Source organism: Xenia sp. Carnegie-2017, unplaced genomic scaffold (assembly GCF_021976095.1).
Source record: "Xenia sp. Carnegie-2017 unplaced genomic scaffold, XeniaSp_v1 HiC_scaffold_1, whole genome shotgun sequence".
NCBI lineage: Eukaryota > Metazoa > Cnidaria > Anthozoa > Malacalcyonacea > Xeniidae > Xenia > Xenia sp. Carnegie-2017.
Genome location: NW_025813402.1, coordinates 10004943 through 10056759, shown reverse-complemented (window position 1 = coordinate 10056759; position 51817 = coordinate 10004943). Strand labels below are relative to the sequence as shown.

Here is a 51817-nt window from a genome sequence, read left to right as displayed (position 1 = left end):
TTGTTTCTATGCTGTGGTAATAGTTACATTGCTTATACATAGTTCGACTTACTCACAGACTCACAGTACACAGTTGGTGAAGTCAAACGCTGAAAGCAAATGAATTTATTTTGCTTTCGAATATTGTACAAAATACAAATATTATTGCTATGGATTTACAATTTTACATTTTACATTAAGTGAAATATGATGCGTGTCAAGTCACTGTCAAAGTAAGAACGGAAAGACAAAAGACTTGCGATCATTTGCAATGCGCAACGCAAAGCGTTTACTTTCAAATATAATCTAATACAAGTCATAAACGTGCTGTGTTGATTTATCGTTTATGGGAATGACGTTCTCCTCTGAACGATATTTTAGAAAACGTTGCAAAATTTCTTTGAAACACAATTATAAGCAAAAATGCTGTTCGGCGAAAAAACGTTTAGAAAAAACGCGAGAAATCTAAATGACGTTCCTTTCCCTGATGCGAGGCTTGAGCACAGTCACGTGACATGCAATCTAAGCTAGAGCGTTCGAAAAATGAAGAAAGGGTTAAACAATTAACTGGTCATATAACTAAAGAACATTTTCAAATCTTAAACAAGTTTGGGGTAAACAATATTAAATATATAGTTTATATTTGAATAAGGCTCATATTGTCTACTTCATTTAGTAATAATATACTTGACAGTCTACCCACATGTACGCATTGCGTACCCATTTTGTTTAAGAACGTAACATTGTGTGAAAGATGAGGAAATTTTCCTATAATATCAAACAATTTGTACGTCAAGGTCGGAACGTAAGTTTTTTCTTTGGCATGCTTTGTATTTGGTCTTATCTATTTTCCTTTCAAGGTTTCTAAAAAATTATATTTGATATTTACCTTCTAAAAGCTAAAAGCAGGATTGTGTTGCGATAGGGATAATGTTTTGCTGACTAGCTATGTCTGTGTCCAGTAATTATGCAATAGCCTATTTTGAGGGAATGACAACGCAGGCATTCCATAATGCCATATCTCTTATGATTATTTTTGATACTTTTGTAAGGCAATGTCGATTATGTGCACATTAAATTGATTTATTGTCCAGATTTATTTTCTCTTAATTCTGAGACCAAGACGTTTAAGCAGTAAGTATTTGAACATGTGGTTTTGACCAGCTGAAGTAACTTTTGGAATTATCTGGTGCATTCTAAATGACTTTTGAAAAACCTGTTATTACTTTTCAAAGCATTGTACACAGCAGCATGACCAAGATTTAATCATATTTGTGATGTGCTACAAAATCTTTGCTGGCTTATAGTCATGGAATATGTTGATTCTACAATCACATGTTTAATCTGTACACTGTAATGGGTGTTGTTATTTTTCACTTCAAGCATAGACAGTAATTAATTAAGACTTTACAAAGTATATGATATTTATAGTGTCCTAGGGTGACTACCTAAAAACTTATGATATTACAGTTTTTTCACTATTCTTCTTGATATACAATTGCAAAAGTGCTGCATCCACAAAATTGACCTTTTCTAAGGCCTTTCTGGTCAGTGCAACACTTTGTTAATGCAAGAGGTAGCTAGCCTGCAATTTTTTTATGCAATGTAATTTTTATGTGTTCGCTCACTATCAAACATTAAAATTCTAAAGAAATTAATAATGCTAATCATGAAATATTTACAAAGCTTGAACAAATTTGCAGGCTGACTATGCCACTTCTTGATATGGCAAAGTAATGAAAAGCAAATGAAATACTACATTAAATCATCATGATTCTTAACTATAATAAACATAATATTAAAACAATAAAATATTACAACACGTCATACTAGTAGCTTTAAAATATTTCCATGCAGGCTATATGTTTCAGAACTGCATGATATCATACACGATTATCATGTTTGTTGTTAGCAAAATTTATTACAATACAAATAATCAACACCTATGTATGTCTTTGTGTAGGTGTGCCATTGTCATTTCCACTCTGTTCCATTAAATCCAGAATGGGTGGCCATAGCAACTAAGCAACTCAAAGGAAAAGATCCTGCAGAACTTCTTACATGGAAGACTCCGGAAGTAAGTCATTTCTAACTCACTATCTCTTTATCTTTTGATTTTAAACATAAAATATTAACTACAGTGGCTTTTTTGATGTACAAAAATGAAGGATTGCATGTTGTTATGTTTTTATTGTCAGAGCATGTGCCTATTTAATTCTCGGGGGCAGGGAACTGGGGACTAGGAGGACTTAAGTAGTCCTCCATTCCGGTAGCAGATCTAGGGTGGTAAAAATAAAAGTAATAAGTTAAAAATTTAATGTCTTTTAGAGATGATCATGATGGTAGTATTTTAGCCTAATAAAAGTCTTTTTAATTTCAAATTAGCCTCTATAGTTTATTTTGGTTTACCCTAGAACCACCACTGTCCCCTACCCCACACAAAAATATCGAAAAAAATGAAATGCCATGAGCGCATAAGTTAATGTTATATCATTTTTGCTAGCTACAGCGCAAAATAAAAAAGTCAAATCAAGTGAATGTAAATTGTTTTTGTCAAGTCTTCTTAAATTTATGTTTTTGTTGTGTGTTTTTTTCTCATATGGCAGAAAAATCCAGCATGGTCCATTTTAATTGTATGGAAAATATTTTAAGAATTGTGAAGTAGTCATGGAAATGTCAGATTTTTTGAAGATGTGCCATCTGAAATTTCTTGCGCAAACCTCTCCCTGAACATTTCATTAATTAATTAACTTGGTCTTCATTAATTCATTTCTATGACCTATTAAGTCGTTAGTTTTCAGAGCTGTTGGAGAAATGTTAATTGAGGGGTAGGGGTGTTGCCATTTGTCATTTGTGCTTGATGTGTCAAATTAAGTTCCTTCACAATACATACGTTTTTTTTTTACTTTAACTCCTGTTGACCCTGTACTGTTGACCCTGAAATTCTGTATGTAACAAATACAAATTTTTATTGTTAGGCATGTACGTTTTCACGAAAATATCAACTTGATAATTTTGTAACATAACCTTATTCGATAATACTTATTATGGGAAAAACCTGTAAGTTTAGGGGGGTGTATGTAGATTGATGAATTGGGGAAGAATTATTAATATGTGCATGATACACCGTATTAAGTTCGTTTTAGATTTGTCGAGGGTTAAGCTTTTTGCTTTGTGTCAGAATAATGCTTTAAGCAGATGTCTCCATATACACCATGCTAAATTACATCAGGTACGTAGCCAGAACGATAATTGGGCGGGGGGCATATTCATATATTCATTTTATAATCCTGAAAAAAATGATTTCAAAGGAAACTAATACGGCATGTCATCCATATATGAATGTTGCCCCCAATTATCGTTTTGGCTACGTGCCTGAATTACACTGTCCAATTTTTGTTGAGTAGACAGTTTTTCGTTCCTGTGATTGTTTTGTTTCCTAAGTTGATACTTGACGCGTATTCATGCACTTTTCGTATTAAACCACAAAGTTTGAACATCTGCAGACGTATGTGATGTTGTTACGTAAAAAATTTGATGCCAACCTCAAAATCTTGTTATGATATGAGAATAGTGAAGTTTGCCTTTGACAGGCGCTATGGCTTTCATTTCTTTAGTTTAGAGTTAAGTTGAGGAGTTAAAATGGAAACATCGTTGGTAATCGTAGAAATTGTCGAAATAAAACCCTTGCTATTGTGTCTAATCGACGAAAGTTTTTGTTTGTAGAAAACCATTACGCAAAAAGAAACATTCACATACTTTTAAAGAAAAAATTTGAATGGTCTTTTTCTCCGTATTAGGGGATAAATATCAAACCTTTGTATATGAAAGAAGATTGCGTTGGATACGAAGATGAAATTCCTGGAAAATTTCCATATACGCGAGGCCCATATCCTACGATGTATTCACAACGACCATGGACAATCAGACAGGTAGTCTTGATATATTCGTTGCCGGAAAACTCTAGCCCCTTTCTTCTTTTCTCCATTTCGTTGCAAATTACCTAGCATCTCTGTATAGTATCATTGGGCACATGGTGGAATTTTTACCTTTTCGTCATTGGAGGAGGGGTAGGGGTTTGCTAGCACTAATCGCTAACAATTAACATTGAAGACTATATGAAGAATTGCACACAAGTGACTCCATATCATATAAAATCAAATAACCATACTTTTTGTTTCAACTTAAATTTTAAGTGATTCAGCTGCCCAAGTTGCCTTGCGCTGGCTAAGACCTAACTCACCTATTTTATCCATCCAATAAGATTTTGCAAGCAACTAAGACGTCCTTCACTATGCCAAATTTGTCTTCTATTATTGCATGTTTTTTAGTATTCTGGCTTTAGTACTGTGGAAGAAAGCAACAAATTCTACCGAGACAATTTAAAGGCAGGACAACAGGGTCTGAGTGTCGCCTTTGATCTTCCAACGCATCGAGGGTTTGTTATTTATTTCTTCTACGTGTGGGTATAGTTATCACTGTGTTCATATACCGTTACACACGTTTCGAGGTGTTTGAGAATTTTAATGTTGGTCATTCTCAATAATATTGTTGGATGTAGACTGGAAATTGAGGAACCTCAACTCTATAGTAGATTTGTCTGTAGCCGATGCCATCTTTTTAGGGCTCGAATGATCGGCGAAACTGTGGTGAGTGTAAAGCAAAGCTTTGTAAAACACTCAAAAATTTTGATTTACATTTAATTTTAAAATACAAAAAAGTATCAATCGCAAGACTTTTAATGAAATTTAAGTTATTTACGGTCAAATGTTTGTCAACACTAGGTTGCAGGGGTTTTTGGAGAGTGCGAATTGAAATAACAAATACTACAGTCAAGAAAAATATCTGAAGAACTCATAACAGAGTTCTACATCGTCGTCTACGAGTTTCAATAGTTTTGTTTTGAAAGATACATCAAAAAACATGTCCTTCTTTCACATCGAGCCTTATTATTCCCAACCCCCATAATCTTATTTCTCTGCCGGAATTTACTTTCAGAGTTTTACATGGTCGAAGTGTAAGATGTTATTCTTTATGAGCTCGTTGTTTATTTTTGTCGCGTTTACTTGATCGGTGCTTTCAACTCACACTGGCCAAAACATCAATCGATGAGTTCAGCTTTACAACCTGAATTTGAAAGATTTGAAATCCTGAAAGAGAATTTTAAGCCATTGAAGAAAGTTTTGTAACTGAGAGTTTTTTACGAAATACGTATTCTCTGCATTTTATAAATAATTGCCTTAGTACAGTCATCGTTCTAAAATGGTTCTAACCTACTTTACATACCGTGGCGTTGGCTACACTGGAAGGCAACGTAAAAATTTGAAGATCTGATCCCCGTGCATTGATTTAATATCATAAGGATTGGTGCCGGACAAAAATTGTTTGGTTGATGGAAATGTCATTTTCTTAACTGTGACCAAAGTAAACGGCGAATTGAGAATTTTTATTTATGAAACGTAAATGGAATGACCATGGGAAATACAATATTTAAGTATCGCATTTCATCAAGTTAGCCCCTTGCCTTTTTTAGCTTTCGCTTCCAATAATCCTCCACTGGAAAAGTTGCAAAAAACACATCTCCTCATCTTATATTCATCCCCCTCTCTCTGATGTCGTCTTTCTGCAAAAAATATGCACTTAGTGAATTGTGTATTTTATTGAGTGAATGCAAATTGATATTGAAGTTTGTGATGCATGAATTAGTATGCGCTAGCATTTTGAATAAAAATTTATTCAGCCGCAGCCTCTTGTTAGCCTCCCCTTCAAATATCTCCCATTTGTAAGGTTTCAAATGTAATAAACCCATAGGAGGCTTTAGAGGTACGTAATACGGAGGAAGAAAAACGATACGTGAAAAAAGGCTTAAGAAAGTCAAATTATAGCAGGGAGGGTAGAAGCGAGAGTGAACTGCTGTGAACGACACTACACTGTATTGTTTTTTCTATTGTAATGCGAAATAATTACTGTGGTGCACTCTAGGGGGGGGGTGTGCTCGAGTTTTTCAAAGAAATTTCACAAATAACACCTACATAACAATAATTGTATAATATGTTTAGTTATGATTCGGACAATCCACGTGTTCCTGGTGATGTTGGAATGGCTGGTGTTGCCATTGACTCTGTTGAAGATACCAAGGTATGCTGTGTAGTTTACGTGACTAACAAGGCGTCTTGTTTATAGATATTTTCAAAAGCAAAATACGTCATTCAGTACTAGCATAATTATACCAGCCATGCTTTTCCCTCCATTTGTAATGCAACAGTAATTGCGACAATTATATGACATATTCATTATTTAGATAACTTCACTCGAAAACAGGGGGTAATTTGAGAGTCTTTTTAGAACATCGTGTGTGCTGTTCTTGGTATATGGAAGCTTGTGGTGTATAATATCATATAATGGGAGTTATTAATTTTAACGTTTCCTGAACTTTGCCTTCCAAAAATATACTTACACAGCGATACAGTTTAGTAAGGGTAGCATCAGTGTGGCAATAGATGCCAACTTTTTTTACTACGTCTGTTGAGCTTAGACTCTTCCACCTGCTTTATATAGTTGATAAGTAAAGAACAGGGGGGTGCATAAATGGTCACACTTGGTAGGATGAAGCCCAATGACCTTACGATGTTGCCTTTTGCTAATCATTCCACATGTTTGAACTATTTTCTAGTTTCGTTTTCTTTCAATCATAGGTTCTATTCAATGGCATTCCTCTTGAGAATATATCGGTGTCTATGACAATGAACGGCGCGGTTTTACCCGTTCTAGCTATGTACATTGTTGCTGCTGAAGAACAGGTATTGTATGATGGTGTTTAATTTCTCATTTGTTTGCAGCCGATCTCAAGCTGTAGCTGAGTTATGATACTGGGCTACTGCGAAGTTTTAAAAAAAATGTATTTTCATAACTTCAGTCATGTTTTCGCGTGTGTAAGAATTCCACCTAGTTTCAACATGCGGGAGTATCATTACATGTTTGTAGGTGTAGATCGTCCAGTTTAGTAGAGTCCTGAGAAGGGCGGTCTACATGTAATTGTCTATTACAAAGCTTTATTTCAAAAGAAAATATCAACTGTGAGAAATATTTTGTTTCTCTGGCTTACTTAGACATGTTTTGACTTTGTTTTATCCACGTCGCACCGAAAATCAATTCTCAATTTTTCAGTATTGTAGAAATTAAGTTATGTTAAAAAATACTGCACAATTAAATAAAAAATGCTTTCGGAATATTTTTCGAATCATTATGCAGTGCTTGTGTAAATGTTTGAAAATTTCTGAGACCAAATTTTCTCAAATCTTGGAAACTTTACACTATCTTTAGATCTCCGAGTTTGCTTTATTAATCTTACTGATATGATGAGGCATGGAAAATGGACCTCGTGGCTGAATAAAAAATTCAGTTTCGATGTTTTCTTTTCCTGAAATCTATGTGTGCCAAACTCTACATAAGTTTGTTGATGAATATTTTTACCATCTCCCCGTAATAGGGTGTTAGCCAGGATCGTTTGACGGGAACAATTCAAAATGATATTTTAAAAGAGTTTATGGTCAGGAATACGTACATCTTTCCCCCTGATTCGTCGATGAGAGTGATTGGAGACATCTTTGAGTACACATCCAAGGTATAAGAGGAGCTTTGTGTTTAGACATATTTACAAATGTAGGTAAAACGTGTTTAACGCCAAAGGTATACATATGTCCGATGTCCGTGAAAAATTGTCTTTTAGATGACAGTGAATTGTCGCTAATTTTTTTTTCTACACAACTGCGCAGTCAATTTTAGCTGCTTTAAAGGACCAATAAAACGTAGCTGAAAAGTTCCTACGATCAACCAAAGTTATGAAAATGACTCGACGTGCTCATATCTTATCCTATGTAGGTCTGCTAACGTACTTATTTCACGAAACTGTTTTTGCAGAATATGCCGAAGTTTAACAGTATATCCATTTCCGGTTACCATATGCAGGAAGCCGGGGCTGATGCCATTTTGGAAATGGCCTTCACCATTGCTGATGGTCTGGAATACTGTAGAACAGGTAAATATTCTGTCTGGATTTTATTTCTCCCTGAAACAGTAATGAGACACGATCAGTTTGCCTTATGATTGAACGAGTCAAGTTGGTCGTTGTATGGTTGTGAATAAACATACAATATATGTTATACCGCTTGCAGGTCAGGATGGAAAAATATTTTCCTGAGGCCTAAAAAGAGCCGCAGGCTGAGGAACGATTTTGAGATGGAAGTATTTTTCCATCTTGACCGGCATGAACTGTAAATAGCCTATTTATTTTTTGCTATAGTCTTATTAGTTTGTGCATTCAACAATTGCGTCAAAGTAAATAATCAAAACTTTACTATTCATGTTACTTTGCAAAACTCAAAATTCATTTAAAACAAATTACTACAATCGAAAATTGGCTGTTAATTTCCTTTGTAAAATAAATCATAAACAAAGCAAAACAACCCTTTGCTCAAGTATTCAGCTGGAGGATCCTAACAACGGTAAGATATCGTAGATATTCGCTCTCTGTTGGCGCAAATCAGATTGCTGGAAAGGCTACGATTAGCCTGCTGCTGATAATAAAATAATTTTAAATTCTTTCCTTTTTGGCGAAAATTTTCCTCATGCACGTGTTTCGACCAAAAGGAGTACGCTTTATTTACCCACGTCGTTATTTTAACTTATCCATCATTTGCAATGCAGTCGTGAACTCCCCCGTTTGTTGAATGTCATAGAAATTTTCCTTATTTTATTTTGAACGTTGTGTGGTCGTGTTTGTAAAGGTATCAAAGCTGGTCTTGACATCGATGACTTTGCCCCACGTCTTTCTTTCTTTTGGGGAATTGGTATGAACTTTTATATGGAAATCGCCAAACTAAGAGCGGCCAGGCGACTGTGGGCGAATCTCATTAAGACACATTTTGACGCGAAGAATCCGAAATCGTATTTGTTGCGATGTCATTGTCAAACATCGGGCTGGTCTCTCACCGAACAAGTATGTTGCTTGCCTACTTTGGTTATCTCTCATTGGCCGTGTTTGCCAAAAGTAGTTTAATTTGGTCATTTTGACTTTATATCATCAACAATGCAGGGACTGGACACTAAAAAGAAAGTGATTGATTGACATCGTTTTACCTGAAATTACGTTTTACCTTGTTTTGTACGATGAGCTAAAAAGAGTATGTTTAGTTGTATCAAACACGATGGATATCAGCGACGATAATCATGTAAATAGCATAATCACCTTCACTCGATGTACTGAAGATGGCATAAGCATGCCGAAACATGTTTACGATAAAAAAACTCGTCGTTCATTGAAAATGTCTGTATCAAACTTCCTAAAACTTGGCTATGTCATCACAGGTTCCATACAATAACGTTGTTCGCACTACAGTTGAAGCGATGGCTGCAGTGTTCGGTGGGACCCAGTCGCTTCATACAAACTCGTTTGATGAAGCTCTCGCTCTACCCACTCCGTTTAGTGCCGGGATTGCGCGCAACACTCAGCTCATCTTGCAAGAAGAAACTGGAATACCAAACGTAAGATACTGAAAATTGTTGAGAAAGGTTTATTCTGTAGATCTAAAGTATATGAAATATAAAATTCCGCCCAAACCATAACGGAGAAATGTCTGGACCCTATCGTTTTGTACAAATTCTTCGCCCTACAACCTCAACCTGTAAAAGAAATGTATAAAGACCCAGCACTTGGTCAATAGAGGTTTATTAATTGATTATTATTTGCTCTTTTTTGGTTGTATTTCGTTAATTTTAGGTTATCGATCCATGGGCTGGATCATATCTCATGGAATGTCTGACGAATGATTTGTATGAAGCTGCCGAGAAAGTTGTTGAAGAGGTATGCTATGTTGATGTTTAATGCAAACTTTTAAAGTTCTTGAAAACAGGTCAGTTTTAAACAGGTGAAATTTAAATAGCAGATTAAGCTTTTTTGGACTGCCTCCACTATGTCAGCATTGATATTTGTGATAAAGCTATGTTCGTAGGGGGTTGGGAGCATATTGTTAAGCGAGGAGGGGCTATCGACGGCGAAGCCGCAGAAGTTGGTTGCAGGTAGGACAGCCGGGAACAAATTTGAAAAGTTTAAAATTGAGGCAAAGGTAATGAGGGGCTCTATCCCCTCTCCGGCCATGCCGTCCCTGTTATACACGACAGTCTTGCTTTGCCTGAATCACATGTTTGCGTTAAAATTGCTTGTTTGCCTTTAGTGTCATATTGTGTGCCAAATCTGTATAGGTTGAAGAACTTGGCGGTATGGCGAAGGCAGTTACCGAAGGAATGCCAAAACTAAGGATCGAAGAATGTGCAGCAAGGAGGCAAGCAAGAATTGATTCGAGCACAGGTTGATTGGTGATTTGGATTTTCTCGAGTCTCGCTCATAGTTTTTTATCGACATAACAAACGAGTTTCATGAGAGGGTTTTGCCTAGGTCAGAAAAATTGCGAGTGTTAGAAAAATTTATATTTTACAACGAGAACAGGAACGACTTTCAAATGTTAGGAACAATAACCCAAGCCTAAGATCATGTTGCTTTCAATTTTAGTTTTCTAATATTTACGTTGTACTTTGTGTAGAAACGATCGTTGGCGTAAATAAATACCAGCCTAAAACAGACGACAAGGTTGATGTGCTTGTTATTGATAATACAAAAGTTCGAGAAAGTCAAGTAAGATATGAAGGTGTTGGTTTTTTGCGACATGAAATCGGTAAAGTTTGTGATTGATGTCGACTTTCAACTAGGAATTTCACACTAGATATATGTAGCTATAGCGGTTCAATGTAGTGGCCATTTTTTCTAAATTTCGCAAACATGGCGTAAAATGTTGCATTTAGCTTTTTATAGCAATATGTTATTTTTGATTGGTGAAGCAGCACAAGTCAACGAGGCAGATTTTACTGATTTTCTAGCTATATGCTCGTGCTTCTTTTTCTAAATTACGTCACATTACTATTCACATTGTGTTAAAAATTATTAGAGATGTCGATTTTACGATAATGATTCTTGTAGGACATATGATCATTCCGAGAAATGTGTTTGCTCTTAATTGTCCTGTGGCCGGTTGCACGAAGCTTTATCCATCGCATAGCAATTTTTTAAACTTTATACAACCTTTTAAAAGCAAAAAATATAAGATTCGAACTGAGCAATCACTGAAATGAAACATTGTTTCGAGGATTACGAAATTTCTTGGTCGTAAGAAATATATAAACACCTTTTTTAAAAGTGTGGAAAATTTTTCTATCCAATGAATAACGCTATCCAGGCTTCGTGCAACCGGCCCCTGTACTGTTGTAGTCGGTAGTTTTTTACTTCTAGAATGCAAGTATTTTTTTATTCAATCACTGGAAAAACAATGAATTGACTTGATTTTTAAGGAATGAATAATAATTTTGCTAAAAAAGTTCCACTGTAAAAGCTAATTTTCATGGAGCTGCATTTTACGCATTTAGGAAAATGCTCGGGCGCATGTTGCTCTCAATTGTGAAGGCTTTTCCACGTGGGGGAAATTGCACTGGTGCGCTTTTTCTTGAGAAAAGAAACATGGCTGCTGTCAACAAAAGATAGTTACTTCTCCAATGCTTAAAACACCATAATATCTATCTATTTACTTCGTTGAAGAAGAAGTGATAGGATTCCTATGAAACAGTGATTTTAAATGAGAAAATCATCGCTTTATTGTAATGATCTTGAAGGCTGGAGTTTGAGAGCAAAACAACGCACTGACTTAAAAGTAGAATGTCGCGTTGCTCTAGAGCTTATCAAGAGCACACAAGTGTTACTGACCTTTTGAACTTTACAAGTGGCGCATGCGTCATTCAATAAGATGGTGAGCATTTTGCGCTATAGGGTAAAATGTAGCTGCATGGAAATAAGCCTTAAGAGTAAAAGATCGTGTTGGTTTCGACACTGGTTGTAGTATGCGTGGTAGTATATGTCAAGGAACACACTATACAATTACTCTAGAAGTTGTTTTTTGCGCGCGTTCTGTTGTGATTAAAACATCAAACATTGTTAAGAATAAATCAGTCAAATGTTCACAGTTATTATAGTTGGTGTTGGGATGGTTTAGATTCCTACAATTTTTAGGACTAGGATATGTCAGACTCGTTTGCTAGGCCTTCGAAAGTTGTACATATTTTGTAAAGAAATTTCTTTCTTTGTAGATAGACAAAATTAGGGCTCTTAAGGAAACGCGTGATCAAAAAACGGTAAAGAATAACTTCGTTCTTCATATTGTGAGTCTAACCAAAGTTTTCTTTGTGAGATTTCAATTTGTTTCCAGGTGGAAGACGCAATGTCAGCTATTACAAAGTGCTGTGAGAGCGGAGAAGGAAATTTGTTGGACCTTGCTGTAAAGGTACTTTGTACGGTTGCTTTAAAAGTCTGTAACAAAAAAATTTCGTTCCGCGGCATCTATTCTCTTCATTGGTACCTATTCTCTTCATTGGTACCTATTCTCTTCATTGGTACCTATTCTTTTCATTGGTACCTATTCTTTTCATTGGTACCTATTCTTTTCATTGGTACCTATTCTTTTCATTGGTACATATTCTCTTCATTGGTACCTATTCTCTTCATTGGTACATATTCTCTTCATTGGTACCTATTCTCTTCATTGGTACCTATTCTCTTCATTGGTACCTATTCTTTTCATTGGCACCTCTCTTTCAGTCTTCTTGTCATTTATTCGTATGGTTTTTGATGCTAGCATCATCAAAACTTTACATGATTATTGCAATTTTTCCCATTCTTGAAGGCAGCAAGAGTTCGATGTACGGTTGGAGAAATAACAACGGCAATGGAAAAGGTAACTTTTTTCACTTCATTTCTGTTTTACCCGGCAGGTGTTTGAAAGCAATATAAACATTATACGTTATTAATTACCTGTAAACAATCTACTTCTAAAGGAATGTACAATGCTAATTCTGATATTTTTACTGCACGACCAAACTTGTGGGCTGGCAACTTGAAACTATTTTGATTTTCGTATGATATTTTACGAAGGTATTTGGCCGACACGTCGCCAGTGATCGTATGGTCAGCGGAGCATATAAATCGGAATATGGCGATGCTGATGAAATCACTAAATGTCTGAACGAAGTTGCGGTAGGTTGCTTTGTCATCGAACGGAAGTTATAGAGTTTACAATAAGTCAACATAGAAATCTTTGACAGAAATTTGTCGAGGCCGAAGGCCGTCGACCACGTATACTCGTGGCTAAAATGGGCCAAGATGGACACGATAGAGGAGCGAAAGTCATCGCAACTGGTTTTGCCGACCTTGGATTTGATGTCGACATCGGACCATTATTTCAGGTAGGTGTTGTATGTATGTCGAAATTGTTTTCACGTGGCATGTGTCGCTCTCTTCATTTCGATCGTAATATTTTCAAATTACGTTTACTAAATATGTGTTGTGGTGATAGTCGCTGGGGAATTGTTGACTTTAATTGAAAAATTTCACGTATCGGGCACGAATTTGTGGTGTCTATTGCATAGCCAAATGTATAGTTCACAGGAGTTCGATAGACAGCTGTGTATGTGTCACGATTTTATGTATTATGTAGGTCAATGACTGTAAATATGGTTGTTCCTTGAGAGTTTTGAGTTATTACGGTTAACACTTCAAAATGTCTAAGGGAAGATTTTTTCGGCCTTCCTGTTTGAGCTCTCGTTTACAATTTGTGTCTGAATATTATACAACACAAATACAATTTTTGTCCTAATATAGACACCTGATGAAGTGGCTCAGCAAGCTTACGACGCTGACGTTCATGTGGTGGGAATAAGTACTCAAGCCGCTGGACACAAGACCCTCGTCCCACAACTGATTGATGCCTTAAAGGCGAAGGACAAGAAAAAGTACGTAATATATTTAAAACCTGTTTACATAGAGCATAGAAAATAGGCGCATGGAAACGCTTAAAGTATCACCATAGTTTAAATCAGGGCTCGCGTACCTTCTTGAACTCGTTGAAGAGCAAGTAAATCAGACATTCTTGTGCGCTTAAAAAGCGTTTGAAAAGAAGGAAAATGCCAGAACTCCTCGAAAACTACTTGAATTTAATTGGTCATAGCAATTGTTGAGCGTTTTGTTTGCCTTTATATGGCTCGAAGATTAGTCCATCGCGATTGTAATTTTCGAATTCCTTATGTCGTGCATGCGTCGTTTGAAGATATTTTTCGGGCCGCATATAACGCATGCTTGTACCCCAGAAATACCATCACATAAATTTGAATTTTAGTTCGTGATATTCGACGTTTCGTGGTTGAAAAATATTTGAAAAGTCGTTAAAAATTGGAAAAAGAGCGAATCTTATTTGAATATAACCATAATACGACGTAATGTGTCATTTACACTGCTCAAACTTTTCTTTATAAATGTAAAATAGAATTTATTTGATGTAAATGGTATTTTGATAATTTGATTGACGTATTTTATACTAAGAACAACTCTATAGTTGTAGGGTTTTTACGATAAAATGTGATTCAACCAGTTTCTGAAAAAATACAGCATTATTGATACAGGACAAATTTCGAGATTTGTTTCGCATATATCCCCTACGTAATGGTTGAATTTTGTGTATTCTTACCAAAGCTTTGTACCATTAATTTTTGCACTACATTACAACTATTTTTAGACCGAGAACTGATCTTGCATTATCTCCACCATAGGAGACACGGGGCTATTAAAGCATGAACTTGAAATGGGACATTATATTCCCAGATCAGTTGCATGCATTGCTTCTGTTTTAGTTAATTTTTTTATTGCTATTTTTCAGAAATATTCTTGTGGTTTGCGGCGGAGTGATTCCTCCACAAGATTACGATTTTTTGTTCGAGAAAGGTGTTGGAGCCGTGTTTGGCCCGGGTATGTATACATTTGTAACCTACGAATTTATTACTCGGATAACGAAGGTAAGCCCGAGTTAAAAATTCGGATTTTCCTGTACTGCCGCGGGATTACATAAATCACGCGTGACTGGCATGAATCCTTGAACAAATCAAACTCTTTCTTGGATCGTTTCACGCGCGAGTGTCACTAGTAAAGCACGATTTACTTACATGTAAATAATATAATGCGAATTATTGCCACATGTGAGATTACATTCAGTGAATTTCGTTGTTCCGTTTGACAACTATTATTATACGCAAGTATAACAAAACACTGTTCTCGAGTAGCCTGAGTAAACACCTCATAGACGTTTTTTTACTATCTCACATTTATTATCTTCAGCTTTTTGGCTAAAGATAACTTCGTAAACATTACTTATAAAAAATACGAAATTCAGTGCAACTTCATAATTGTTCTGAAAGTATGGCAAAGCCGTGTGAATCTTATGTTTGAAAATTGTGAATTATTTCATTTTGTACGCAGTTGTATTTGACAAACTTTTCTAAAAAGGGCCAGCACCAATGGAAAATGTTCAAAAATCCACCAAGTTTGGCGATATTTTTTCTGTATTTCATGATGCAAATCAAAAAAATAAATTTACATCATCTTTATCCCTCATAAATTCTTTAAATTTAATTTTCCTTTGTGCAAAAATGCATGCTGTTGCATAAATATTGGCTGATATCTTGTCTAAGGCAATTTTTAGCGCATATTTCAATTGTTTAATGCTTTGACCCAATCTGTTGATTGGGGAATAGAACTAAATTCAGTCAAACTTCTTTTTTCCTATAACCAAAGGGATTTTTCATTTGACCGCTTAATGCAGGATCGACTGGACGCAGTCATTGATGTGCAGTGAATTGGGATTTCTTTTCTAGGTACAAGGATACCGCAGGCAGCCATGGATGTACTGAGAGCTATTTCACCTGATGAACCAGATCGACAAACTGTTTAGATGTAGTTGCTTTTGCACGAGTGTGTGCAACTTGTATTAACTATATGTTTGGTGAATTCGAATGAATTTTGAAAATGTTTTTTTCTATTTATCATTTTTATGTGTTGTCATGTTGATAACTACTACCAAGAACTGAACTGTTCCTCAAAAAGTTTGTGGAAAGAAATTTTTGCCCCTTTAACGTGCCTATGAAACGAAATTTTTTTGCTATCTGAGATATACTTTCATTGATCAAATGTTTTTAGACCAAAAACCTTGTCCAGGCGACAATTTAAAAAATACAGTAAAAAACAAATTCCGAAGAAACAAGACATCGTGAGATTACAAAGTATCAATCAGAACAAGACGAGAAGTGAACTGTGAATTTTCGATTTTATTTCAAAGTCATCCTCAGACAGAATGATATTCAAAACCATGCATAAACATATATCTACAACACATCAATTAAATAACGGGACTTAAGACTAGTAATAACTCTTCTCTTAAATTACAACACACTCATTCCACGAGTCGGGTCTGTGGTTTCAATTTATCGTTTAAAAATATGACCTCTTCTACCTCCGCTTTTGTAAATATCACATCATTTAATTTCTATTGAAAATCGTTTTAAAGATCGCAAATGCCATGGTGAATGGCAAAAGTAATAAGTTAATAGTTCTTAACTATAAACTCGCTCATTCACCATGGTATTGCGATCTTTAAAACGATTTTCGGATTTGTCACTGCTACAAAGTCTCTATTTTATTAATTTCTAATGCTTGACCTCCGTTATCTAATCGATGCGCTGTAAATACATATGTGTATGCATGGTTTTGAATATCATTCTGTCTTGAGGATGACTTGTTCTTCGTTTGATGACTAAGTTTCTTTCGATATGTGAGCATAGTTTTTCGTAAGTTTTTCTTTTTGTTCTTTTCAAAAGCTTTGTTTAGAATAGTCCAATCGAGAGATGATAGAGTAGTCTTTAAATCTTCTGCCATGTTTGTTGATTCATTTGCTAACTTCCGTTGTTCGTTGCTTCGTTTCGTGATTGCACTGCGTAGTAGACGTTTACGTATCGCAAAGCTATCTTGGTTGCTGACATTTGGTAAAGGAAAGCAAAGAAACTTTTGGTAAACTCCATGCGATTTACAACCTTTGAGGAACATCAGATATAGTTCTGCTTTTCGCTTTTTGATTGTGAGCTTTTCAAACTTCCAAACTTCTGATAGGAAAACCTTTCCATCACATTTTTGTGCTAAGTCGTGAATAATATTACCGTAACTGCGTAAAAGCATTATTCATAATGCGCATTTTTATGGGTTCACATGAACGAAACTGGATTACAAACTACAACGACACAAAACCATTTTTCTACCGCAGATACTTTGACGATATTTTTTGTGTTTTTACAAACGAGACTGCTATGAACTTTTTTAGTTACATCAAAAACAACACACGAACATTAAATTTTCTTTCGAAACTGAACAACTGAACAACAAAACCAACTACCTTTTCTAAAGATTTTATTAACAAAATCACATGACACCTATACAACGTTGACGTATTATAAGCCAACCTACACTGGACTATTGACGAACTACTTCAGTCTCATACCACTTTCATGCAAGACTGGATTAATACGAACACGTATAGACAGAGCATGCAAAGCTAACAACACCAACAATGGCTTTCAACAAGACTTAAAGAACATCACATCTATTTTATTACGCAACTCTTTCCCAATACACTTCATCAAGTAAACTGTCAAACGATATCTCAATGAAAAAACTAATGCTAACTGCAAAGCAAACACCAAAACATCCGATGTAACAACCACGACCAATAACAAGAACAGTCTATAAAAACTCTTTACTTTCAACTACTGTACATCGGACATCATTCACGACACACACAACGCAGACTTACAAACATCATCAAACGCTTCTGCACTGACATTAACATCCGACTAAAAACTACTTTTCATTCAAAGATCCTATCTCTGATTCTATTAAATCTATGGTGGTATACCAATTCGATTGTGCGGGATGTAATTTCCGATACATTGGCGAAACTTCCCGTCACTTATCCACCAGAATCAGGGAACACACCACATCTGACAAAATTTCATACATATTTCGACACCTTTTAAAATCACCTTCATGCAAAACTAACTATTCACCCTCTTGCTTTAAAATCATCGACACTGCAGATACTACATTCGCACTCAAAATCAAAGAAGCACTTCACATTAACAAAGGTAACCCCAATCTCAACGTTCAAGTTTTTCGTTTTAACACTATATTCAGCCTGTAAATACTTTCATCATTAATTCTAACCACTATTTCATTGTAATATAATAATCTATTCACAAGTGTATAAATTGTTACATGTTTGTAAATGTAGATCGTCCAGGTTGGTATAGTCCCGAGAAGGACTGTTTTTAACTCTGAAGATGACTACCGCTAAGGTTGTCGAAACGTCAGTCAACAACAACAAAAACAGTCCTTCTCAGGACTATACCAACCTGGACGATCTACATTTACAAACATGTAACGATCTTCCGGGTCACAGAATATATGTGTATTTTGTCCCCGGGTTCAAACCATTTACTGTATAAATTGTATCACTGTATCATATTACTCTTATATATATTCATCACATACATAGTACTCCTTATATTGAAGATGGCATCATGAGATGTTGAAACATGTTTATTTTAAAAAAACGTGTCGTTTTCATTAAATGCGTATTATTAATAGTGCTTTTACGCAGTCACGGTAACCTGAAAAGCATTTGAAATATTGCGGCTCCATTATGCAATATGACGTCCAAGTTAGATCAGTTGTAAATAACAAAAACTTCAATATCTCGAGAATGAGAAGAGATATGCATAAACTGTTTTAGATATTACCATGTCATTTTAACAGTTCTCGTCAATACACACATAATTTAACTAGGAAATCGTCGTTTCATAGGCACTTTAAAGTATATGCAGGGTTGTATAAAAAAGACCTTTTGATTTTGATGATTTCAATGCGTACCACTATGCTTACTATTAAATATCTTTGTTACTTGCACAAAAACTTTTGCTCTTGAGTATTTAACTTAACTTAGAACAAAAAATCCACAGGATTTCCATAGTGATCAGGCACTGAAAATTTACAATAATTAATTATACACTCTGTAGAAATGTATGATGCCTTCAATTCCCTTTCATTTTTTAGCTTTTCAATGTAACTGGAACGGCAATGCAACATGCTTAGTCCATGAAAATTTAAGTACGTTTTCAAACATTTCATTGATAAAAACCTGTAAAATATCTATCGCCTGATGTTGGGATTCAGTTCATTCCACCTCGATTATTTCTCTGTTGATCATTTAGATACATTTCTTTTATACATGGACTAGTTTAATTGAGTCAGTGTATCAGTTCCGCTTTTTGCATAGTTTTCTACATTCAAAATTTATTGTACATGTGCTTTGGGCTCACACCAACATCGTCACAGAACAGCTTATATTTTCTTGGCAACAAGTTCAATTTTGAAACCAACTGTCCTTGGCAACAACGGCTGTGTTTACAATTGTATACGAGTTATTTACGAATATTATACGCCATGCGCTCAAATGGCACACGCACATATCTTTGTGTAAAAGTATTTCATTTGTATACTGACATGTTGTAGATTTGTTAGATTGCGCGAAAGCATTATTTGCCGTATTCAATTCATACATGAAATTGGTTCTACAGATATTTGCATTCAACGCTACATAATGTCCATATCATTTCAAGATGTTGGTGAGGAAAGGTATCAGGCTGACGAGAAAAATGAGTATATCGACCCTGCATTTCTGTTCGACGTTTCGCCAAGCACGAAATTATTGCACCAAGAACAAACGTTGGACAATCTGGAAGATTTTCCACGCATGCACTTGCATTCGTTCGGTAAAAACTCTCGGCCCGCTTCATCGCATTCTGAATACATACAACCATTCTCAGAAAATCGTATGAAATCTAATGTTATCAACGACATGAAGATGTTAAGCGCCAGCCATGGTGAGGTAACAGGTAATTCAAATAATTAAAGAGCTAGTACAGTGTATTTTTAATATTATGGTGCATGTGCAGCTAGTCAGTTCAGGTTGATGAACATGGTGGATGTAATTGCTTGACTTGTCTTTTACCCACCACACTGCATTTCCTTCCTTCCACCCAGTTTACCCATGTGAACACAAGAAATGATATACATCTATTTATAACGTACAAAGGGTGTATAAAAAAAAAGACTTATGGAAATAGACCTACTGTGAAATTTTAATGCTTGATTACCATGCTAATTTCACTAGAGCATTACCTGCCATACATTGCTTTACTTGTGCACTTCATATTTCAACTTTAACGTTTGTTTTACTGAAGAGCACTCAAGACCATATCAGGCAGCCAAAATTTTACTGTTTTAAGTAAATATTTATGGAGAATAATTTTTCTTATAGCACTTTTGTATAGACATTTATAACATAGACTTCAGCTAGAGAGTACTTTTACTGCAACAAACTTTGTGCATCGAAACATAAACATGAAATTTGTCAACACTGATATCTGTGGACATATTCAAACTATACAGACACTGGACTACGTCCCTTGCTTTCCGTCATACGACAACATCGCTACATGCAACTCTTGTACTTTTTTGTTTCAACTAGGCATGAAGAAGGAACATGATTTATTAAACCGACAAAAAGAGGTACGATGATCAATTTACGATAACAGGACAGTTGTTGATAAGCAACACAATTAGCGCGTATGACATGGACTTCGGAGCAAGGGGTCATGCCTGCCTGCCTCTCTCCCTTCTCCCATAAGAAAAAAATCATCACGTAAACTGTGCTTTGTATAAGTGCTTCGTGCAACATCAGTTTGAACACGTACATAAATAATCAAACTCACACTCACCGAGTGCGAAACAGAAATCGTTATCCTCCCATCAATTAATGGCAAAATAATTTTTTCATTGATTGCAAGATCTTTGTTAAAATATTTCATATTCACCAATCAGTGGAGGGATACCTCCATCGAATAGTAATGAGGTGAATTTCTAGCCTCGCTCAGTGAGTGTGAGTAAGAGTGATTGAGCTTTTATCTTTGTATTGGCTCTCGTCTTGCTTTGTTTCTCAAGTCCACCTTGACAATTGGTTCTGAAATTCGACAATTTACCAAAGTTATGAAGTCATGCAATGCATATATATCTCAATTATCAGCCTTACCAGATTACATTTCAATAAGGAAAAATTTTTTAGATGAGAAGGCAGATGTTCAAAGATGATGTTCAGCTCAGGGACTATCTGGCAAAGAAAGCATTTTACACTACATCTACGCAAAGGTTCAGTTTAACTATATATGGACAGAAGGAAATTGCCACGATAAAACTATCCAAAGGCTTCTTCTTCTTGTCTTGCAGGCTGTATGAAGGTGCTGACTGGGATGAAAGAATTACCAGCTCACAACTTGCACCAAAAACTAGTAAGGAAGTTCATGCTGATCCTGTCTCTTTTCGAGTCGAGTCAAAGCTATACGCACCAAACGTCGAAGGATGGCAGGTAAGTTATCATTTATAAACGGATTGTCGGGCGAATTGATTACACGTGAGTTGTGGATGGTCCATATATTGATATGTGGTGAGAGTAAGAATCAACAGAGTAGATTTCAAATACAATTTTAATGGTATAATTTCAAAATTTCCAGCATTGAAAATTTAGAAGTACTGAATGCACCTTTTCCATTGTGACTGAAGTGAAATGCCATGCAAATTGTGGCAGAATATATTAATTATGTCTCATAGGAACTTATGGCAAGTTTAAAGCTACTGCGTGGATCCATTAAGGCCTTAACTCTCCTTGGTATAGTTAGTTCTACATAGGTTTCTTGCACGCGGTTTCTCATTCGTAACACGTACGGTGTATCTAACATTTGATTACTGATAACTTGCATGTATCGCTATGTTTTTTAGCAATTTGGGAGCCGTCCCTTTTCCTGGGATTACGTTCAAACAAGAAATAGACATTGCTTACCTGGGCCAGTTCGTTTGTAAGTGTGATCTTTGTATGATTCTTAATAAATTCATGGATTCTTAATAAATTCATGGATTCTTAATAAATTCATTAATAACTTCTTCACTGTTTCCTAACTAATGAACAAACTTTTTAGAACAGACAGGCAAAATGTGTAGCTAGTGCTTGTAACGTCCAACAAATAAATCATGCATTCATTGATAATGAGGGTGTCGTTGAGGCCCCAAACTCCCTTCCAAAGAGAGGGGGCGATTTGAGAGACTAAACGTAAAGACTAAACGTAAAGCCCTAAGCTTCTTATAAAGTGTTGGGGGTCGGTATAAAAATCAGTTCAGATGAGAACAGTGGAGATGATATTTGAAATCATGACGTCATATTTGCTTGGAAATAAAATTTTGCTTCGCATTCTGCAATTTTTGTCGGCAGCCTTGACTGACTGCGTAAACAGTTGCCATCTCGAACTCTGTCGATGTTATGCTGCTGGCAAAGCGCTTGTTGTTTTGCAGCATTTCAAGTCCCAAAGAACCTATTGATATTTGGTATATTTTACTCGCTTAGGCGGGAAGTAAATTCCCATTTAATTGCATTCTGCCGAGATGGCTCGGCAAACTGGGCCAGGAATTCAAATCGCGCATCGGCGCATGCGTTTATTGCTTAATTTAAATTAAAATAAACGTTAATGCAATATATAACTGTCTGCAATATATAGAAGAAAATTGTCTTCAGAAGTTGAATTGGGTTATCAAATAATAAAAAAATTATCTAAATGCGTTATCAAATCATAAAATGTGTGATTATGGCTCACAAGTATGGAGATTATACATTTGGTCCCGCAAAGTCGACGAAATAGATGGGCGTTTAAATGCATCTGATACAGTTACAATTCAAAAACAAAAAAACTATACCCAATTAATTTATTCCTGCGAAAAATTGCTCTTCCTTGAAGGTCAACACCTTTCACGTTTTTGCAATTTTTAACTCATCTAGGCTAAACGTTTCAACCCGTTTTAGCGAAACAACTTGCTTCATGTAACTGGCCCCTTAGACCTAAACTATATTGAACTATTTGTACTATATGTGCATGAGGTGTACAATAGAATAACTCTACGTTCATGCAGCGAGATAAGTTCATCTGGCGATGCATATTATGATATTTTGGTCGGTTTAGATATTGAACAACTGTAGTTGATGTCAGAGATCTCCTTTTTTGGTGCATTTCCTCACGTGTAGTTTATGCAAGAAACGACTCCATTATACTATCTCCTTTTTTAACTATAGCTGTTCATCCACTAAGAAGACTGCTCATATACCAGGATACACGTACGATTCATTAATGATCACATTCTTTTATATAAAGAACTTATACTATATACTGTTGTTCTTGTGAGAAGTCCTAACTCGGTTGATGTATATGCATGGTATATTTTTTAATCCTTTTGATGGACTTTATGGCCACAGACATGGGAAATGTTAAAATGAAAAACATAAGTTTAGTTGAGTAAAAACGTCATTTCTGCTTTTGTCCATTGGATGACAATATTTTTGTGCAAAACGTTACATGTATTGCAAGATATTTAGTTTTAAATGATGTATTTAACGTAAGCGACAACTTTTTTAAATTTTTTATTTCAAGCATGTTTCGACAAACTTATGCCCAAACATGTTTGCAATAAAAATTTAAAAGGTTGTCGTTTACGTTAAATGCATCGTTTCAATCGTGCTATTTCGAAATTATTGAAGTATTAAGTTTTAACTTTAAAATTTAGCCATAAAGTTCCTTTCCAGTTGCGTTATTTCAAATGCAGTTTAGAATTTGTTTCTTTACTCGGGATACAGAGGACATGTTGGAAGTGGACCAGACGAGATGGACGATAAGAGAATTTTATATCACTCACAAAACAGACAGAGAACAATGCAGCCGAAATACGCAACTGCTGGCAGGTTTGTCACACCTTGTATTTCAATTCCTCAATTTTAAAATGTCTGCAAAGAAAACAATCAGTCTATTGTTATCTCTAAAGGCAAGACGCGTAGAATTCGAGAAGTATTGCAAAATTCTCATTAAATATATTTTCAATATGAACATAGTAGCCCAACATAAGACTTTTAAAAAAGCGATCACAACAATAAAATACGAAAGAAAAATAAAAGGTTTTTTAATAAATACGTTTAAGAGAGGGTTTACGCTTAGATATGAGAAGGCTTTCATCTCAGTTAATCTGAAGATGTCTTAAGTTAAAGACGAAACGTAATTATTAAAAAATCTTCTATCTTTCTTTCGTATTTTATTGTTGTGATGGCTTTTTTAAAAGACTTATGTTGGGCTATTATGTTCATATTTATAATTCGCTTTCCGTTTGGCATATCTCTGCCCACGATTTTAAATATATTTAATATTTTTTTGGAAAATCGCAATGAAATATCATACTTTATTGCTTCAGCATATCTCAACTAAAAGTCTATTGCAGTCTGTTTTTCATTTTTTGTATACGTTTCAATATTTTTTTGAACTGACTTACTATGAGTTCTCGTCTACTTTATATTTAGAAAAGGAAACATTCCCGGATACACAGGCTGTGTTCTCTTCAGCAACTACGATCCCGCTGGTATTAATGATCCCGAACATCAACGAAGCACAACAAGACTTACGTACAGGTGAAATGCATACGATATCCAAATGTTCGATAAATTTATTCATGAGATAATTTTAGCCAGCTATGAACAACTCGCTTGTATAATAAAGCTGTTAAAATTTCATTGATGTTGTTGCACTAAAAGCCAACCTAAAACACCGGTCTCTTTATATCTTACATTGTTCATAATCGAAATTTTTCCATTTGTCAAAAGCGACGCCTGCTTACAATAACTTTGGCTGATGACTTTTTCTTCATGATCCAAATAGAAATTACGTTATCCAAATAGAAATTACAAGATTGAAATTGCATTATTTTTCAACTGCTGGGAATCGAGTGCCATTTAATTGACTTTACAGTAGTTTTACAGTAGTTTTTCCATGCGTTGCATCATACATTAAACAATCATATGATGAATGGGATATGATGAATGAAAAATATAATCCAAATACCAATTAACAATAATGTATACTCTTGTCCTTGATTCTTATTAAAACTTTAGAGTTGCTATATAAAGAATAAGTATAAAGCGTTGTGTCAGTCTTTGGCTTGCTGTCAGGGGGGTCAAGGGGCCATGCCCTCCAGCTGTTGATTTTTTGGGTGCAACCCTTACGAAAATTTTACGTTTGATTTCATATAAGAAATTGGATTCATATATGAAATAGACATTTCATATATGAAGTGTTTCAATTTCACATAAGTTTCACATATCATTTCATATATGAAATCCAATGTGAAATTTTCGTAAGGGAGAAATGACTATGGGGCGTCAAATTTTGATATTTAGGTATGAAAAATGAATTTAAAATGCTACAGTTAATATTATTTCATGCCACCAAAATCCAGGAAAAGGCATTTTAGAGCTTATTAATATAAAAAAAGCATGGCCCCAAAACCCTCCTAGTATGGCTCGCACCTTTGTCCTTTGGCCATAGTTTTTGAAGTGCTACGTTTTGGGGGCGCATGCCAGTTAAACGTGATTGCCCCCCAGAAAAATTGTTCCCAGCTTATCACTGGTCAATAACCAGGCACCATCTTTACATTATGCAAATAATATTTATTAGTATATGGCAATTGTCAAAGTTCACGTTTTATTTGTCGAAAGCATGTCACGTTAGAGTAGAAAAATTGAACAGTTTCTCAGGTCAAGTTTATCACGAATATAGTTTAGCATATAAATAGTTGTCTATGTTCTTTTTATTTAGATCTCACGAAGAGTTTCTAAGCGAAAATAATTCTGCGTTCAAAAAATCTTCACCGATGTCCCGAATGGTTACGCTTACTCATCCCTTCAACCCATTTAATAAAGTTCATTAAATGATTAAATGAAATAAAGATTATAAATATAATTACATTGCGTCAGTGGCAAAAGAATACTATGCTTTTACCCATTAAAATTTTTTCATATCAAAGTGGTTTTTGATAACATCTGTTTTAAGTCTTTGTGTGGAATTATGTCACTTTCGCGCGTGAAACAAAGCAAATTTGTCAATGTGAAATGACACCTATTATTGACATCGGAGCATTTAGGAAGCCTCCCTATTGAGGAGGAAGAAGCAAAGTAAATTTTAAGTAATGATTATTTCAGTTAAAAGAAACATTTCTCTGTAATTGCTTTTCAAACGTTCTCCCGCATCTTAAAATGGCATACTAAATGTGAAAATTGATGGCTTATGAGCGAAAAGTTGCTAAATTTATGAACATCAATTGTCTCGACCGCTTACTACCTAAAGTTCACTGCTGGTAACAAATTACATTGATTTCCTGCAATCTGATTCGCTGCATAAGAGAGCGGCTTTTTACGATATCTTGATCGTGGTCCAGGAGTGAAACTTTTGGCAAAATATTTGTTTACAAAGTGAAATTCAAATTCTTAAAATTAATTTATGAGCCATGTAAGTTGTTCAACCAGAAAGCAAAGTGTATTTCGACGGTAGTTATGATGGAAGTTAACTTCAGTGGAAAACAATTTTAGTCTCAACAAACAACATCAGCCATTTAACAACGCGAATTTCTTCGTTATAAAAATAAAAGAAAAAGAAAAAATGTTAGTGCCGTTCAGGTCGGTCTGTGCTTGAAAAATATTTTTTCAGTACGGACCTCCCAGCAAGTAAATGACATATGTTTACTGTTGAGAGTACGCCTCCAAAGATTCTTCAACACAAAAACTAGTTTTCATTTTATTTTGTTGACATTTTATTTTATTTTATATAGTATTAAAATACGTCCGTAGTCCGTAGTTTAATTTCCTGTAAATGTACTGTTATTATATAAATTTTATTGGAATTTCTGTCGGATGGGGAGGGAGGTGCTCACTTGATTCTCTTTGACACCGTGACACCCAGTGACACTACATAGGGCCAGTTTATATAGAAAGCGAGCTGGCCCCGTTACTTAAACAGCCTGTTAAGCGAGATCTCCCTACGTAATACATATTATAGCAAAAATCTCTTTGCGTTTATATGGCAACACGGGCTGGCCTGCTTAGCGAGATCTCGTCTGTCGAGATGAAATTTTTCTCATGTAAACACTCAACTGCCGAACTAGCCCGCTTGCCGAGCTAAATTTTGAGCATGCGTATGATAACATCTTAAAATGGCAGAATACGTGCACGTGCAAAAGCGAGAAAAATAGACACAAGAATGATGCAAAGAATGAACTTTCGCTGCAATTTTTAAGATGATGGAGTATTTGATTGATAATCTGTCTGATTATAAGTAAAAGAGGCTTTATACAAGACTTTATTTCGACCAGGAGAAACGTCTCGGCAAGCGAGATGAACGTCACACAAACACATCAAAAAATTCATCTCGCTTACCGGGCTATCCCCCTAAGCGGGCCAGCCCATTGAACTAAATAGATAGAAGGCTACCTCAATCGATATTTTGAAGCCAGTAGAGCCCAGTCTTTCTACGCTTTTGTAAACACACGGCCTATAGACCAGGGGTTTTTAACCTGGGGTCCATGAACCCCTAAGGGGTCCATGATGGTGCTTTAAGGGGTCCGCAAATCCAAATAAGAATATCTACAGTAGGCTACGTATTTCTATTGACCGATTAGAACCTAAAAAGCAACATCGTTTAATGATCGTTAGAAATATATGCTCACAAATCTTTGACGGAATAAAACAAGATGTTTTCGCTCGATATGTATATTTAACTGAAGTATGATTGACATGTTTTCTTTCTATTGTGCATTTATAATTAGTAGTCTAATGTTTCTTACACATCGCATTTGTGATAAATAGGTTTGTATCATACACAATGTCTATGACATAGACATTGTATGATTCTATTACGACATAGACTCTATGTCGTAATAGAATAAATAGATTGAACAAAACCGTGCACGTGTATGCTGCATTGAGTATTATAGAAAGCTGTCAATTTGCTTATGTGTTTCTACTACAAAGGTTTATAACCTGGAAGGATAAATAAATTAAAAATTTTACCAATTTAAAAATGTCGAAGAAGAGAAAGTACAGTGAAAATTATGTAGCTTTTGGTTTTACCTTTATTACTGATAGTGATGGCAGCGAAAGGCCGCAATGTTTTCTATGTGGTAAAGTCCTTGCCAATGCAAGTTTGAAGCCAGCGAAACTGAAAGAGCACCTCATCTATTCATCCTAAAACGCACTGGATAGTGTTGATTCTTTTCGTTCTAAGAAGGCTCGATTTGAGAAATCAGGGACTTTGCCGAAGTTCGATTCATCAAGACGCAGAAGCCTTGCCTTGAAGCATCTTATAAGGTCGCTTACCGCATTGCCAAGGCAAAGAAAGCTCACACTATCGGAGAGACATTGATAAAACCTTGTGCTCTGGAAATGACTGAGCTAGTATGGCACAGAACAAAGAAAGAAACTTGAAGCCGTTTCCTTGTCAAACGATACCATCAGCTCCAGAATTATTGACATTTCTAATAATATTCTGAAACAAGTAATGGAGGAACTTAAAGCATCACCATTTCCATTTAGCATGCAACTGGATGAAAGCACAGATGTCTCTCAGTGTGCCCAGCTTCTTGTATATGTTCGTTATATGCACGCTGATGCAATTAAAGAAGAATTCCTATTTTGCGAGGCTCTCTCAGAAACTACAAAGGCTGCAGACGTATTAGAGATGGTGAACAATTTCTTTGCCAAACAAGACTTCAATTGGAAGAGAAATATTGGTAGTTTGTACCGACGGAGCGCCGCAATGCTTGAAAACCTCAGGGTTTGCTTCGTTGGTAAAGAAAGAAGCTCCTCACATCATTGTGACTCATTGCTTTCTACATCGACATGCATTGGCATCAAAAACTCTATCACCAGCTTTAAAAGAAATTTTGTCTGTTTCTGTAAAGATCGTCAACTTTGTCAGAGCTCGAGCTTTAAACAATCGTATATTCAAAAGACTTTGCAAGAAATGGTGCACAACATGAAGTACTTTTGTACCACACTGAAGTTCGCTGGCTTTCGAGAGGTCAAGTTTTGAAGCGTTTGATGGAACTGAGAAAGGAAGTTTCATTCTTCTTACGAGAAAACAAAATCCTCTATCAGTGCAATTTGACAGAAAGGAGTTTCTTTATGGCTTAGCTTATTGGCAGATATTTTCGGTCATTTGAATGAAGTAAATCTGTCATTTCAAGGACCAGATGTAACGATTATGGACGTTACAGAAAGACTGCAGGTTTTCAAGCAAAGCTTCCTTTGTGGAAAGAAGACTTGAGACAGACAACTTTGCCAACTTCCCAATGCTGGAGGAAGTGATCTCTCAAACTCGAATCGATAATACTGAAGCCCTGCTTTCCTCTCTACGTGGAAATATGAAAATTTAGACAGATTGCAGCAATCTTTTGAAAGTTATTGCTCACATGATCCGAATTTTGAATTGTGGATTCGCAACCCATTTTTGCAGATCTAAATTCTATTGGTGATGACGATCTTGCCAAAGATGACCTCATTGAGTTGAGGACAATGCAAATGCTAAGGAGCGAATTCAATTCAAAGAACCTTGCAGAATCTGGTGTTCCTTGGCACAAGCGTATCCTCGCCTGGTGAAGAGAGCCATGGTTGCTCTTATTCCTTTTGCTACTACCTACCTCTGTGAGGCAGGGTTTTCTGCTCTTCTTGCTATCAAAACGAAACAGCGAAATCGGTTGGATGCTATGATAACATGACAATTTCGTGTTCTTGTTGAAGATAAGCAGGAGCAACCTTCGCATTGATTTAAAAAGTTATTTGCGTTCTACTTATTGGTTACTGCACTGTATTTTTTGATTCTTTATGGTTTTGTAATTGTTGTATAACTTAATTGACTCGGTAATTGATTTATTATTCATTATTCGTTGAATTATTAATTTGGTTTGGTCTGCAAATTTCTGGACTATATTACTAAGTTAATTAAAAGCTAATTTTGACAATTGCGATGTGTTTCTTCTAAAGGGGTCCAAAGCTTTCATTAGAATGTTTTGGGGGTCCGTGACCAACAAAAGGTTAAGAACCCCTGCTATAGACAGAAGCGTAAAATAACTAGAACAAACTACGAAGCTTCAAAAACAAAACCCAAATTCTTTCTTGTCTTAATTTGGCAAACAAAACTTTCATAAATGAGACTTAATACCAAGTATACACAATTTTGGCAATTACATTTTTGTAAAGGAGGCTATAGCCGACCATAACTATAAGGCATTTTGCTGTTGTTGTTTGTTTTGGTATGTCTGCGAATGTGCCAAAAACTAAAGCGTTTCTGTTTCAATGTAGCATAGAAATGCACATAAAATTCGAAAAAAATTACCAGTTTTGTAAATGTATTTTTACCCAAAACAATTGTTATCAATGTTTTTCTGTGGACGTACAAAATTACAGATAAACACAATTTTTAGTTCAAATTTACACGAGATTTGGTTTTAAAAGATAAATTAGATACTCGTCACATACTCTCAAACTAAGGGCTTCTGTAAATAGGTGTACGTACAAATATTTCATGGAGAAGCATGTATATTACTGAATACATCCAGTTGAATCTTTTCAAAATAAACAAGTACTTGCTGCAATGTTTCAGATTTGTATAAATTGAACGATCAACGATGTCATTGAAAATTTCACAGTTTCCACACTTTGATATTTTCCATTTCGAAATAGGTATTCAATAGGAAGCATCATAATTGACTGAATGAAGACCAAGCCCCGTCACCTTCAATGCCACAATAATTTTCTACGTTTACTTTTTGAATAACATCAGAAAAAGGCTTCGGTAAAAACATGTTTTTTTTGACAAATCTCGCATAACGTGTAGCTTCGCGCCTGCAATACACGTAAATTGACCTCCAGACACGCGTGTCAGTTCAATGGGCCAGCCCGATTGGCCCGACTTCATATAAACAGCCCCTTAGTCACGCCATCAATGATTAGCTCGACACAGCTAAAGCAAAATAGTTGGCTACTGGGCCAGCTCTCTCACACTCTCCTCTCTCACACTCTCTTTATAAATACTGATTCAATAGAGCAAGCAAAAAATAAATGAAGAACTTGAAAATAGCTGCCGCACTGTTAAAAGTGTGGAACAAGCGCTATATATCTAAGAGTGATAAAGAAAACAATTAGACAACGTCAAGTATTGTGGCCAAGGCTAGCACTGACTAGCAGACTAGCTGTACTGCAGAAGAACGTTTGTCAAGCTCAATCATTTCAAATTCAGAAAGGCAGCACATGCTACCTGTTAGGGATCCTAGTACCCATTGTCGCTGATGATGGACCACGTTCGGCGGAGAAATACTTTAGATTTGAAAGGAGATGAATATGTGAATAAATTTGATAATGATTGTAACAAAGATTTTGGTGACTCGCCAGCCAAATACAAAGGATTAACATTGTGGAATTGTTTGCTTGTTGTAGTGTTTCATTTGGCTGCCGTCGTTTTGGCCATCGTCGCCCATCATTACGTCCCAGAGACCAATATAAACTCAAACAGAGCAGATTTCGCCGAATGGAGAGCTCGTAAACACCTTGAGGAAATCACTTCTTACGGCGTTCGCCCAACCGGTAGCTTTGCCAACGAACACAGAACGGTAGAATATCTTTTGAACACACTGCGGTCCTTTCTAGATTCGAAGCGGGAAGATGTTGTACTGGACATTGATCTGCAGCGACCTTCAGGACATTTTACTATTGACTTCCTTGAAGGTTTTACGAGTTATTATAGAAATGTTTCCAACGTAGTTGCAAGAGTCGGGTCACGAGGAAGTCATCATACAACACATAGCATTTTAATCAATGCACATTTTGACTCAAGTTTTGGTAGTCCAAGTGCAAGTGATGATGCTGTCAGTTGTGCAACTATGCTTGAGGTCATTCGCTGCTTGACAGAGTCAAATGCACATGTTGAGCTTAATCATAGCCTGGTTTTCCTATTTAATGGTGCTGAAGAGAATTTTCTTCAGGCCAGCCACGGTTTCATTACGCAACATCCATGGGCAAAAGACATCAGAGTGTTTGTGAACCTTGAGGCTGCCGGAGCAGGTATAGTGTCATTAATTGACCAAAGTTCTATGCACCTCCATTCATAGAAAATTAAATCATCCCCAACCTTCTTTTCTAAACAGTATTTAACAGGTTCTACTATTAGCAAGTAGTGCTCAACCAAAGGCAAAATAACTGTATATACGTATATTAAAATCGTAAAGTGTATCAATTGATTTCATTGTTTTCACACACAAAATTCAGTGTTTTCTTAACTTGGTTTGATCACAAGAGGTTTGGTGCTTCTGTTGCTGTGGTGCATGGGGGCTCCTTCCCAATATCATATTTAAGAAGTTTTAGATTAGCCAGTGCAAACACAAAAAACATCTATTTCTTTTTTAGAATAACAATGATGTGAAACATATTAATTTAAAACAAAGGCTTTAATTTTCTTCTGACGTGTATTTATGATTGATTTGCAAATTCTCTTTGATTGATTTAAGTCATTGAGCTCTGGTCTGTTTGCAACTTTGCACAGGCTAATGCAAACTCAGCTATGGACCAATCAGTGCTCATGTTTTATTGTTGTTATTTTATAATTAAAGAAATAAAAGATGTTTACTGTGTTTACACAGGTGTATGCAAACGAAGGAGACCTTTAGGAGAACTTCTTGAGAGCATATCAGTACAAGCCTTAGACTAAAGGTGGAGGGTTGCACCTGCTCAAGATATTCACAATTGATACTAATAATTATCAGATTCTTACATATATGAACACTACCTCTCCTCCAATTATTGATCTTCTGTGGTCACTGTTGACTGCTCAAAGAATTTCCTTCTCTTCAAATGTGGTACACTTTTTTATCATGATTGATGAAAGAAATTTATTTCGATAGATTTAGTTGTTGTAATAAAGTAAATGGTTTGAACCCGGGAGTATCGTTACATGTTTGTAAATGTAGATCGTCCAGGTTGGTATAGTCCTGAGAAGGACTGTTTTTGTTGTTGTTGACTGACGTTTCGACAACCTTAGCGGTAGTCATCTTCAGAGTCAAATGAGGAGTAAACCTCAGGTTAGCCGTATTTGTTATCTGGTTTTTATGTCATTGTATTGTGTGTACAGGAAAAGTGTGGGTGTTAATTGTGTATTGTCATTGTGAATTAAGCTAAATCTCTTGCTAAGTAGCTAAATCTCCCTGCTAAAATACACTCAATTCCCTCAAACTAATTTTCAAGGTGGTCGAGAGTTGGTGTTCCAAACGGGGCCAGAACATCCTTGGCTTATCAAGACATATGCAAACTCATCAAACTATCCATTTGCTTCAATTCTGGGTCAAGAAATCTTTCAAACTGGACTGATTCCCGCCGATACTGATTTCAGGATATTTCGCGACTTTGGCAATATCCCAGGTTTGTTTTTACGTTCGAACCAACATTCAATATCACACGTACCTAGCTACTGATCAGAAACAGAAAATATTTCAAATACTCGATAATATTTCGGCATAATTTAATCGTATACGTAGTACGACGAAAGAACAAATTGGGTTAGGTTGCCACGACCCTTCGTGTCAGGTACGTCGGGAAGTGGCATACCGCGGTTTTTTTGAATATACCTTTTTAAAAAAAATTCTACAAATCATTGGTCACTCACATTGACCCACCCCTTTGCTTGCGCCATGGCTGTCAGTTTGAGGAAAATATGTAGTTTAAGTCGGCATTCGAGTTGTTTGATTGACCGAAAATTCTTTTAGTTTGAGATTTTTATTTCGCACCAAAGCTGAGAAAGTATAGGGGAAACGAACGTTGAGTACAGCTTTTTTTTTTAATTTTGTCTCTATTGCGTATTAATGTTAAAACCATCTTGCAACTTATTGAACCGTCCATCCGATTATGAATTCGCTAGTACTTTTTCACTGCTTCTAAAGTTTACGCGTTCAAAGCAATCTGGATTTATGGATTCGTAGCGTTATCCACTCCAAAATCGTTTAACTAAAACTGCAAAATATTTGCGCACATAAACGAAATCACGAGTAAGTAGCCATATTGAACGTTCAAATATTGTAATTATAATTCTCAAAAACAAAACAAATTTGTGTTGTACTGTATATAGTAGCAACAAAATTGAATTGTGATTAGTTGATTTTCGGCGGCAAATTGTTGTGGTGGTGGAGGTAGTATGTAGAGTCTTCTAATTTTTCTTTGATTTACCTTAATTATTGTTCAGCACAATTCTTCTATGTTTTTTTATCCACATCAACTAGCCTGAAAGTAAACTTTCTCCATTAAAATTAGACCCGTGCTGAAATTATTTTGTAAAATTTTTTAAAAACCAAACTACTTTTGCACAAAGCTTTAGCGCTTTTTATAATGTATTCTAGTGACTGTTGTGTCAATTTTCAAAATTTTCATTTCTCGCACTCCAACAGGCATAGATATTGCATATATTTCTAATGGCTACGTTTATCACACGGCCCGAGACCTTCCTCAGTTCATCAATCCAGGCAGCATACAGCGGGCAGGCGAGAATCTTCTGGGGATGTTAGTGCAGCTTACTCAATCTCCTCTGGTGAATGATCCAAGTGATGATCAGCACGGTGCCATGGTGTTTTACGACGTTCTTGGTTTGTATTTGGTTCATTATCCACAAAAAATCGGATGGATATTAAATACTATTGTTGCTGCAATAGCGTTCGTTTGTATTGTCCTCAAATTCTCGAAAAGAACGCGGTTCCAGCAGGCAGGTAATCAAATCATCTCACAACAAATGATAAAACAACGCGACTTATGGCAAGACAAAACAAGTCAACACAGCACATCACAATGCAAGACAACCCAACACATCGAAAACACAACCCAAATATCTGTTCTAATTTAGCATCGATTGTTGACGTAATTAGAGTAACATGGGGCAAAGTGTGACACCTGGGGGTAACCTGGGGTAAATTGAGTCACCTGGGGTAACCTGAGGTAGAGTGAGACATCTTGGGGTGAACTGAGACACTGGGTCTTTTTCATACTTTGTTGAGTATCTAACAATTTTTTTCTATTAACATTTAGTATTATACAGCAAGGCATGTTTGAATATGACGTCATTCATCAAAGCATTGTTTTGCATCATACTTTCTTGGGTACTATCCCTGTTTTTTGTGTTCCTTCTTGCTAAAGTAATCACGGCTTGTGGTCAATCGTTATCGTGGTACTGTAAACCTTTTATACTCATTGGTCTGTATGCTCTGCCTGGAATGCTTGTCATGTGTGCAGTTCATTACTGGCAAGCAACGCAATTTAAGGTACTCTTGAAGAAAATCTCATTTGCTCCGTTTATGCCATAGACGTAATCTCCGATGAAAGTCAAAAATAGGAGATAAATTCTGCGATAAATGCTTTTGTTATATTGGTGCTTTTGTATGTTAAACGTGATAGGTTCATTCGTAGTCACATGATTCAAAATGATTGCAATGTATCCCCACAGGGAAGCAAGTGAAAAATTGTTGCCCGCTAAGGGAACAAGTGGAAATTTTTTCCCGCTCATTTTTATTCCAAGTAAAACAAGTAAAAACAAATTAAAGCAAGTAAAACAGCTATGGAGCCGAAAACTGAAAAAAAATTTCTCGAGCTTAATAAGCGACGAAATTCAACTAGTAATAGAAAAAAAATGATTCAGAAAACACTTAGAAGTGTACCAAATATGCTATGGTTAGCCTTACTCTATTTTGAAACGAAATTTTGCCGGACGAATGCCCTGAAGACGTTAATTTTATAGTGAAGAGCTGTCGAAATCACTGATGCTTTTTTCCATATAACAAAACACTTATTGTACTACGTTCCCTAGTGACATAGTGAGTTTTGTTTTCCTTGAGTCGCATGCAGTGTTGCCCTTGACTTCTCTTGGGAAACCATGAAACTCTCTGAAAACAAAACACAACATTTTCTTTAGGCGCATTCATTGAGTGTATATTGTACAATTAAGATTCTTGCCTTGTTTAGAGTACAAACAGTTGGGAAGCCCGATGGAACCAGGAAGCGCATGTGTTTTATGCGACGTTATTTCTATGGAATACCCTCCTGTCAATTTTCAACTACCATGATTTTGGCTCCGCTTATCTTTTCATGCTCATGGTCGCCTTTCCATTACTCGGGCGCGTGCTTGTTTGGGAGTTGTTTATCAACAGCCAAAACCGCTGGCCAAGTTGTCCCAGCAATCCTGGCAGTTTCGTCCTCATGTATTTGCTATCGACGGCCATACCGCTTGTACTTTGGACCTACATGTTGTGGATTCATTTGGAATTTCTCGTGCCCATCTTTGGGCGAAGTGGTGGTAATGATCCTCCCGATGTGATCACGGCCATTTTTGTTGCTATCTTCGTGCTGGTCACTCTTTCCTATTCGGTGAGTGCATGATTCTACGTAAATCGATTTCATGCTGAGAACAATAGTCTTATTTATTTATTTCACACCTTTTTGGAAAAAAGTTTGTCGGCAATTTTTGAAAAATTACCTTTTCATACAGCAGAACTTTTAAGATGGCAGTGTATTTTTCTAGTACATTTCTTTTCATTTTCAAGGTATTGAGGTTTTTGCAATGTACGATTTGCACAACTTTGACGTTATTTTGTTTGATGGAGTCGCTGCGAAGTTTCAAACATCCTTTAGCTTCCGGGCGAGTTCTGGTTGAAATGATCAAGTGATTTTTTATACCATTATCTCTTCATGAAGGAACTCTCATCGGTTGAAGTAACATGTCAGCAATTACACCTGTTCTTTCAAATTATTGTTATGCAATATGACGTCACAAGTTGTGTAAAGCGTCCATTACATAAACTACCATATCTTGAAAATGAAAAGTGATATGAATAAACTTTCTTAACAGGTACACTGTCATTTTGAAAGTTATGTTTCATGAAAATATTATCTAAATAGCACAATTTTCGAGTCATAGGCCCTTTTAGTTACGTCAAAAAATACAAAAGCAACTGAATGTACGGCGTATGAATTCATAGAAATGATATTGCAGCGTGACAAATTTCATTCGATATGATTCATACTTAAACCTGGCTATCTTTAAGCTATGTAGCTGCTTTCTTTTTATGTGATTGTTGCTGTCACATAGACCTCAGGACAGCACCATCGATCCCAATTTTCAGTGAGTAGATCTTTCATAACATATAATTTATAGAATCTATGGAAAAAAATTTATAGAATTTTGATGAAAATCATAATTCTCGAACATCACAGTGCATGTCTCGACACAACAAAAAAAACACGTCTTGGAAATTTTCTATACTCGGTCTCCCCACCTCCAGAACTGAATTTCCACCACTGCGTTTTGTATCATTAGCTACATTATTTAGCACCGAAGCTCTTGGAAAAATCCACTGGACGAAATTACACTTAACGTGCAGCGATCTTTAAGGGCCTTTTTATATGGAGCCGAGTTACACAGCTAGGCGAGTTACTCGGCTGGCCGGGATAAAACAACACTGTGTTTATATGACACCGAGAAACTCGACTTACAATCCTATTCATTTTTATTACATAAAGTCAGCAAATCGAAGTATACTTTAATCGTGAAGTCTTAAAAACAGCAAAAATAATAAAATGAATCGAGAAAAGTTTCAAAAGGCTTATTTAATTGATGTTTTTTTATGCTTTTGCGTTATCATTGTTTAGTTTACAGGCTAGTTGTAAGATAGACTCAAGCGTGATTGGTACCTATTCTAATTCGTCTAACCGAGTTTCCCGTTCAAACGTATTTACATTGTACAACCGAGTAACTCGCTTTCCGTGATCCCGTCACAGTTTCTCGAGAACTCGGCAAAGCGAGTTACTCAGATGTCTCATGTAAACAGTCGGGCAAGTTTATCATAGTATTTATAGAACAGACGAGAACTCGGTGCTACCGAGTTACTACTTGCCTAGCCGTGTAACTCGGCTCCATATAAAAAGGCCCTCAAACGCAAAGGTTTGAAAGAGAGGATATGTGTCAAGTCACGTCTCATGAGTGTTAACCATGTCATCTTAAACTCAACTATTTCACCATAATTAAGAAAGCTATTACTAGGATTTCTTTCATAACTCATTGCAGATCTTAAACTTGTTATTCTTAACGATAACGTTTTGTAAATTGAGTAAGCTGTTGTTATTATGCGCGTTGTTACCTATCCAGTTACTGTACCTGTTTTTTGCTCTTTGAACATTTCAAAGAATTTGTATTGCATTTGGAATTTGCATTGCCCTTATTTTTAGGGTCAAGCTTAAAAAATGACATTACCATTTTGAAGGCATACACGAGTTCATGTCATCTTCCAAATATCCATTGTATTTTATAGATCAGTCTTGTTCACGTGATCAGCAGTGTGAGGTATCTTGTAGTGCCATTGATTGTAGTGTGGTTGGTAACCACTATTCTTGTGCTAACCGGAACTGTGTTTCCTTATTCAAGAAAGCCATGGTGTCCAAAACGCATCGTGTTTCAGGTGAAGACGCGGCATCATGGCGATCAGTTATGACCGCACTCTCATATAGCATTCTGCTGTCGTGTACATAAACATTTTCACTGTTGTTGGTTGCACATAATTTTTGTACGCATTTCAATTTTCTGTCCATTTCAGCACATATCACGAACTTTCCACGATCGGTATGGTAAGGTCGTTCAAAAAGATGCGGGCTTGTGGGTGGCGCCGTTCGATTATCTTGGTATAAAATACATCGATCATCTGCCCGAATTTAAGGAAGCGAAACGACCTGACATGAATAAGGGAATGTTTGGCGACTTTCCCTATTATGTGCCCGTTGCCTTCATGTTCGAGTGAGTTGAATTTTTTACCAAATGTGGTTACCACATAGTAACGAAAAAACTATCGGGAACTATAATGAATTGTCACGATTAAGCAGAGTACACATAATTATCAACAGAGTTTAGTCATTAAGCTACAAACACTTGGTTATACTTTGATTGCCGTTAAATATTTACTTATGATGGGAAGAATTTAAGTGCATGTGTTAACCACCTGGAAATTCCATCTTGGATTAAGCCTGTCCAATCTCCTGCGATTATATATCGTATTTTCCTTTTGTGATTATTCACATGTAACAAAAATCGAAGTTTCCAATTTCAAATAGGATTTATCGCGCTCAAATAAGATTTGCTGCAGCATATACCCCGTGAAATAAGTATTTTTCGTTTGTTTACCACAAAAGAACAATTTTCATAGATAACTTCAGCCGTATATTTTCCACCTAAAAAAGATGTGTTTCATACATATACACTTGTATCATCCATTCATACACGTGCACCATTCATACAGACATCTGCAACATCCATACATACTTCTGCACCATCCATACATTCACCTGCATCATCCATACATTCACCTGCACCATCCATACATCCATTAAATAGGTTTAAATTACGCGCGAGAAGGCATTTAGCTGCCGCTTCTTTGTGTCACAAATGTCAAAAATACAACTCGACAATAAAGACAAGGAACTCGATTGTTTTGCTAATTCCGGTGTGTTCTGTCAATCAGATACCTAGCAGCTATTCAATTGCTTAGATTTATTTATGCATCAACTTTTCACAAACCGCTGATTTTACGAAAAGAAAGGATAGGAGCCCCACCACATCACCGATATTTCACCCCCTGCACTCATGTTTTGGAACATCGAAGCATGTTGCATTGTATACAATGTATTTTTTGTGCTGCTCGTGAGATATCTGTTCCTTTCGTGCGTGTCATGAGCATCTCTGGGACATTGATTTTAAATTATTTACTGTTTAGCAAAACTTGGTATATCCCAGGACCAGCACCGGTCGTCTCTACTCAGTCGAACCTGAAGTTACTGTCTAAAGAAAAAATCCGAAAAGACGATCTTGTAAAGTTGAAATTTGAAATAAATGGTAATTTGAACTCGTAACAATTACTGGTAGACTCGGCTCTTGTATGTGATTATTCTTAAATCTCCACGTACTTTCGACAATAAATACTTCGGTTTTATGTTGTTTTATATTGTTGCTTTGCAATGAACAAGTTGATGATCTAGGTGCATTTTAGGTCCATCGCATATGTCTTTGTACTTGTCACCTCGACAAAACGTTGAATTTATCGATTCTTCCTTGGGAGCTCTTTATCAAAGATCCACGTTCCAAAAAACGGTTGACAATGAAAGGAGCCAATACTTCGTGTATTATTCACATGGCGTCTACACTGGCCCTTGGTATTTTTGGATAAAACTCAAGGCAAGTGTATTGTGCGCAACTCGTATACAGATATGCAATGACAAACCATCAGTCCATTAGCAAAACAATTAGAAATTTAAGGCATACACTGGATCTCATCAGTGGTGCGCAAACTCTTTGTATTTTAACTCCGGCTAAAACCCTTGGTTGTGGTTGATACTAGCTCTAGCTCCATAGTCAGATTTATACATTGAAGTCCGACAATTGAGCAAGTTATCACTGCTCTAGAAAAAATACATTAAAACCCAGTTTCCGATCGGATGCACTGCACTACATACCATTTTTGTTTTCATTGACTTGGTTCTTTTTCTCATGCTGTCAATAAATATGCATGTTGTTACTGAAAACACAAAATTATTGTTGTAGAAGCGTCTATTCAAAAATGTTAAATACTGTTTAGTCAAGCAAAATTCAAAAGTGTATATTACTACATGTTTGTAGATGTTGACTGACGTTTCGAATTAGTCATTTTCAGAGTCAAAGTCTGAAGTCAAGTCTGAAAATCATTACGGCTAAGCTTGTCGAAACGTCACTCAACATTTACACCAACATTCTTTTTGAGGCTATAATAACGTAGACGATCTATGTCTACAAACATGTGATGATACACTCCCGGGTTCAAACTATTCACTTTATTTTATATTATTAGCCCTACGGTGATGTGGTCGACGTCGTCGACGTCGCAATATCCGGTCATTACAGCCACGGCAAAGACTCAAGGACCCCGTTCCTAACTCATTTCATCGACAGACTACCTAATTGGGTGAATCCTACGCCGTGGGTGAGTACGTATCAAAAATGGACGTTCTGAATACCTAATGTCATCGGATTTCAATCTTTTGTGGCGGATGACAGGTAGAGTTATGACTCAGAATAAGGAATATACAGAAGGACCTCTACATTCTTATTACCGTATGTGATTACCATAATGGCAACCAGTCAATTGCCTTATTCGGTCAATAGGAATGATGAAAGGTCTAACCACAGCTAGTAATCTAATGAAATATAGCTACAGCAGCAAGTTGCACAGCAAACTGCCTTTTTTTGCATTCCTTATTCTATGGTTATAATGAGACTGTAGGGTACGTATATTATTGATATTATATGCTACCAATGAGAACATTTAATTTTAAACCCTTCATCTCCTTGCGAATGATATTGAGTAAAGTAAATTTAAGTAAATACAGTGGAACCCCTTTAATGAAGTGGTCTTGTTGACGGGGTGAAATGACATTTCAAGCGTTATGTAATTAAAGCTTTATCAGAAATATTAAATAATACATGGAATTATTTCGGTAACTTGTGGACATTGAACGTAATTTACCTGTCAGAAATGAAATAAGAAAAAAATATGGAGAAATGGATGAAAAACAAATTATCAAAATTACGCGAAGTTAAAGAAACTTCTATATTACAACAGCAATATAATTAGCAATACCATGATTTCTTCCATTTCTATTGTTTCGATTTAATAAGGAATTTACCTGCATAGAATTCACTTATTCAAATTCAGGTGTGCACTGGTAGTATTCCAAACAATCCCAAATTTTAACTTCAAATAATAAAAATCACCACGAAATATTCGCAAAAACATTGAATTTATTCCATCGTTGACAGTGTGTGAAGCAGCGACTAAAACGTTTTGGCAATCATTGTATTGCAAAGTAAAACCATGCAAGCGAGGCTACTTCGTGATGAAATGTACTCGAACCGAGTGGAGGTGCCTGGTCGCGCCTCGAAACTTTTACTCAACCTTCCTCGGCTTTTGAGTATTTAATCACTAAGTAACCTCACTATGATAATGCAACTAAGATACACATTACTATGTGTCATACCACTTCAATTACCACTTCACAAGGTGGCCGAGGTGACCGTAAAGCGATGCTCCACTGCGCAACCCGGTAGCACCGTTTATGAGCCTGTTATTCGTTTTCTCTTTTCTCCTCCATCTGTCACAAAGCCTGCAAGTTCAAATAATAACATTAATGTTTAAAGAAAATGTACTAGATAGTCATACATGTTATGTTTATATATAGCGCATTCTCTTCGAATTTCAAATTTGAATTTCATATGAACTTGAAGTCTCTGTGGAGGAGAGTGGTTTATGCGTGCTATGCGAAACAAATCTAAAGATCAATCTGTAGTCTTCATACTTGAGTGCAATTGACTTGAATCTATGCTGGGATTGCGTAAATTTGTCCTTCTAAGGCTGATTATTTGAAGATTAGACAGTACTGTACTTATTGTTATGTTGTCACGTATTCATAACTTAATGCATTATAAAAGCATTTTAAAGATAATTATTAGCTTTGCTTTTGGTCTTTTGTCTCTTCACATGTGCATGAGCCGTCCATTTTATATTTTTGATTTTTTGTATTCTGTTGTGTGCAGCAAAATTGTAAATGATTAAACACTATTTGGTGATTGCAATTTCAAGTTTCAATTTTTTATCAACGCCCCTGTTTCACTTGAGATTGTAGATGGATGCTACAGCATTTAAGAAGTAATTCTGAAAAGCCAGTTCTTTGTAATTTCTACTTTCTACAAATAAATTGAGCGACCCTATTTTCCCAAGATATTACAGTTGTGAATAAACAGCTTTTTTGATAAACGAACACGCTGCGACACAAATAAAGCGGGAAACTAGCGCCGTTCATATCACAACCCCAGAACAAAGATTTGTTGTGTTGGAATTTTCTGTTGTTTTGTCACCTACGAAGATGAGATTCACGTTAATACAATAACATATTTGAAGGAATCATTTAAATGTTATTAAGTAAAGCAATTAATTAAAAGTTAATTAAATGTCGCATTAATAAAGTGCTAACGTTGTAAATGACCATTTTATTTTCTACGTTCTTACCTTGTGCCATTTCTTCATATGAATTTGACACTGGTATAGATAAATTCGCGTTTGCTCCCCTCCGTTGGTTGTATTCAAGTCCTGTCTATGGTCATATTATTGGTGTTGCTTGACAACCTTGGCGGTCGTCTTTTTCAGAGTAAAGTGCGCTTTAAATCATTCACTTTGTACTTTCGTCAAATTAGACATTCCTTTAAAAATGGCACTTTTTACTAAAGTGGCTTTGGAGAGAGGCTTCAGAGCAGATCGTAATCATTCAGAAAAATTAAACAGAAAGCAAACAAATCATGTATTTATAATTATTAGTGCATAAGTATTGCATACCATTACTATTATTAAACAAGTTTATGAAATCAATCATAGTTTTTCATACTTCAATGATATAAATACATGTATTCATGTGTGTATGTTAAGAATGAAGTTTGTGCATGTACAAGTATACCATTGGGTAACCTCAATATCTGCAAGAGTTTAATCTTCCAACGATCCACTAACGTTGACTTGATAAACTGCAGCAAAATGATCATACCCAGACTTGATCACAAATCGCAAATGATTAACCCTAGTTGTTGGAATCTGCAATAAAATGGAAAAAATTAGGGTCTCCCAATATATGATACACACAAAGACCCTATGACCACATTTCCTTGTTTGAACGCTGCCCTCAAATGAGTGCCGATCAAATTATTTTCAAATGTGTGATTAATCGAGAAACCATCAAAATTTTCATTAGTTTGTTTTTAAATATTCTTGCTACAATGCACAACTGAAAGATCTTTTAATCCAATCAAGCACTGCCTTCCGAATGAGCACCGACTAAAGTTCAAAAAATTTAATGAACGCCGCAGCGCTCAAACAAGTAAATACATACAGTATGCAGCAAAAGCTACATTCAATCCCAGGCAAACTTGTGCAAATGATGGAGATTCATACAATCACTGTAATTTTGAGGCAGCTGTTGTATGGGCAGGTCCGCAGAAGGGCGTGCACCCCTAACCAGGCTTGGATAATTTAATTGCTAATTGATAATGTTGTTGTATTGCATACGACATTTAAAATGATGCCCACACCCATCCTTGAAAGAAATTGTGGATCTACCTTATGTTATACTTGGACATTCTTACCGGAAAATCATCTATTTGCATCTGACCATCTAAGTTGCTCATTTCTATAAAATATCAGAATTACATCAAACCAAGTTTTTTTGAGATTTGAGTTTAGATATAAAATGGTCCTATTTGAGATTTATTTGCACCTTTCTCTGATAGCCTTTCAAAATGAACGGGGTCCTGTTTCATTGATTTTTCAATGCACATATGCTTGACTACAAAAACAAAGATTGTGTTTCACAAACAATTCAAAGGAATCACTAAAGTTGTTTATAAAATGGAGTAACTTGAGCTTGACAACAACTCCTCGCCACCTGATTTGAACTTAACAAACTTGACATGCCAATAACATGGCGGCAAGCAACAAATCAATTGAATGCATAATTCATCCTTATCTACGATATTTATAAAATGATTACCATTTGAACATGTCATTTTGATGGCATCAATTTCGGCAGTGGAAGGAAGACTAATCACGAACTCTTGAGGAAACATTCCTGTTGTCGACCAGAAGCTATTTCTGTCTCTAAAAATGTGTATAATAATTACTCTCTAAATGGAAATGAAAAATGTCCTGAATTGTTAGTGACAGAATGACAGAGTGTGTCCATGTAACCAAGCTCGTAGTTCCTACCCGTCAATGATATTTTCTGGAGGAAATTTCTCATCATAGGCCGTCGACAAACCTATACAAGCTCCTCGTTTGCTAAGCGCAAGTTCAGTCATTTTCGTGTAACGTGTTGTCATTGACAACTTCTTAAAACATCGAACATGACAACAGCCCAGAAACAACGCTAGTGCAACTTTGCTCACCTTAAATGAAGTTTTTTTGAAGACGAGTAAACCGCTGGCGAAACAAGGTCAGTAAATAAATAGCATGTCCGAATTTCTGTGAATATTTGTTATTACACTGTTGTAAGTCTGTCTTTTTCTATGTAACAATTTTTGTTTATCGAAATAAGGAAATTGAAAAAATTTTTTCGAAGTTTTTCAATATTTTCATTGTTTCGGATGAGAAAATTACTTCTGGTAACAAATCATAGATTTTCCAAGAATAGCATTTATTACAGCTGCGCCTGCGAGTCAGCCATTCAAAGATTCAAAGGATTTCCGCTTTCGTTTCCTTCATGAAATTTCCTATAAGATACATGTAATATAATAGAAGTTACAGTCAATTGTGGAATAGTCGCCAGAAGAAGTCTAAAATTTGGTAAGATGTTAAGATAATGACTGACAGTCTTCTGCGTTGTAGCTTTCTTTTATCGCCCACTTTTGGAATAGAAACGTCAACGTAACTCGTAAGACGTTCCATTTCGACGAACGTCTTTAGAAACAATCCTCAACATGAAATTCGTTATTTCATCACATTCTCATACGTTGTAAAAATTGCTTCATTCAGTAAATTGCAGCCCATTGTGTTGAACATTCAAATTAAACTTTAAACATACAGTCTGGTCGTGATTGTTGACTGGCTGACAGCCTGCCAAGTTACATTTCTACTAAACACAGCATTGTTATCTATGAATATATACGTAATTTCCCTGTTTGTATACGTGGATATCGTGGATATTGCAAGTATTTATAAAAACTACATGCATAATGAAAACAATGTTCTACATCTACCAATGACATGTTGATTTTGCAAAAGCCTTAAAAGGATGAATCTGGAGGGATGTGCAGGAGATGAGTACGCTTTCTAGAGCTTTAATGATATGATAGGTAGCATGTGGGGATTACGAAATTTGTAAATGATGCACCTTTCCCTGAATGAAATCCTTCACTGCCCTTGGGCCCATATAGTTGCAATATGCAGTGAATAGTGATTATTTAAACATCATTGCATTGTGTTGCCATGGATACTTTTGCATGTAAAATACATGTGTATATTTTTTTGCTTCACCATCTATTCTTTTAAATATTATATTTGCCATTCTTGTTATCTTGAATATAATAATGAAACAATTGCTGCACGTTTCCTCTATTCCTCTATTTGACTAGTTTTTATCAAAATTCTTTTCCAAGATTGAAGACTGCCATCATGTGCAAACTGTAACCTGTAGAAGATCTAGGGTGAATCAAAATACAGTAAAATCAATATACTTAAAATTCAAAATACTTTACCCACAACAATCCCTCAAATTGATAAAATTTTGACTTCGAAGTATTCTTTATAAATTTTTAACCTACAGAGTTATTGCTTTGGTAATTTGACTTTAAAACGAGCTGCTGGGATATGTTCTTATTTATTATGCATCCACCACTGAATATCAATATATGCCCAATTACATTTAATGCTATGACAAAACCTTTTGCTTTGTAATGAAGGATACGTGCGAAAGTTGTTGTTGTTTAATATGAATAGACTCTCAGCTTGTAGCACAGAAAATTACAATCATTTCAAATAGTCTTTTGCATGTCAATAGTCTTGGTCCATAATCACGATATATAATACTAGAGCAGGGGTCGCCAAACTACGGCCCGCGGGCCAGATGCGGCCCGTTGGGACTCTCAATCCGGCCGGCAGAGACACTTAAGAAAGCCAATTTCATCACTCACATTGAGAAAACTGAACAGACTAATTGTGATTTTGCTATGATATTACTCTTGGTTGAAATTTAACCTTTAAATTTTGAATAAATATTTTCTGAACTAATGAAGCTTGTGTAATGTGCTTCGTTTTGCGCATTTAATATACGTGACAAGTTTTTTAAAATAGACATGTTTCGACATCTCATGATGCCATCTTCATTATAAGTGAAATAATAAATGATACAAGGTTTATATAAAAGTAATATGATACATAAATTACAACAATAAAAAGGAAATAAGATAATATAATGAGGAGCGTCCGAGCGTATTATAAACTAAATATTGTATTGAATTTAAAAACTTGAACATTGACGTCAGGGTTAGTTTTGTTAACGTGGAATGCTTCTTTGATTTTAAGGGAGAATGAGGTGTCGGCAGTGTCGATGATTTTGAAGCAAGAGGGTGAATAGTTGGTTTTACATAAGTTAGATTTAAGAAGGTGTCGGTAGATATGAGAGTTTTTGTCTGTTGTGGTATGTTCCCTAATTCTGGTGGATAAATGGCGCGAAGTTTCGCCAATGTATCTTATTTCCTTTTTATTGTTGTAATTTATGTATCATATTACTTTTATATAAACCTTGTATCATTTATTATTTCACTTATACTGAAGATGGCATCATGAGATGTCGAAACATGTCTATTTGTATGTCTATCATGTACTTCGTTTTATTAAAATTTTCGCTCTTTGACCAGCGGTATACGGTTCGTCGGCCCTCAACATGCTGGATGAAAGTTCATGTGGCCCTCTGGCTGTAAAGTTTGGAGACCCCTGTACTAGAGTCACAGAAATATAAGATACAGAATACGTTCTCTAATCAGTGAATTATATGATTCACTTGCTCTGATTGATTTTTAGAATGTTTTTATTTGTGTGTGCGAAAGTTTGCACAGCTTGGACGTGATACTGAATGGACGAAAAAAGATGTTATCGCTTTAAAAACGAACGAACCGTTTCCATTTCGTTTGTGCGTTGAGTTTTGTCGATACTGTAGGAAATCTCATACATACAAAGCTACGTATCTATGGTTGCTATTTTTTTATGCTCAGATCTTTTACCTCTCACTGTTTGTCTAATCTAAACAGGAACGGCAACATTTTACACTATTGAACAACGGTAGTTGAAACAACACCGATCTCGTCGTTTTGAAAATGCTATCGCTACAACTGGTATCTGAATTACAAGCGGGGAGCAATCTTGTGACACCGTTTCAGCCATGGTGGGAAGTACTTATCGACTATTCCCTCTATGGAATTCTTCTGGCAGTTCTGCTTGGACTGGCTGGTGTAACTCTCACTGGCACATCGGAAATTGTCTGCATACCATTATTTAGCATCAATTCGACGGATCTTAGTATCGTATCTTACGTGAATGCTAGGTAAGTGCTTGTTATTTCTCAATTCATTGCTCAGGCTGTTTTATTTGGAAGACTTTTATATGGAATGTTTAATAATGCCCGACGATATTTGACGTCATGTGTATTTCAAATTTGATTTTTTAATGAATTTGTGATTTTGTGCTGAAGACGTCGATGAAAAAACTTTAATGAGATATGCCAATATCTATCTCTAAGCTATGGCTGTTCTTGAAGTCACCCAAGCTTTGCTATTTTATATGCTTGCAAGATTTTTTATTTATTCTAGTGATATTTTTTGATTTCCTGCAATCTGATTGGCTGCAGGAGGCGTTTTACGATATGTTGACTATGGTCCAAAAGTGTTGTTTTTTTGCAATGAATTTGTTCACATAGTGCTATTTAAATTTTAAAATTGATTCAAAAGACATGTAAATTTTTCAAGGAGAAAACAAAATGTATTGAGATGGTAGTTGAGATCGTAACGAGAATAATTTTACTATTGAGACGAAGTCAGCTTCGCAGAAAACAATCTAATTTTAGTCTCAACAAGCTACACCATTTTAAAAAATGAATTTCTCAAGGATAACGCCGTTTCTTACTGAAAAGTATTCGTTCATTAAGGTTGGTCCTTACTGAAAAGTATTTTCACTTTTGGTGGGAGGGAGAGGAAGTCACGAGGGGATAAATTACATATTTGCTGCGGCGATATGGATTCTGTTCATTTACTTTATGATGGCTTTAATTATCTGTTGTTACGATTTGCGTCTTTAAAATAACGCAGACATTCCATAACCTTCAAACATTTTGTTGTAGATGTTCGAGACGATTTGGCGGTAGCTTTCTCTTGTATTATCCTTACATCGCTCTTATCCTTTATCTGATACTTTTGTTTGGTCATATACTCTCCGTGAAGCTCCCTTCGACTGCCTCATTTCTTGAGCGTATGTTTAATCTTTTTGCCGACTTTAAAACACTCCAGAATTCGTCGTCGTACTATGGTCGCCAGGCAGTCGTGACAAATCCAGAGGAACAGCGCATGAGCGATGAGACAGAGAAGGGCGGCAAGTTTTACAAGACGGTGAAAGCAGAGTTCAAGGAACAAGTTGTCGCCCTTGTGGAACGACTTATCGTCACATTGGCATCAAATCCCGGTTTCTTTGTTGTGTATGTTGTAAAATCGGTAATTAATCTCAGATTTTGTACGTATCATATGCTAAGAAAATATATCAAGGTTTCATTTTTATATATTTTGATATTTTGCGGACGAATATCAAATTATGACTGTTGTTTGCATCATTTGTTAAGGTGAGCACTGCTCAATTTGAAACTTTTACCAAACCATCCTATTTCTAAAAGAGACGTTCAATAATTCTTCCAGAAAACGCTTGGAGTTATAGTGCTCAATGTTTGTTTATGGCTTACGTGGTTTCCATGTTCATACTTGTTTTCAGGTTATTCTGTTTGTCGGTAGCAGTCTCGTCATCGCTGGTAATGTAACCTCACTTCTTTTTTTCGACTGGATGTTGGTGTTTGACTGCGAGCTGACCGACTCCGTAGCGTTGATATACCAAAGTGCGAAATGCACTGTTCCCGCCGCTCCGTTTTTGTATGGCTTGATGATGGTTATTGCAATTTTCTCTGCCTTCATTATGTTGCTCACGTTTCGAGCAATGTTCTGGTTATATCAAACAAGAAACTTTCAGGCAGAGTATTTGGCGACGTGGAAACAACGGAAACACGTGTTGGGAGGGGAGCCTGGTTTTCGCGACTTTCTCTTTTGTCTCATGTTGATGAAGAACAACGGTACGGACGGCGAGGCTGTTTACAATACAGTCAACTCGAGCCTTGAGATATACGACACGCTGAAGTTCGAGCGACATTTTGATCTCAGCTTTACCGTCGCTTCAGACATCCAGTTTGAGCGTGATAATTACATTTGTAATTATATGTTGCAAGAGTTGGGCATGCGCACCAATGAGAAAGGCGAAAGCCACGGACTTATCGATACTCTTAGCATAATCTACAGCAACATAAAAGGAGATGCTGGCAGCAAGGAAGAAGCCGAAAACAGGTATACGAGTTGTAGATATAGTGTTGATTGTGTTTACTGCACTATACGCTCCAGCAGTCCTTCACTATAGTATCTTTATACTAATATTTTACATTTCAGATTAAGAAAAGCATTAATAAACGAACTTGTGTCTCATCCGACGCGCTACAAGGACGCTATCGACAACTACATGGCAAGTAGTCTGTCCTTTTACGAATACATAAAAAGCATCGAAGACGTCTCATTTCGCTTCGGTGTACTGTCCGAGTGCAATTTTGTGTTGATTGCATTTGCCAACTTGACACGCTCTAAGATAGTTCTTTTACGACCGCATGTTTGCTCGTTTGTTTACAGTCCGATATGCAATGAAAGCGAACTGACTGCGGTTCGATACTTAAAACATTTACCGCCGCGAGATTACATAGCTGCGTCAGCGGTCGACGAACCATCGGAAGAGCAGGTTGCGAACAGGAACCGTTTTTTGAATGATGCTATCTACACGAAGAAGCTTCGCTTCACAGCGCTCTCATCGTGGAAATCGGTCGGCTCTAAGAAATACCTGGATACTTTAACGGCAATGCTGCCAAAATATTTGACAGGGACGGAAGAAATTTTCGATAAAGAAGATGGCTCTCCGATTAACCGACCCGTCTGTTCGCCCATCGCGTTGCTGAACGACATCCTACATGAAGACATTGTAGAGGATGAAATGGAGTCTGGCGATGATGATGGGTCTATGGGCATCGAAGGATAGTACGATTTGTTGTCTTGTTCGTGCATATTGAAAAATAGATTTACAGCCTTAGCTCTTCATTTTCATAAAATATAATTGTATTAGCAAGATGTTTGTAAATTTATCTGTTTCGAAAAGAATTTTTAAATTGACAATGGACTTTCTAGTCTGTTAGACCAGGGGTCTACAAACTTTACAGCCAGAGGGCCACATGAACTTTCATCCAGCATGTTGAGGGCAGACGAATCGTATACCGCTGGTCAAAGAGCGAATATTTTGATAAAACGAAGTACATAACACAAGCTTCATTAGTTAAGAAAATATTTATTCAAAATGTAAAGGTTAAATTTCAACCAAGTGTAATATCATAACAAAATCACAATTAGTCTATTCAGTTTTCTCAATGTGAGTGGTGAAATTGGCTTTCTTAAGTGTCTCTGCGGGCCGGATTGAGAGGCCCAACGGGCCACATCTGGCCTGCGGGCCATAGTTTGGAGACCCCTGTCTTAGACTAACACTTTATTTCCATTCTGAAAATATTGAAGTTTTCTAATGTCTGATTTAGCTACACAACCACCACGCAAATTTTGCATTATGAGAAAAAGAAGAGTCGGGGGATGGCTTCTTGCTGATATGTTACTTCCATCGGACTGAGGTCCTGTCTTTGTAAAGTGTTAGTGGTATGATATTCTGCCAAAGTATTTCATCCTTAGGTTGTGGGGAAATTGACGTATATTGAAGAATTTGCAGCAACTCCCATTATGCAATGTGACGTCACTTGTTGTGTAAATCGAACACGACAAAATCTTGACATGAGTAAACTGTTGCAGAAATTCCATTGTCATTTAAAGGTTCTCTTCAATTTCTACAGCCCAGAGAAATCAATTCATTTTTTTTTTGTCT

General features: G+C 36.1%; 5 protein-coding genes across 9 annotated transcripts; 4 read left to right on the top strand and 1 right to left on the bottom strand.

The window, feature by feature from the left end:
• Positions 1-687: 687 nt before the first annotated feature.
• Positions 688-15948, top strand: LOC124438120 (methylmalonyl-CoA mutase, mitochondrial-like). Its single transcript, XM_046988115.1, has 21 exons — positions 688-784; positions 1943-2056; positions 3780-3911; positions 4311-4417; positions 6039-6117; positions 6675-6779; positions 7469-7603; positions 7900-8017; positions 8766-8977; positions 9346-9522; positions 9758-9841; positions 10240-10345; positions 10578-10669; positions 12169-12213; positions 12288-12362; positions 12762-12812; positions 13010-13111; positions 13180-13320; positions 13736-13866; positions 14787-14875; positions 15778-15948. Exons 1-21 carry the CDS (start codon positions 734-736, stop codon positions 15852-15854), a joined length of 2223 nt encoding a protein of 740 aa, XP_046844071.1. The 5' UTR covers positions 688-733; the 3' UTR covers positions 15855-15948.
• Positions 15949-19422: 3474 nt separating this feature from the next.
• On the top strand, positions 19423-25947 carry LOC124442475 (spermatogenesis-associated protein 48-like). Of its 4 annotated transcripts, none has more exons than XM_046992994.1 (9): positions 19423-19890; positions 20538-20578; positions 21132-21214; positions 21293-21431; positions 21842-21918; positions 23181-23222; positions 23739-23843; positions 24450-24557; positions 25741-25947. In XM_046992994.1, exons 1-9 carry the CDS (start codon positions 19608-19610, stop codon positions 25850-25852), a joined length of 990 nt encoding a protein of 329 aa, XP_046848950.1. In that variant the 5' UTR covers positions 19423-19607; the 3' UTR covers positions 25853-25947. The 4 variants fall into 4 exon arrangements, with proteins under 4 accessions (XP_046848950.1, XP_046848944.1, XP_046848954.1 ...); XM_046992988.1 differs by having other exon boundaries at positions 19424-19902; XM_046993006.1 differs by having other exon boundaries at positions 19879-19895.
• A 5141-nt stretch (positions 25948-31088) lies between these two features.
• LOC124438359 (endoplasmic reticulum metallopeptidase 1-like) lies at positions 31089-41514 on the top strand. The gene is made up of 10 exons (XM_046988441.1): positions 31089-32033; positions 33210-33383; positions 34403-34717; positions 35034-35266; positions 35964-36365; positions 38306-38452; positions 38588-38784; positions 39758-39876; positions 40031-40215; positions 40865-41514. The coding sequence occupies exons 1-10, from the start codon at positions 31262-31264 to the stop codon at positions 41024-41026; spliced, it is 2706 nt and encodes a 901-aa protein (XP_046844397.1). The 5' UTR covers positions 31089-31261; the 3' UTR covers positions 41027-41514.
• A 1829-nt stretch (positions 41515-43343) lies between these two features.
• Positions 43344-45012, bottom strand: LOC124436428 (intraflagellar transport protein 25 homolog). Of its 2 annotated transcripts, none has more exons than XM_046986367.1 (5): positions 44822-45012; positions 44607-44713; positions 44334-44402; positions 44177-44246; positions 43344-43654 (listed from the first exon to the last, which is right to left on the bottom strand). In XM_046986367.1, exons 1-5 carry the CDS (start codon positions 44932-44934, stop codon positions 43618-43620), a joined length of 396 nt encoding a protein of 131 aa, XP_046842323.1. In that variant the 5' UTR covers positions 44935-45012; the 3' UTR covers positions 43344-43617. The 2 variants fall into 2 exon arrangements, with proteins under 2 accessions (XP_046842323.1, XP_046842313.1); XM_046986357.1 differs by having other exon boundaries at positions 44203-44246; positions 44822-45005.
• Positions 45013-45284: 272 nt separating this feature from the next.
• LOC124442208 lies at positions 45285-51022 on the top strand. Its single transcript, XM_046992696.1, has 5 exons — positions 45285-45397; positions 47860-48152; positions 48945-49311; positions 49583-50202; positions 50302-51022. The coding sequence occupies exons 2-5, from the start codon at positions 47926-47928 to the stop codon at positions 50933-50935; spliced, it is 1848 nt and encodes a 615-aa protein (XP_046848652.1). The 5' UTR covers positions 45285-45397; positions 47860-47925; the 3' UTR covers positions 50936-51022.
• The last annotated feature ends 795 nt before the right edge of the window (positions 51023-51817 follow it).

Excerpts from the sequence above, each read along its gene's own strand:
- LOC124436428 (XM_046986357.1), bottom strand. The coding sequence starts at position 44,934 with ATGACAACACGTTACACGAAAATGACTGAACTTGCGCTTAGCAAACGA. Across the intron at positions 44,714-44,821 it reads CCAGAAAATATCATTGACGG|AGACAGAAATAGCTTCTGGT; the intron begins GTAGGAACTACG and ends ACACATTTTTAG. Across the intron at positions 44,403-44,606 it reads CAAAATGACATGTTCAAATG|TCAAGCATATGTGCATTGAA; the intron begins GTAATCATTTTA and ends TTGTTTTTGTAG.
- LOC124438359 (XM_046988441.1), top strand. The coding sequence starts at position 31,262 with ATGATGGACCACGTTCGGCGGAGAAATACTTTAGATTTGAAAGGAGAT. Across the intron at positions 34,718-35,033 it reads AACGCGGTTCCAGCAGGCAG|TATTATACAGCAAGGCATGT; the intron begins GTAATCAAATCA and ends ATTAACATTTAG. Across the intron at positions 36,366-38,305 it reads TGGTCACTCTTTCCTATTCG|ATCAGTCTTGTTCACGTGAT; the intron begins GTGAGTGCATGA and ends TGTATTTTATAG.
- LOC124442475 (XM_046992988.1), top strand. The coding sequence starts at position 19,608 with ATGTCCATATCATTTCAAGATGTTGGTGAGGAAAGGTATCAGGCTGAC. Across the intron at positions 20,579-21,131 it reads TATTAAACCGACAAAAAGAG|ATGAGAAGGCAGATGTTCAA; the intron begins GTACGATGATCA and ends AAAATTTTTTAG. Across the intron at positions 23,844-24,449 it reads AAATACGCAACTGCTGGCAG|AAAAGGAAACATTCCCGGAT; the intron begins GTTTGTCACACC and ends CTTTATATTTAG.
- LOC124442208 (XM_046992696.1), top strand. The coding sequence starts at position 47,926 with ATGCTATCGCTACAACTGGTATCTGAATTACAAGCGGGGAGCAATCTT. Across the intron at positions 48,153-48,944 it reads GTATCTTACGTGAATGCTAG|ATGTTCGAGACGATTTGGCG; the intron begins GTAAGTGCTTGT and ends ATTTTGTTGTAG. Across the intron at positions 50,203-50,301 it reads AAGGAAGAAGCCGAAAACAG|ATTAAGAAAAGCATTAATAA; the intron begins GTATACGAGTTG and ends TTTACATTTCAG.
- LOC124438120 (XM_046988115.1), top strand. The coding sequence starts at position 734 with ATGAGGAAATTTTCCTATAATATCAAACAATTTGTACGTCAAGGTCGG. Across the intron at positions 2,057-3,779 it reads TTACATGGAAGACTCCGGAA|GGGATAAATATCAAACCTTT; the intron begins GTAAGTCATTTC and ends TCTCCGTATTAG. Across the intron at positions 8,978-9,345 it reads GCTGGTCTCTCACCGAACAA|GTTCCATACAATAACGTTGT; the intron begins GTATGTTGCTTG and ends ATGTCATCACAG.